This window comes from Dipteris shenzhenensis, chromosome 27, assembly GCF_047967505.1.
Source record: "Dipteris shenzhenensis isolate YYH24624 ecotype China chromosome 27, Dip_SZ_1.0, whole genome shotgun sequence".
Lineage (NCBI taxonomy): Eukaryota > Viridiplantae > Streptophyta > Polypodiopsida > Gleicheniales > Dipteridaceae > Dipteris > Dipteris shenzhenensis.
The window spans coordinates 48,944,823-49,016,911 of NC_141622.1; the positions used below are offsets into that span (position 1 = coordinate 48,944,823).

At 40.6% G+C, this 72,089-nt stretch overlaps 2 protein-coding genes across 2 annotated transcripts; one reads left to right on the top strand and one right to left on the bottom strand.

The window, feature by feature from the left end:
• Positions 1-18,553: 18,553 nt before the first annotated feature.
• LOC147884421 (uncharacterized) lies at positions 18,554-22,306 on the bottom strand. Its single transcript, XM_087398807.1, has 2 exons — positions 21,324-22,306; positions 18,554-20,772 (listed from the first exon to the last, which is right to left on the bottom strand). The coding sequence occupies exon 2, from the start codon at positions 20,704-20,706 to the stop codon at positions 19,306-19,308; it is 1,401 nt and encodes a 466-aa protein (XP_087254933.1). The 5' UTR covers positions 20,707-20,772; positions 21,324-22,306; the 3' UTR covers positions 18,554-19,305.
• A 23,738-nt stretch (positions 22,307-46,044) lies between these two features.
• Positions 46,045-51,817, top strand: LOC147884422 (hydroxyproline-rich glycoprotein family protein). The gene is made up of 7 exons (XM_087398437.1): positions 46,045-46,372; positions 46,724-46,893; positions 47,111-47,187; positions 50,507-50,572; positions 50,664-50,738; positions 50,887-50,961; positions 51,068-51,817. The coding sequence occupies exons 1-7, from the start codon at positions 46,221-46,223 to the stop codon at positions 51,542-51,544; spliced, it is 1,092 nt and encodes a 363-aa protein (XP_087254563.1). The 5' UTR covers positions 46,045-46,220; the 3' UTR covers positions 51,545-51,817.
• The last annotated feature ends 20,272 nt before the right edge of the window (positions 51,818-72,089 follow it).

Genomic DNA, 72,089 nt, shown 5'->3' on the forward strand with positions numbered 1-72,089 from the left:
ACACAATGAGTACAACAACTCTTAGAATGTTCACACTATCCCATAATAGTATAGTGTGTACAATTTAAGTCCCCACATAAAACTAAGGTATATTCATATGTTAAGTAGCACTCCAATAAAGGTTAAAGTGTGTATATCGTGTTTAGAAAAAATAAATTATACACATAGTATTTATACAAACAAAACAAGTCTTAGAGTGTTCACATTATTCAAGTACAGAACAAAATGTACACACTAAGTACAACAACTCTTAGAATGTTCACACTATTCTATTATAGGATAGAATTTACACAGTAAGTTTCAACATAATAAATGAAACAAGTCTTACAATATTTACTGATTTAGTACATAATAAAAAATGAGACAAAATGTACACGCTAAGTTTCCACATAAATGAAACAAGTCTTAGAATGCTCACACTATTTGAATATAGAACAAAATGTGCACACTAAGTGTAGTAACTCTTAGAATGTTCACATAATTCCATGCAGGGATAGAGTGTACACTCTAAGTTATGTCAACATGTTGATTGGACCCAAAATAAACCTTAAAGTATACACATCTGCTTTAAAAGATACAAGGCATGCATAATACCTATGTAAATGAATACAACCTTAGAATACTCACATTGTTTCATTACGAAACAGAATGTGCACACTAAGTATAATGAGTCTTTGAATGTTCACACTATTCCTTTCTGAATAGAGTATGCACATTAAGACATATTAAAATGCAAAGAATGCTAACATTAAAAATTAAAAATACAAATTAAAAGTACAAAGTTCTAATTATAAATATTATCATTTTAAAAAATATCACTTGTTTCAATTACTGCTTTCAGCTTAGACATAGCATCCATAGAATTCTTCTTGGCTTATTTATAACAAAGAAACCCCAGTCCTTTATAGATTTATGCAGGCCGTCGAGACATTCATATCCAGTGCAAGAGTACTAAAACAGACATGACTATGACACAAAGGAAGAAACAATGAGCAATAGGGGGGGGGGCAATCACGCTGCTAGAAAAACACTTAAAAATGGGAACTCAAAGATGTGTCAAAAGGATAGGTAAGTTGCTATGCAAGGTAGGTTGCTACTCGATGCCAGAGCTAAAATTTACAGCTTTGGTCAATTTTGAAAAAGCTGGGATTCTTTTCATAACCTAACTACCTTGTATGCTCGGTGTTTTGGCATTTTTTGACCCTTAAGATGCACAACTATCATATTTGAGTATTCAATCTAAATATTTCACTGAGCAATAACTCATTGTGTGCTGCGACTCGAGATGTCATTCAGTTGTAGGATCTCAAGATCATGCTATTCTAGTTCCTATGGTATAATTTAGCACTTGGAATTATATAGTGAAAATCCAAGATAAATGTTTTAACCTGTGGAGAAACTAGTAAAGAAACTCCAATTGAGACCATGATCTAGTTTCAAAGAACTTGAAAACAACTACGAAGTGCTTACTACTACTGCCCACTTCTTGGGGCTTGCCTGGTGCCACCTAAAATTATGAAACAGCTCTCATGGAAGCTTCAACCACATAGACTACTTCTGTTTTTATGTCCTTATTACAAGCAAGTTGGAGGGACGATTGACAGATGCGGCTAGAATTTGCCACCCTCGAAATTCTTCAAAATAGAAGTCCATAGCCAGTCGTAAGTTGGGAGCTTTTCCAATGTTGCCCACTTTAGCGCCTCCTCGTCGTCATCTTAAGGCTCCCTTATGGATCGCATAGAGCATGTGAACACATTATTAGGCGCGCGTGATCCCCAATTTCTTATGCTAGGATTCTTATATTTTGCAACCTCATGGGAAAGTTGGCTCGCACCTTTTTGTCAATGTAATTAGCCCAAAAGCGAGCTATGGATTTCTTGTATGGATCCTTGGGCAACAGATCATTTCTGTTAACCGAAGGCCAAACTGCATCAACATATTCGATGATAAGGAGAGATTTGGGCAGGGGTTTGCTGCTGTGGATGAGCACATGGATAAATTTATGAAGAGGATTGGATTTGATGAGGAGATTTCTCTTTTGGTGGACGTGATCGATCTCAAGGAGCCTTTCATAGGGGACGCCTTTGGCTACGAGGATGAACTCTACATGAAGACCATAGGGACTGCTGACAGTGAAGCTGATGATCTTACTTCGTGCAAAGAAGCCATGGTAGAGGAGAGACGTGTGAAGCTTGGGACTCCGAGGAGGTAGAATTTCTTTATAGCACTGCCTAGCTATAGTGATATAAGCATCACAACATGTCTTCTCGCCATGCTCTTTCCTGCAAGCATGGTCATCACACTTTGCTTTCACCATGCTCCCAATAAGCTTAAGCATCTTGGGCACCAAGAATCCTCTTGAATTTCAAGAAGCCAATTGAGAGATCTCAACAACAGAAGCGGAACAAAAGACGGTGAGAGAGAGGGAGAGCCAGAAGAGAGAGCCACATAGGTTTTGGTGGGTGCAGAACACCCTAATCTTCTATGTCATCCATATATATATGTGTGTGTGTGTGTTTGAGTATTGTACATAACCAAGGTTAAGGTATAGTGGCCTTTAACCCCCACAACCTCCCACTTAAAGGACAATGTGCCTTTAAGGGAGAACAACCAATGGACATACTATCCAATGCCCATTCATATTTAGATCAAAATAAAGTAAACCACTAAATTGTAGTACTCACAACTGTCTAAAATTTGATGGTTTAGATATTTGATTTTCTTTTTACATCTATCAAAATGTATTCTTTCAACAAGCCTATTCTTTGTCTATGGACGACATATACCTACTTATCTTAACACCACATATATTCTCTAATTCAATGATAAGAATTAACTTCAATGAAGGGTATGAAGTTTTCGTAAGAATATTAGATCGTATCATTGATCTTGTTTTTTTCAATGTCATTTGATGTGAAAGGTAGAAACTTTTTCATCTTTCAATTACGATATGTACATTTTTCAAAAGAAGTTTGAAACTATGCTTATTTTGTAAAAGTTATGAAAATAGTTCTCATTAATGTCTCCAAAAGATTGTAAAATTGATCAATATTTATGACTAATAGCTTGTTGCAAATGACAACTCATGACTCATCGTTGTTTTTCATGACTCGCCATTAACCCTCAAAGCTTTCTTAATGTTGTCTTCTTTTTGTGCCATCAAGATTCCCTTTGTGCTTGCGTGGCCCTATTCTTTTTTGGATTCATAGTCTTTCACCATTTGCCCTTCGCTCTAGCGCATTCAACCTCTGACCTTGGACCTTCATCTTTTGATGCAACCCTTGAGCTCTGTTTGTTGTTTTTCATCTTCTGAGCTATGACTTTGAGATGTCTCATTCTGGTGATGGTTTTCATCCTCCTGCCTCCTGTTGAAATTCAAACTCAAAGAATACAATATATACATAGAAAGTTTAGGTCTCCCTATCAAATCCTTTGATTCATTGCTTTTGCTATCTCGAATACAACATGCAATGATCTTCTTGCTCCAACTTTTCTCCTTTACTCCCTAGGGCTCACTCGGCACCATTGGTCTGCAAGTCCTCATCTCTTGTCTCAAGTGCCTTTCATTGGGTAGTAAATCATCCTTTAGAAACAAACCGCTCAATAGCTACTACAACTCAGTGTCTCCCCGATCGGCTTTGTGTTCGTTTGCTTCTTTTGTCTCTACTGACCTAGTCTTTGCACTTTTCCACATATCTTCATGTTGCATGGGCTCGGTTCATCACTCTATGAATGATGTGCCCTCTTGGCTACTTTGGCATGCCTTTGAACTGCTTCATCTTTGTGGCATTCCCTTGGCTAATTTTGGGTCTTGCGATTTTCCTCATGCGTGCGTAACAAAGATGTGGTAAAACTTCTTTTGTCTCCTTGATTCCAAACTCTTCCCTCTTCTTTGTTTTGGAGGGATGGTAGTTCAGCTTTGCTGTGGAAGCCAGATTGGGCTCTTTTCTACCAGTTGTTTCGACCTACGACCTTCCATTGGCTTCTATCTATCTATAACTATCTTTGCCATTCCTTTCACGTAGCCTACTATCCAAAAATCTCTCTCAGTATATCCTACCTAGCACCTCTTCGATGTTCCCCTCTTGGACGCTCTCCCCACTAAAGCAAAGCATTATCCTCTCCATGCCCCCTTGGATGCTCCCCTCTTGGATGCTTTCCCCTACTGCAGTTGTCCTTAGCCTTTGCCAAGAGTGTTAACCAAGAAATTGTCTCGCTTGGTTCTCCACATTCTATAGTTGTGGATAGGCATCGTAATTGCTAAGATAGAATGAGAGATATTTTGAGGAGAGAGTGACTTGCCTCGTTTGGGTGGCAAGAGTCTCCCACTCTATGTGCATCGAACCCAAATTTGAATTATACACATTGGCTACCTTTATATACCCTTCTATTATATTTCCATCAAAGGGGATCAAAATATTTACAAATTGAGAGTTTGCACCTTTGAGTCACCTAACTGCAACCACATAGAATTGAATCAACAATTTTACATCAACTTCCATCTAACTATGTACCTATACTTTGTGCAACCCATTAACAACCAAGATTCCCTCATTTACTTGTGCCATTGCCTGGTTTTCTTCCTTCACCCTTATCCTGGCATTCCCTCCAATTGCCACAATGATTGCAAGTCTCTCTTGTGGCACCTGTCAGCACTGCCACCTTAAGATCCTTGCCCTTGGGATCGTATTCTTTTGGCATTTAGTGGTTTTCCCATTCTCTTTTGCCTTTTGCTCTTTCCTATCACCTTTTCCCATTCTCTTTTGCCTTTTGCTCTTTCCTATCACCTTTTCCTTCACTTGTCGCCTTTTCTTTCACTTGTCACTTCGCCTTCATTACTGGTGTCTCTTTTTGCATGTGCCTTTGTTGTTTACCTTCTTTCCACCCTTCGCCCATTCAGTTTTAGAGCTTGTCCTCCCCTAGCTGAACCTAAACTTTGTCCTTTGTCTTCCTTCCTCCTTGTTCCTCACCTGTGGCCTTTCTTGTTGAAGTTAATGCCGCTTTTCTTCGATGTTAACGGTTTTCTCATGCCTCCCTTGTGCTTACTCTTAGAACTTTCATTCATACTTAAAGAATTCATTTCTTTGAAAAAAAAAAAGCTCCATTTATCCTTGGAGACCCTTTTTTTACCTTGCCAAAGAAAATACCTCCATCTATACTAATGAGCTTATCTAGACTTGCTTTGGTTGTGGACCAAAGATGGGTAGAAGATGGTTATAGTGTGTATATAATGTCTCGAACCCATCCTCCTTCCTACTAAAGTTACTTAGAAACCTCTTCATCTATGAAACTTCTTGTCGGATCTCTTCATGAACCAATCCCATTTGTCGTTCATAAATATGTCAGATGCTATAGGGATGCCTAGTAGCCTAAAAACAATTCCCTTGGGTATCTTTCTACAACCTAGCTTTTCAAGAACTATCTGCTCCCCACCACTACATGTGGCATACTTTAAATTTACATGGTTATTCCTTGACCCTAAAGCTTTGCAAAAGATATCAAGACACTATAACAACCTTTTTATCTTGTGGAGTGTTTTTAGGGGCCAAATTAGTGTCCTGTGTGAGTTATTGATTGTCCAACTACTTTCTTGATGGAAGTTCATTTCCTTTTAGCCTATATATCTTGAAGAAGCTAGCCTAGGCAACATTAGAAAAAAGGAGGCTATAGGGCAGCCTAGTCTAATGGACCTTCTAAAAAAGAAAGGCTAGGGCATCTCCCCATTGATAGTTTTTAGTTGAGGCATTTATCAAAAGTATCTTGATATAGGAAAACAATAAGGGCCCTAGCCCCATGTCGAGGAGAGCTTGAACAAGGAAATTATATACTAGGCTATCATAGGACTTATCAAAATCTACCTTTAGAAACAAATATGCTGGTGAGTTTCCCTAGCATACTCACATATTTCCCTACCTTTAGAAACAAATATGCTGGTCCTAGAGAATCTAAGTGTCCAGATTCTCAAAGCAAGGGCTTTGGCAAACATCTTGTACTACAATTAAGCATAGTGAGGGACCTCTAATTTCTTTGCTCTTCTCTTCTTCCCTCTTTTGGAATGAGCTTTAGGATGCCCTTCTAGAAGTTGCTGGAGTTGAATCCTTTCCTTCTATAGTGAAAGAAGAGAAGGGCCCACTACTTCTAGTTTAATGGGACAACTGTTCTCCCTAAGGGTTTTTCCATCTACCATGACATCCTTCACCTCATTGAGCTCCTTCAAGGTTAGAGGAGTTTCAAGGCAAAAGTTATCAAAATTTTGGAATAATTTTTCCCTAACTTCCTAGCTCTTCCTTCTTGCTTTTTTGACCTCATCTTTGACCTCAACAATAGTAGAGAGAAGATTTTAAAAGTGTTGGAAGATTATTAGCTTGAGTGTTATCACCCTTAACTAGCAAGGAAATTTCTTCAATGACTCTCTTCCTTCAAATATGTTTAAAAGTTTCCTTGGTAGGTCTATCCATTTTCCCTACCACAAATATCTAAAATAGAGTTTAATCATTTAACTTGACTTGAGTATGACTTCTTCATTCTCTTTTTGCCACCATGAGTTCTTCTTTTGCCCTAGTGTCACCCTAACTTGCTTAGGCTTCTAAGCTTTCAATAGTGGTTGCAAACTTGTTTATTTCCCCCCTAACCTTGGCTTTGTTTTCCTAGGACTTTTTAGCAGAATTTGAGTATCTTCAATTTCCTTTTGTCATGCCTCAGAGGTAGATTCATATGAATCCAAGGCTGCCTTCCAAACCTCAGTAATATTTCTTTGCAAATACATAGTCCATGGGCCCCCCACTTGCACATTTAAACAAAAAAGTTTTAGAAGTAAATTGTCAACCCAAGCTCTATTAATGTGGATCCACTAATGCAGCATCTTTTGGGCATTGAAGAATGCCGAGAGCCATACAGTGTCAACAACAAGACTCAAGCATAAAGCCTACCTACATTATGGATAGCAAGTGGCCAAAGAAAAATCCAACACAATATACAAATAATTTTGATCTCCGAAAGAATCCATTTTATTTTGCTTATCCTTAGTACTTTCTTTGTGACCCTTCCTTGGAGAAGAAGTATGTGGCTTCTCATCAGCATTAATATCCTACAACTTTGATGAGCTTCTTACTTGAACACTAAAGGATATAGCTACTTGAATGTGATAGGATATACATCCTCAAACGTGAGAGAGGCCTTGAACATCAAGGAAGGCACTAGCCCATTGAAGCTATGTGGAAGCGTGCCAAGGAGGAAAGTGGCAAGTTGATTTTTGTCAATCCTTTGGCCTATCACTGCAAGTTGATCTTATAGAATCTTCACTTTGACTTGATGGTTCTTGATTGATTCTCCCTCTAGTAATTATGTCACACAGTGGCAGACTAGGCAATGAGGCATGGGTGGTAAGTATATATTTATCTTCTACTAAATATCTAATATGTTCAGTCGTTCAAATGTTTTGTCATTCATATCTAACTCCTTGAATTTGGATCCACCGGAATCTGTGATTGGTAGGCCTCCAAGCGACAAGGAGTACAAAAGGGCATGCCCACACTTGGTTTAAGGAGACGAAGGGTGAGGGATTCAACATCGAATATTGGTGCCTTGTCGTGGTGTGTATTGTGAGTATACCTTAATCCTCATCATTATCATTTGATTATCAATGTTGTCATCCAATTGACACTCTTAGTTTTTCTAACTTGTTTCATTATTAGGGAGGCATGTTCGACCCATCCAAAGAGGAGGCATGTTCGACCCATCCAAAGAGGAGACATGTTCGACCCATCCAAAGATCTGGACATAGAGACTAGATCTGACGAAGAAGTGTTTAGTCTCGTAATGATTACCTGATTCTAGAGAGCAACCATTTAGACTCCATTATCGGTTTCACATAGATCCTCAGGATCTTCTAAGCCTAGATTTTAACCAATTGAATGTGTGGAAGAACTAAATCTATATCCATCCCAACAATCATTGATACTATTGAAATATGACACAATGGAAAGAACATTTAGGAACAACGATAGTATCATAACCAAAGCATAGACACAGTGGAGTGAGCTCGGAGTGAGGAAACAATTTTATCACAACATATGATACAATTGATGCTGTTGTCCAACCATGCACTCTCTAGAAAAGCTTTGATGGCAACCTAGATAGACATTGGATGGATAAGGACTTAGGCGAAGGGGTATTGATATTTGCTACTCAATCTTGAGTAGTGGTCTCCTTGTATAAGCTTTCCTAGTTGACCAGCTCCACCCATTTGGTGGGCTAGAAGTGGCACAAGCATTTTGACTTAGCCCACCACATTGGGATACTAAGGGACCCAAGACACAAGCGCCTACGTGTGCAAGTTGCTGAGGAGGTGATGAAGGACTTCAAGGATATTGTGGATGCAAAGGAGATGCTTGCAGCTTGTGATACTGCCGGTGTAAGTCGTGAAGCTTACACATCTATTTTCAAAATTTTCAAGTTTGCTATTTTGGGAAAGTATAAGAAGTCTACAGTGCCCCTACCCACACCTAGGTCTATGAGACATGCACGGCAAGAAACAAACCAATGTGCAAGAGAAATGCTTGGAGGGTACCATTGCGTAAGGGGCACAATGACTTGGAAGAGTAAAAAGAAATCTGGCTTGCAAACCTTTGAGATGAATGCTTTCAACAATGTCTACTTAGATGTTGAGAAACTGCAACAAGCAATGGTCAAATTCTATGGCATGAGAGAAGATGGTAAGAGGAAATCCATTATAGCATTGTACTTTACTTAGTTCATTTCCTATATCATGTTTATCCTAATGATTTTTCTCTTTTGTTGTACAGATTGCAATGGAAAGCTCATATCTCCCAAACATGTGGTATCAGAGCTCTATTTAGTCCCCTAGTTTGCCAGATCATCATCTTCTTCCTCACTTCCACCTCCTTCTCTCCATTTTGCCTCTTTCTTGGAGATTTTTGTTAGAGCTTGCTCTCCCTATATATTGCATCATTCCTCAAACCCTATAAACACCTAAATAGGGCACACCGCCACCTCAAAGGGTTTCCTAATATTTTCCCTCTATAGTCCATGCCAATAAAAACTTTACCTGACAAACCTCTATGTGATTCAGCTGCTACAGTCAAAATTTTGACTTGCCCTTTGAGCACTAGTTGGGTGATGCTGTAATCTACCTCCTCATGAATTGAGAGCCCAAATGGTTGCTATAGTGAGGCAAATTTAAAGGAAAACTAGTCAAACTTCTTCAGCTTGGCTATGGCAATCTGACACGCAATTGTACCCATCCTTTGGTGTAGACCTTGGTTGGTATAAAAGCTTTCTTTCTATTTCAAATCCCTTTGATTTTTGCTTCTATCAGTATGAATTTTGGTCTCTAAAATTGCTACTATTTCTAGTTCATATTCTTGGCAGTTAGGGAAATGGATGCTTGATGCAAGTTATATGCTGAGGATACTTTGTTGACAATAAATTTTCAATTGGTTATGATTGTTCACAATGCCTAGCTCTTATTGCTCTTATAATGCTCCATATGTGAAAGCAGAAGGTAAGAAGAAGAAAGAAGCACCTTGATATGTCAATAGAAAAGTGACAAAGCTTGTCAAGAAAAAGCCATATTATTCTTCTAATGTAAAAAGATTAGGATCTCTAATAAAGATGGTAGATCTCTGTTATGATTGTGAGAGAGAGGACTCTCTCTTATAGAAAGGGGGAGAAGGTAATACCTTCCCTACATAGTGGCAATCAGCCCCTACATCAGTGGAAATCAATCCCTACATCAGTGGGATTGCCTTCGTCTTACATCATCACTTAGGTCACACACTAGACACATCATAGCACTTGATGTGCCTTTACAACACACACAAACACACATGTGACTCCCCTAGATGCACACATGCACCATAGAGCAAGCCCTTGATCATACTTACCCCAACAATATATCCATCAAATCCTCACGATTAAACATTATTCTTCACATAATCTAACACTAGTACCATTAGCCTATTTTTCAACATTGTTCATTGATGCTTTTTACTTCATTTTGCATTGAAAAGGATGCCCATCGATATACGCAAAGAGATAGCGGAACATCAAAGTTTACCTTGCAAGTACATTAGCATTAACTATCCAACACATTAGCATGGTGACCATTTATCATGCCAAATGTTGCATTTAGCTTTTCAGTACAAGTGCTGGAAGAAAACAAATGGCCGGTGGCTTCCCCTAGATTCTAATGATGAAGACAATACGAGGGTAAGTTTGTCTATTGATGTTGAAGAGGGAGATTTCAAGAATGTGAATGTCACATCGCAATGGACTCTAAGGGATGTGCGAGAACACCTATTGGTCATGGAGGATGGGATGTCAGAGTCCTTCTACTTTATCTTAAATGGTGGTCAGATCAGCCGCCGTGTGGAGAAGTGCATGCATAGTGCCAATTTCATTCCTCCTACAACTCTGAAGATTGCTAACAATGTGTTTGACTAGTGCAGCATTTAATTTTTTGTATGTCAAATCCTAGTTATTACTTCAAAAGATGATGGAAAATTAAATTAAAATGTTATTTCTTTTAATGTTTTCTCCTTTCAGTACATGGTGGTAAATTTTTTTCAAAAAATTTGGGGATTTTCATTCTTCAAAATCTTCCTCCCTTTTGTACCCAGTGCTTCTGCAATAACTCTAAATTGATTGTATCTTTTTGGACTCTTGTAAAAGTAAGAGTAGGTTTTTTAACCAACGTCTCGATTCGTTGTACTGATGGAAATGTGGACACAACTTTGTAAGCTAGATTTGTGCAATGAGCCATACAATGTATCCCAACACAGTAAGGAGCATATTTTGTTTCTATTTGTACAGAGACACCATTCTGACAACCTTGCAAGACTGAAGCACCATCATATGAAAAACAAACAAGTTTCTTGATCATCTTAGACTCTGTCACCAAATGAAAGTTGAGTGTTAAAAGCTGATATAGTAAAATTTTTAAAAGGCTTTCATCTTAGACTCTGTCACCAAATGAAAGTTGAGTGTTAAAAGCTGATATAGTAAAATTTTTAAAAGGCTTTCAAGTTATCTCTTGGATGTATTTTAAAAATCCATTCTTCATGGATAGGGGACACTAGAGTGTTGAAATTTAACATTGTGCAAACTTTTAAAGAACTCTTTCCTTGAAGGGTAGTGGTCATAATGCACATTTTAATATGACTGCACACATGTATTGAGTAAAAGATAAAATTCAAAAGGTGGTGATTGTTTTTATATGGCCTACACATCAGATTGAATGAAAGTTGAGTGTTTAAAGCAAAATTTATTTTGAAAGCTCCTAAAGACATTTATTTTTAAAGCACTTTTGAAAAAAGAGGCTTCTCAAGCTCAAGCTCTTTTCTTTATGGGTACCAGTGAACACACACACACACACACACACTCTCTTGACGGGTAGGGGACCTTAGATTTGACCAAATGAAAGTTTAGTGTTGAAAGTTGATAGAGTAAAATTTTTAAAAGGCTTTTAGATTATCTCTTGGATGTAATTTTTAAAATCCATTCTTCATGGGTAGGGGACATTTAAAAAGGCATCTCAAGTTATCTCTTCAACTTGTTCTCTGTGTGTGTGTGTGTGTGTGTGTGTGTGTGTGTGTGTGTGCGTGTGTGTGTGTGTGTGTGCACGCACTACGATGGCTATAGCTGGGGTTTCTTTTAAGGCATACTTTTTTCAAAGATGTAAAGAGATTAATATGTTTAAAAACGATCCATAGTTGGGCTTCTTTATTGTAGGTAGTCCAATCCAATCAGTGGCATCTCGCCAACTATTTGGATCACAGGGACATCCCCTCCACCACTTACACTTCAGGTTGTTGATGTTGATTATTTTCCCAAATAGATTTTTAAAGCTTCTAGAGTAAATTTTTTAAAAGGCTTCTCAAATTATCTCTTGAATTTATTTAAAGAATCCATTCTTCATGGGTAGGGGATCTTTGATGTGGCATTCAAAGCTGAGTCGTGAAAGTTACTAGAGTAAATTTTTTAAAAGGCTTCTCAAATTATCTCTTGAATTTATTTATAAAAATCATTCTCCATGGGGGTAGGGGACCTTAGATGTGACATTGATAGTTGAGTGTTGAAAGATAACATTGTTTTTTAATCTTCTAAAGGGATTTGTTTGTGCAAACTTTTAAAAGAAATATTTTCTTTAGGTAGGGGTCATGACACACATTTTAATCTGCCTGCACACATGTACCAATGACATGCACACAATTAGAAAACCAAAATGCACGTTTTTTTTAAATTTGTAGGAACTCTTGCCCAAGCACTCTCTTTTGCAACCTGAAGCATGCTTTTAGGCCTATCTCCCCTGGCAATTATATGTTAGCATAATGCATAGTACCCACAGTATTAGTATATTAGGTTCATGAAGAGAAAATAGTTGATGCACACCTATTAGTGCAGTCACACATGCACACACACACAATCACATGCATCGACATACAAATATTTTCACAAGTTATTTTGGACGCAGTTGCAAATATGACTTCGGTCATTGTCCCAGCTGAAGAGGCCATTCCAGATATCATAGTGTCATCTATGTGTGAACGAAAAGGCCTTCATGCAATGAAACGACTTGCAAGGGGTGGGCCTTCCACTTATGCAACCAAGCAAGCAACTAGACATAGTTCTTCAAAACAAAACACTATTGCTATTGCAAAACAGTTAGATGGATGTCAAAGTTTTCGAACAATGACGATTCACAAGAGTGGGGCTTTCCTCAAGCCAAAATGTTGTTGCTATCACAAAGCATTTGAAGTCCATTCATGAATTATGTGAGCATAATGAACATGCTAATGCAATGAATGCGACGTATCTTAGCTCGTTATGGAGCGAAATCCATTTGGAAGGTGATGGAGCAATGAGAGAGGACCCGGGGACATCTGTTAACGCTATCGTCACAAGGATTTCCCGAATCGATAGTGTCATAAAGGCCACAAATGAGTACATGCAGGATCTTCTCGGAAGGGGTGGAGAAGGTTCAATTGTATGTAATAAAGGATGTAGGCTACAAGTAGATATCCTAAAGGAACAAGTAAAATTGTTGCACAGCGAGGTGTCAACATTTAAAGTTGGTTTGAATAGGTTGACAGCTCTGATAACACATATGAGCCGAAAGCTAGACCAAGTTGCAATCCATCGCAATTGAATTGATATGTATGTATTGATATTGCGTTGGAGGTCAAACTTTCCTCATCATTGGAATATTCCAAGTTTTGTATCCACTTTTCCTTTGTAAGAAGAACACTTTCAAATTGTTCAACTTCATCTTAAGTTTTAACATAGTGGTTGTCTAATGGAAAAAGTGTACATTTCTCGAATAAAATGAATGGATGAGTGGTGTATTTAATTACTTTGAAGTGTTGTATCCTCTTTTTGTTTGTATCTTAACAAAACTTTAAAGTTAAAATATAGTTATTCTCTAGAGAAAAATGTATACATATGTGTTTCAAATAAAAATAAATGGATGAGTAGCAGATTATAATCATGTAGGTGAGAGTCAAGATGCATATATGTAAGCTCATGTAGATATAGATGTGCACACATGAAAACGTACTTAGAGGCACACTCACTCATATGTCCAAATAATCAACACACATACACACACACACATGCAAATATATTGCCACATGTAATACAGACGTGAATACATGAAAACATTAACTTACAAATATAGCAACACCACATTCACACACACTTCCAAAGAATTAACATATAAACATATGTATATATATATAGACCGTACACACACACACACACACACACAAAATTGATGAGTGGGAGATTATAATCATGTAGGTGAGAGTCAAGATGAATATATGTAAGCTCATGCAAATACATATGTGCTCACATGAAAACATAGCAACACTACATTCACATGTACTTAGAGACACACTCACTAATCAACACACATGTGCGTGCACGCGTGCACATAGATATACACACATGCAAATATATTATATACAGTGTAAAATGTAATACAGACGTGAACAAATACAAACATTAACTTACAAATATAGCTACATCACATTCACACACACGTAGAAAACATGTGTGTGTGTGTATGTGTGCTTATATATGTACACACATAAATTAAAAATAAATAACTATCGATAAATGTATAGACACATAAATATAGCAACACCACATTCAGACATGAATGGAGAAACACTCACGCATTTATCCAAAAAATCAACTATATATCTGTTAAATAGATAGATAGTTATATAGATAAACAGCCACGCACACACATACACACACATGCAAATATATTATATATGGTGCAACATGTAATATAGACATGAACAAATACAAACATTAACTTGCAAATATAGCAACACCACATTCATACACACGTAGAAAACATGTGTGTGTGTGTGTGTAGATATGTACACACATAAATTAAAAAATAAATAACTATAGATAAATGCAACGCTACATTCACACATGAATGGAGTAACACTCACGCATTTATCCAAAGAATCAACTATATATATATATATATATATAGAGAGAGAGAGAGAGAGAGAGAGAGAGAGAGAGAGAGGGAAATATATACATAGTTGTGTTTGTTTACAGGAGATGGTGGAACGCGTTTCACATTTAATACATCTTCATAGAGAAAAATGTTACATTCAACACGTAGGGCACGTCATGATTTTGCTAGACAAAGAACAATGTTCAAAAATCAAGCTACTAAAAACATCGAGACAACTGTGGAATTTTGTCCTGATGGCGCACACAATGTGCGACAGGATATGTTTGGAGAAAGGAATGAAACAAATACTCCAACTGTAATAAGAAGAGTTCGGCCTTTGCAAATGCTCAAATGTGGGAGCAAGAGACAAGAGGAAATGTGCATCAAGTTGTGGGAAAGCACTGTTGTAAGGTTGGACATGTATCACTATTTTCATTAGAGGAACCACCTAAGGATTTGAGAGTTTTATTGAATGGCAATGATGTAAGAAGTAGACTATTTAAGCAAAACATAAGAGCTTATAATAGTGTGATGGCCTTTGTTTCATTGGGTGCTCAACTCCATGGAATGTTTTCTGGAAATAGAGGTATACAAACCTTTTGAGTGCATCGTAGCATATATCATCATGTTGGGAATTTATTGCCTGACGGAGCTAAACAAGGAGTCCCATGGTTTGCACAACTATATGTATACGACAGGGAGCATGAATTGCAAAACCGTTTGGATGGCATGTCTGGTTTGGATCGTGGCATTTTGGAGTTATTGCAGAGAATGATGCATGCATGCAATCCATATGCCAATGCATTAGTAGCTGTGGGAGAAGTTTTGAGACAAAATCCACATGCAGAGCTGAAGATGGTGATCTGTGAGAAACAATCAACCTCTAGGCAGTACCTGGCTCCCACACCTTGCGAGGTTGCAGCTATCATGCCAGGGCAAGGGGACGACTCTGATGTTGGGAATCGGGATATTCAAATTTTAACCCGCAATGGCCATGTCAAAAGAATCTCTACTTTGCATCGATCATACATGCCACTCATGTATGTTCTATTGTTTCCTCGAGGGGAGGATGGCTGGCATATATACATCCCATATAATGAAATGTCACTACATGAGATATAATGTCAAAAAAGTGTTACGCAAAGAGAGTACTATGCATACCATTTGCAGGTGAGGCCGGATACAAATGCATGTCTTCTACATGGGAGCACATTGTTGCAATAATAGATTGTTGATGTGTACATTAGTATAGAAGAGTCTAGGTTGGTCTGGATATGCAACAATCAAGCTTCCTTACGTGCAGAGGTTAAGTTCACTGAATCATTGTCAGTGGGTTGCATTTGATCAGATTTTGGTAAGGATATATGCAGGTGTTGGTGAGGTTTTCTTTCTTGATGGTCTGGGAGGATCGAGAAAGACCTTTCTTTATAATTGTTTGCTGTCTCGATTACGTGGTGAGGGACATATCGCATTGGCATGTGCATCTTCGGGGATTGCAACATTGCTCTTGACCAATGGATACATAGCACACTCATGATTCAAGATACCTTTGGATTTGCATGCCACTAGCACTTGCAATGTAAAGGTCAACAGTCAACTTGCAGATGTTTTAAAGTTGGCTAAGTTGATAATATGGGATGCGGCACCAATGACGCATCGGTTTGCATTTGAAGCATTGGATCGAACATTGCAAGAAATCATGTCAAACGATAAGCTCTTTGGTGGAAAGGTGGTATTGCTAGGAGGAGATTTTAGATAGGTATTGCCAGTGGTTCCAAAGGCGAGACGAGAGGAGATTGTTAATGCTACGTTATGCTACTCAAAATTATGGAGATACATTAAGGTATTAAAGCTAACACAAAATATGCGAGTTCTCCAAAATGGTGATAATTCAACAGAGCATGAATTCATATACTGGGTTTTGGACATTGGAAATGAGATAAACGATTAGTGTGTAAGATTGATATTATTTTTTCTTATAGATTCGTTCCCGATTCGAGTTTTTTGTTAGAGCTCCGAGTCGAAGATCATTTCTTTGGGGGGTACATCCACCTCGGATACTATCGTATCCTTACTCAACGAGTTGCACGGGCTTATGGACCTCAGAGGATCTCTGTGTGCTTTTTGGGTTATGAAGAGCGTGTAGGATGGAATGCTTTCTTTCGTGGGGAAAATGGAGAATATATATATCATTTCTTACACCTTATCCGTTCTCCTACACGTAAGTATTCTAACTAATGACTTGCAAAAGTCTTTTGGTTTGATAATTGTAATTTTTTAACTTGATTTATTTGCCTTGCATAGGTGTGATCCGGCACTTCTCTCCAGAGTACAATCGTGAACGACTCCCGCCTGGGACTGCAGTAAATAGATGCAGGCTTTTTTTATTAGGGCAATTCATTTTGTTGCCCCTTTATGGGTGGAGCTCATATATAGCTCTGTTTCTATGTTTATCTGTCCATATCTACAACCTACTTTTTGGGGGATGAATACACTTTGGATTTTGTGGTGTGATTCCCTAAGGAGTTGCTAGGATCATTAGACCACATAGCACCTCTATGTTCTTTTCAAGATATAGGGACTATGTGGGATTTGGGGTTTTGTCTCTGGAAAACTTATGCACATTATATTCTCGCATATTCATACATTGTTCTCGAATGTATCGGTTGAAGTATACTAAGTATACTTATTCCTAAAACGCATTTTTTGTTAAATTATGTCACTTGCATTTAGATATTAGTATGATTGTTGTGTTTATAAAAGTTTTGTTGTTATGTTGTCGGTATAAGAGGTCATCATATAATGGGTGATTTCCACACTGTACACACTATTGATATAAAATATTTTTTTTCTAGATAAAGGCATTGTTAGGGCTTCATTGGGATTTGGTTGAAAATTTGCAAGCTTACAAACTTTGAGATTTGTAAACTTTCAGATTATGAGAGAGAGAGAGAGAGAGAGAGAGAGAGAGAGAGAGAGAGAGAGAGAGAGAGATGCAATGCTATTGAAAACATTTTCCCCCACTAAAGGCAATGCTAAAGATCCAATTTGATAATTTTGTAAAAAGCATAAGATTTGTAAATTAAAACCTGAAATTTTACTCCTTGAACTTAAAGAAACCTAAGGATCCCATCCTTGAGAGCTAGCCCGTCATAGATGAGTCAAGTTACTCATATCTACAATAGAGTTCATTGAGAGAAGACCAAGAAGTTTATGCTGAGGAGAGGCGGTTAGGTAGGTGATTAACCATCTCTCTTGGGAAATATCTCTTGAATACGACCTACAATGGGAAGTGCAAGTTGAGATAACATTACGACACAAATTGCGTGCCAAACCAAAAGAGAGTGAATGGAGTTTTTAATAATTTAAATGTGCACCTTTTGTTCTTAAGATTTAATGACAATCTCTGATTTCTTATTTCAAATTAGCTAGGTGGAGACAATAAGAACCACAAGTGACATATCATTGGATAAGTGCATGAACGTTCACAACTTAAGAAGTAAACTCCATTGTAAAGAATTGACTAGAGAGGAGAAATTTAATAGAAACAGATTCGTTTACATGGGGAATGACACTCCTCCCCTCCCCTCCACGCACCCGACATAACACAAAAAAACCTTCAATGTTATCTACCCACCATAATATTATCTACCCACCATAATATTATGAAAACATTTAACATTTCCTGCCCTTTACATTCCCTTAAAGTATCTAGACATCGTATGCAACTGATATGGACTTGCAAAATTGGGAGTGAAATGCATCACATGTTTCAAGAGTCCTCTCATCTATCCGAACGCTGCAATTTATATCTCCTCTTTTTTTATATCTTTGCAATATCAATACGTCACTTATAGTGGGTATAAAACTTATGTAGCTAGCTCATTGCAACAATCTCTCATCTATCTGAACTCTGCAACTTGTATCCCCTCTCTTTTTATGTCTTTGCAATATAGATCCTTCATTTGTAGTGGGTTGAAAACTTCATGTAGCTAGCCTATTGTTTTTCAACAACATTTACACACTAAAGAGAGAGAGAGATGTATTTTATATGATATGATAGGTCATACAAAATGAGGATATTATATTAGAAAAGAGCCCCACGAAGGGGCACACAGAATTGTGCACCAGGTGGCAGGAAAACTTAACACAAAATAGCACCTGCAAGATGAGTTCTTCTGGCAGTTGGCAGTCGCCCTAAGGGAGGGCCGGCACTGCTTACAATTAACCGGCTAAACACACACACACAGACAACTTGTTTTGGGGACTGACTCAATTGTAATGTAGGCAGGATTGGCCAGATGAATAGAAAACTATAATACTTAAAAAGGTATATGCAAAACCCTCAATAGGAAAAAACACCTAAACTAGAGTATTCAAGCTCTAGCATCTCTCTTTCTATGTGCAGCAAGCTTCCCTCTGGGTTTTAGGTTGTATGGAAAACTCCCACCTGAGAAGAGGATACCTTTGTCACTGTCTCTGTCTCTTGTGTGTCTCTCTCTGGCTTGGTGAAGAAGACTAGTTCCAATTTGGGAAGAAGAAACCTATGTCTCTGTCTGTCTAGACGTCTGTGTGTGTCTCTCTCTCTCTGGGTAAAGAGTAGTTCCCAACCTTACTTGACAGTTATGTGGTAGCATTGAGACACTAGAAAAAGTATTCTAGACAGTCTGCAAAATCCCCACCTGAGGAGCAAAGCCTAGACAGTACGCAAAATCCTCACCTGAGCAAAGCCTTCTCTTTGGGTCTCTATAACCTAAGTAGAACATCCATCGTTCCCTTTTTTGTAAGGAGGAGTGGACGGAAAGTTCTTACGCTGCCGCCTCTACGTGGGGCGTCTTTGGAGGTCTCCCAATTGGTCCTGCAGGCGATGGCCCTCCGAAGCCCCTTGTGACTTCATCCTGCACGCACCAGTGGAACGGAATGGGGGACACGTTCCTTTTCTTGCAATCAAAGCACACCTCGCAGCACAGGTTATGGCGACCTTCGTCTGCAAATATGCCTCCTTCATAGCCTGCAAATACAGGGAAATTGGGGGACCTCGACCCGCCTGGTGAACCATTCATTTGCTGCTGCATCTGTAAAAAATGTGCATGCGTTCTTCGCAAGTCGGTTTCTCTGGGAGGAATCGATGACATTGCTGAAGAGCCAGACACAAATCTGGAGACGAACGGCCCGGCTGCAAGGATTGGAGAAGAGGTGGGCGTCCTTGTTGAGAAATTGCTGAGGTTCAACATCCTGGATGGCAAGCCCCCGCTTCTCTGCAGACTCAAACTTGACGCTCTCAGATCAGAGAACGTGTTGCTGAATCTCTCTGGACTGAAAGCATCGTAAGGATCGTAGGAATGATAAGCGGCGTCCATTTGTGTTGGGGAAAGGAAGAATGGAGCATGGGGACTCAGACGTTCCCTGTCCTTTCCCCTCAGGAAGGGGTCTTGCGGCCAATATCTCCTCGGGTCTTCTCGTTGAGGGGAATGCAAGTTACGCAAACTCTGAGCCTGTGGAACATCATCTGCCTTGCATGCTTGCACAGAACCCGCATCCACACCTTGACCACCAGAATTCCAGCTTCTCCTCGGAACGGAGGCCACATTTGGACCTACTATTTGGCGCTTCAGCAGGATTCTTCCAACCTTGTTACCACCTGCTCCGCCACTCTGTATCCTTCCATGTAGACTAATGTGATCAACTGAGCTTCGTTGCGCGGCGATGCCAGTGACTAGATTGTTCGCCGGGGATAACACATTAGTGTCGATATGGGGCGATCCTTGTTCTTGAAGCATGTCGTCTACGGTGCTGCTTACATGACGCACCGTCTCTTCGAGATCGCCTTTTGATGAATTGGACTCCCAGTCATCAGGATTGTCTGTTTCAGCACCCCGCTTTCTCGTGCCTTTCCGCTCCTTCTTCGATTTCTTTAAACAGACCAAGAAGTAGCAATCCCTCTCCTTGCTTGGATTGTGCTGGTTGATCAAAATACTGAAATTTGTATTCCCGTTGATGGGAAGCCTCTGCCTTCTCTGTGTGTCTTTGAGCGCCCTGCGGCATACGAAGAATGCGGAAAGTTGGCTCGGAGGAATCCCCGTTTTCTGGCTCAACAAGGACTGGAACCGCCTGTAAGTTAGCATGGAGTGTATGCCAATCTGTCCTTTGTCTTGCTCCTGTTCTCCATCGAAGAAGATCAGCGGATATGGAGTTGCAAAACTCTCCATGGGATCTCCACGCGAGAACACGCAGCCAAAACGCCTTGATCGGAGGCTCCCCAGGACAAAGCGCCCCTGTGTGCCAAAGAGCAACAAAAGAGTAGCGCCGATGTGAGACAAGCCTGATCGAAATCTCTAGACCATAGCAGAGCACGCATTCGACGAACTAGAGAAAACCATGACAACGCAATGGCGCTTAAAGCAGAAGGCGAAGGCGAACTCACAACCGCCTTATTGCAGTTCCACAAGTCAACGGTTCCACATTGAAACACGGCAATGCCGCTAGAAAACCATGCGGTTGCTGGTGTGTGGACTCTGCGGAGCTGCGATTGCTGGTGTGAGGCGGGCGAAGGTGCGAGGGATATGCGGATGGCAGGACACAAGCGGGAGATGGATGAGCAAGTCGGTGAGATGTTCGATCCTGGATGGGATCTGAGGAGGTGGGGGGCGAGGAAAGGCGAGAAAAAACAGGGAAAAGGGGAGAGGGAAGGGGGTGATGAGACGGTTGAGCGAAAGGACGAAGAGAAACGATGGATGGAAAGGCAGGAAAAGAGGAAGAAGAAGAAGAAGAAGAAGATGATGATGAAGAAGAAGAAGATGCGAGGAGTGGGGAAGAAGGCAAATACCTGATTGGGAAGCAGCGATGGCGCCTGGAGCTCCTCCGATCGAAGGAAGAGGAAGAGGCAGGAAGAGTCGGAGACGATGAAAAGAGAGCTTGGGAGAGCTTCTGGGGGACCGAAAAACAGCGCGTCCAGCAGCAGGAGGCCCTACACCTTCATCATCTTCTCCATGATTCCTGTCGTTGCAAAGCCACGATCGCCATAGCCGCACCTCTCAAGCTCCCAATCCGCCATAGCCAACCTCCTCTGAGCTTCGCTCCGCCATAGCCAAACCTTGCAAGCTTTTCTCATCGTTTTCTTTAATTTCAATCCTTCTTTATCTTGTTCGTCGATTTCTCACCTTTCAAGCTCTGCATCCGCCATAGCCAGACCTCTCAAGCTCCTTTTTCTTTATCATGCATTGCACCTTCTCCTCTCCCTTTTTCTGCATCCCTTCTTTACCTCGTTCCTCAATTTCTCAGCTCCATCGCCTCACCTTTCAAGCTCTGCATCCGCCATCGCCTCAGCCCTTGACCTCCCCCACGCCATTTCCACAGTGCCTAAGCTTTCCCTTTCTCCCTCGTCGTCATCCCTTAAAGCCTTTTCTCCTTCTTCTCCTTCGTCACTCTTCTGCTTGCTTCTTTTTCCAAATCTTCTCTTCCATCGCCATCTTCCTCCTACTTTGCTTCTCTTCCATGCCTTCTTTCTCCTCCCATCGCCATCACCACCACCAGCGCCGTCCCGTCCTCCTTCGGTTTTCTTTTTACTCTTCTTTTTTTAACTTCTCATGGCGGTGCCCCGCCGTGCTGGTCTGCTGCTGGTCAGAGGCTTTTTCCACCTCCGTCTTCTGCTTCCCTCGATAATCATCATCCACGCCCGCTTCATGATACAGTCCGCATCGCACCACGCCTTCTACATGCTTGTGAAGCCAGATCAGTGCTGCAAGAAAGGCGTTCTGATGACTGGTATCACTGGGGCATCATGTTGTGGCACTGAGGGCATGATCGTTGAGCGGTAATGGATTCATGCATTGTGCATGCGTCTCGTCGTCTTGTGCCACTTCTCAAAATGTCTCTCACAGACGCAAATGAAAGCTTCCTTCACACGCCAAAGCTTCTTCGGTAACCGCCACCTTCCCAAGGGCAGGATCATTGCGCACTTAAGCAATTTGATTAAGAAATGGAGTGTCATTAAAGACTTAGCTTATGGAATAATGATCTCTCTTTTTTCTGCGTCCCCATCAAGAGAAATTCTCATACAAGCACTTTTAGAGTAGGTCCCCTTGAAAGAGAAATTCTCCGTGGCTTGAGTCGGAATGTCGGGTAGCCTCTTCGAGTGCAGCCTCGGTTTTCCAGTTCATTCTCTGTCCCCATGCCTTAGCCCACCCCCTCAATGATTCAACTACAGGAGCACAACAGAATACTCTGGGTGCCAAGGGTGCCCCCACCCACCCCCTAGAATGAGCATAAATTACCACCCCACATAGCAAGTTGGCCGGTTCACCATGGGAGCTCGCTTGGAGAGTCAAATTTGTCGAAATGTTTAACACTTTGGTTCCATGGGGACCTACTCTTGGCACCACCACCACATAGCAGAATGTAAAATTTTGCTCTTGTGAATATGATGCGATAGGCAAGTCATCCTCCATGAGCCATTTCCCAACATGAAACATTAGGCCAGAATCGAATAAATGTTGCTCTTGTGACTGTGGTACGATAGGGAGATCATCTTGCATGAGCCATTTCCCAACACGAAACATGACCCAGCCCCTAGGGCAACTAGACCACCATGCCAAACTTTTGACCAAAAATTGTGAATGAAATAGCAAACATGGATTATACCCCACCTCAAGAGTTTAAGAAAGAAATGGAACATCCATATTAATCCCTCAGGAAATAATCCACTAATTGATGAAGAGTTCGAAGCAATACATGTTTGAGCAGGTATGTGATTGCCTACTACAATGTTTGAGGTATGTGATCGCCCACTACAATGATTATTTTCGTGATAGCACTTTTAGCTCAAAAGTGCCAAAGTTTAGTGGCAAGGAATAAACCGACAAAAGTAAAGAACGCTCTACCAAGTCCCTAACTCGTTTTATTTTCAAGATTAACAAATCACACATATTGCTTTTCGTCTAGTGTTTGGACAAGCCCTTCTAATGCTCAGTAGAGGGCATCAGAAACCTCATAAAATGACCAAGTCAAGGCACTAACGACCAATTTAGGACCTATTCCCACCACTAGCTAAGACGTAGTAGTTAAAAGTTTTAATGGAAGTGTCCATTTTGATCGAGCTTCAAGGGGTGAATCCATTTATGCTAAATCATTCAAGGGCATGCTAAGATGCCTATAGTTACTTTAAGGACCTTCTATGAAGGGAAACACGTTGAAATATAGAACGTAAGGGTTAATGATAAACTATGGGAATGCTACCTTTGTTATGGTGTTGAGACCGAATTGAAACTATACAACGTGGGCGTTCATTGGAAAAGAAGACTCCATCACTGATCATAAGAATCGACGTAGTAGTATGAAGGTAAAAGGTTTCGTGCAAAGATCTAAAATTTCTTGTTAAGACCAACATAATCATGATGTTTATGGAAATGGAATTGTGGTTAAGGTTAACTTGAATGTGAAAGTTACTAATATAAATTAACGTTAGATGGAAAACTTCTTTTAAAAGAAGTCTAAGCATATGACAACGCAGATTAATTCTCCACCAACAAAGAACATTTACTCAAGTCATGGCATAAGCTCTCAATGCCAAAAAGAAGCAAACATTGTACTTAGCCTTTGCATGACCATTTGGCTATAATTCATGACTAACTCTAGGTTTCCTTACAAGTACTTTATATTAGTTCTAAGTTTAAAAATAAAGCGAACTCTTTTTCCTTTAAGGACTCTTTTTCTTAAAGGTATGTAGCTCGTAATCCCTCTCAAATTCTAAATTTGGGCCTTATCTCTTTATATCTTAATCCCTTTAGGGCCACATCGGCCTATGTAAAGCACCATGACTGTGACATTAGCTTTCATTATATCAATGGCACATCTCAATCTTATCCATTATTGCATTACAATGTCATCCCTAGACTATATGTTTTATTGGGATGCTAGAAACATTTACCTCATGCTCTATCCCAAAAGCCATGTACCTATTTTCCTTGTATGTAGCTTGAAATTTTATGTTTTTTGCACAAATCATTGCCTAAATTACATACTTTGTTTTGCATAGACTATATTAATAGAGGGGAGGTTAGGGGGAATATCGTCAATCTATTGCTATCGTTATCCATGCCTTGCCTACATTAAGGTAACTTTTTTAGAGGAATCACGTTTTGTCGGTGGATGTTGTAACACCTAGTTTAAATTGCGGTAAGGGTGAAATTAAATGTCCACAAAGGGACAAAACCCTTCTATTTTAAGAGTACCTACAGTTAAAGGATAGCAAGGAGTACATGCTACCTATTGTGGATATCAAATTCCAAGACAAATGAGAAATTAAAGGATTATAAGGAAGGAAGGTGAATATGATGAGTTGATGACAGCATTCTTTTTTAACCCCATAAACTAGCATTAATATTCTACATTGTAAGCACTTCAATGGATGTAATCTATTTGGCTACATTCTTTTGTAGGGAGTTAAAGGATAGCAAGGAGGTACATGCTACCTATTATGAATATCAAGTTCCAAGACAAATGAGAAATTAAAGGATTATAAGGAAGGAAGGTGAATATGATGAGTTGATGACATCATTCTTTTTTAACCCCATAAACTAGCCTTAATATTCTACATTGTAAGCACTTCAATGGATGTAATCTATTTGGCTACATTCTTTTGTAGGGAAATTAAAGCAATTCTAACTATATCACACTATGAGACTCCCAAGGTTGTGAATGTTCAAATCTTGGTGTAAGCTTGCCTCAATAAGATCAAGAGAGAAAATCACAAACCATATTGCTTCAAAGAGAGAAACCATCAATAACATTCTAAAACAAAAACCAAAGTGCTTGAGAGTTTTCTGCTTTTAATATAATGAAAAACTTGGCAATGATAGCATAGGGATGTATTCATCTTTTGGATTCGAAGTTATTGGACTTTGAAGTGTTTGATTTGCACGTCCAATTGAATATCAACATACTCTAATAAAGTAGATGGTCCAATCGTGTTGGTAAAGTGAAGAAGGGGTGCTATTTTAAAACGCATATATATGAACAAGAAGTTTTCAAGGTCATTGTCCATGTCTTTTGGGGAAGCCGATCAGACGTTGCTTTATTTCTACCTCTAGCCACAATTACCTCCACTACCTCTTGTACTTGGATAGAAATTCATATGGAACCTGTACCTTTCTAAGCTTAAAATCACATTGCTCCATGATGCCAAGGCATTATCTTTTGCATCCACAACTCCCATTACTCCTCATATATGTTCCCTTTCAAAAAAATTCTTCTAGATATCCTTATCCCTACGAAAGAATATATGAATTCTGCTTTGAGTCTATTTGACTCAAAAACATTTCATACAAATATTGGACAATGATTTATCGAGATAACTAAGTACACCATCCCAACCTGAGTAGCCAAATGTGCAACAATAGGCAAGGGGATCTTTCTCTCTTGATCACTAGTAAAAATTAACTTTACCTCTCTAGATATGTCTTCTATTATCTTTTTGTATATTTAGTAAAAGGAAATCGCCCACAATGACCTTTACCGATAATGGGCAAGCCTTCTACAATGATAAAATATGAAAGAGATCAGTAACTTTCTTAAGTGGTGCAAAGAGAAATGGCACTTAACAATGTCTGTGTCACTTAATAATGCCACGAGAAAGATAGTTTTACAAATTTGAGACAATCCCTTAATTTTGAGACTATTTCAATTGCAAAATGAGAACAAGTGTAGTTGTTGCAATGGGCTTGCATACCATAGTTCTATCATTGCCTTCTTTTGCAAAGTTGCATCGCAAAAGCATAAAAAAGATATGCTACTACTTATACCACCATCCACAATTCATTTTCTTGAGTTGTGTATGTGTGACTTGCTTGCTCTACGTCTTTTTTTAATTTTCAATACGATCAATTTGGGTTAGGGTTGCTCGTTACATTTTTTGTAAACCATTTCTTAAATAATTCTTAAGAGAACGTGTTTGGTGGAAATTTAGGGACAATGCTCAACTTGTGATCCCCCAAATGAGAAGAGCAACTAGGGTTGACACCTTTAGGACATTTGGTGTAGATAGTGCTGATTGGGCACACATAGGGAGATCTGGAGAGGCTACCATGTGGATAGAGAGGCTGCCATGTAGGGGGTTTGAGAGAGGTTTCCATGCAGATAGCAAACAAGCTACCACATAGACAATGGGGGAAGCAATTGTACATCACTTTGGGATAGCCACATAGGCCACTAAACCCAACAAAGCTACTTGTCGTATAGACCTCCATTAGGACTGTGAATAAGTTTAAATTTAGGGTAGGCTATGGTGTTGAAATATGGTTAGCCATGGCCCTAGTAATGGGAAGCCTACATGGTAGGGTCCTTATAGTCCACCATCCTTGGACTTGACTGGACGATGAGTATGGCAACAATAGTACAATACCTATCAACAAGGTCATACTATGATTAGACCGGTGGTAGACTACCATGTGGCAAGGTTAGCCCTAACAATAGCAAGAGGTGACATACATAGACTAGATTCACGGACCTATGGTAGGGTTGGCTAGTAATAGTAGTAAGTGACATACATAGATTGGGTTAGTCCAGTTTATGGTCCTCAGTACTTGAATTTTGTCAACCAGACCATTAGTTTATTCGACCAAACTAGGAGGCTAAATAAACTATAAAAAGGCCCATTGAGAGGGAATTCCTCATTTCAATGTGACAGTAACCCTTAGCCTACAAGGTGCATACCTATAGGTTGTAGTACAAGACATGTATGGATAATAGAGGGTTTAGCAAATATAGCTTGTGTTTTTATTGGATGTTTGTTGGAGTTGTTGGTACACCAATCTCTTGTTGGATAGATTTCCATATCTACTGAAAAGATCTATTTTGGTTGTACATCTATGTGTCCTCTCTCTCTCAAGCACTCTCCTTGTCTTCTTGTATACACACAAGTCTTGAAGAGAGATAATTAGGTGTTGTACAATGGCATATCTTTTCTAATAAATGTCTTGCACTCTTAGTTTGTGATTGCAAGGAAACTAATCTATCTACACATGGTAACATGGTATTAGAGCCAAGAAGGTGAACATCCTTGGTGGCAAACACAAGTAGCTCCAAAGGTCTACTTTGAAGATGGTTGAAGGTGCAGGCCTTTCTCCAAGAAAGAAAGGTGACTTCAATTCAAAGGGTATGCATCAATCAAGAAAGTTTTGCACAATGAATGCAAAGTTAACGTGTCTTTAGGGAATCTATAGAAGTATCCATGGGGACTCGTTTGCTTATTTCTAGTTTCAGAGAGATAGGGAGGTTGGATGGGCATAACACCCAATTCAAAAAGATAAAAGATATAGAGGCATCTGCTGGTGACAAAAGAGCTTGAGCAAATCACTAAGGGTGTGGAGGTCAATCCAAAGGACCTTAAAGATGTGATGGGAAAGGTATTAATGAAGACAAATCCAAACAATATCAAAGACTGGGTACTTAGGGATGCTAAGGCACTATCTATTAGTATATGTCCATTTCCCACCTCTCATAACTAAGCACCAAAGTTCTATAGTGCCTTTTTGTAAGGCCCTCGTTATGAGGAGAAGCCATGGTATGAGAACCGGGCATTGGTAGGTTCATAGTTTCTACACTAGACGAGGCCTCATGGCTCCCTCACGGTGACTATTTGATGGTTAGGAGATGGTAGAAGGAACAAAGTTACTCCTTGGTGGTCTGGGGGAGTTGGCCCCCAATCCGGGGTCTAGGGGTCACTTCCCCCCGATGGGGCTCTAGGGGCAACTCCCTAGTGGGTGGGGTCTGGGGGCATTTGAGGGAGCACACGTGTGAATTTGCTTATGAGCATGTGGTCGATGGTTGGTGGCAAAATCCAAGCAAACATGTGCCACCATCCTTACCTTTAGTCATATGGTGGGCTAAGTCAAAATGCTTGTGCCACTTCCAGCCCACCAAATGGGTGGAATTGGTCAACTAGGAAGGCTTATACAAGGAGACCACTACTCAAGATTGAGTAGCAAATATCAATACCCCTTCGCCTAAGTCCTTATCCATCCAATGTCTATCTAGGTTGCCATCAAAGCTTTTCTAGAGAGTGCATGGTTGGACAACAGCATCAATTGTATCATATGTGGTGATAAAATTGTTTCCTCACTCCAAGCTCACTCCATTGTGTCTATGCTTTGGTTATGATACTATCGTTGTTCCCAAATGTTCTTTCCATTGTGTCATATTTCAATAGTATCAATGATTGTTGGGATGGATATAGATTTAGTTCTTCCACACATTCAATTGGTTGAAATCTAGGCTTAGAAGATCCTGTGTGGCTGCAGTTAGGTGACTCAAAGGTGCAAACTCTCGATTTGTAAATATTTTGATCCCCTTTGATGGAAATATAATAGAAGGCTATATAAAGGTAGCCAATGTGTATAATTCAAATTTGGGTTCGATGCACATAGAGTGGGAGACTCTTGCCACCCAAACGAGGCAAGTCACTCTCTTCTCAAAATATATATAGGCAAGTCACTCTCTTCTCAAAATATATATATCTCTCTCATTCTATCTTAGCAATTACGATGCCTATCCACAACTATAGAATGTGGAGAACCAAGCGAGACAATTTCTTGGTTAACACTTTTGGCAAAGGCTAAGGACAACTTCAGTAGGGGAAAGCATCCAAGAGGGGAGCATCCAAGGGGGCATGGAGAGGATAATGCTTTGCTTTAGTAGGGAGAGCGTCCAAGAGGGGAACATCGAAGAGGTCCTAGGTAGGATATACTGAGAGAGATTTTTGGATAGTAGGCTACGTGAAAGGAATGGCAAAGATAGTTATAGATAGATAGAAGCCAATGGAAGGTCGTAGGTCGAAACAACTGGTAGAAAAGAGCTCAATCTGGCTTCCACAGCAAAGCTGAACTACCATCCCTCCAAAACAAAGAAGAGGGAAGAGTTTGGAATCAAGGAAACAAAAGAAGTTTTACCAATCTTTGTTACGCACGCATGAGGAAAATCGCAAGACCCAAAATTAGCCAAGGGAATGCCACAAAGATGAAGCAGTTCAAAGGCATGCCAAAGTAGCCAAGAGGGCGCATCATTCATAGAGTGATGAACCGAGCCCATGCAACATGATGATATATGGAAAAGTGCAAAGACTAGGTCAGTAGAGACAAAAGAAGCAAACGAACACAAAGCCGATCGGGGAGACACTGAGTTGTAGTAGCTATTGAGCGGTTTGTTTCTAAAGGATGATTTACTACCCAAAGAAAGGCACTTGAGACAAGAGATGAGGACTTGCAGACCAATGGTGCCGAGCGAGCCCTAGGGAGTAAAGGAGAAAAGTTGGAGCAAGAAGGTCATTGCATGTTGTATTCGAGATAGCAAAAGCAATGAATTAAAGGATTTGATAGGGAGACCTAAACTTTCTATGTATATATTGTATTCTTTGAGTTCGAATTTCAATAGGAGGCAGGAGGATGAAAACCATCACTAGAATGAGACATTTCAAAGTCATAGCTCAAAAGATGAAAAACAACAAACAAAGCTCAAGGGTTGCATCAAAATATGAAGGTCCAAGGTCAGAGGTCGAATGAGCTAGAGCGAAGGGCAAATGGTGAAAGACCATGAATCCAAAAAAGAATAGGGCCACGCGAGCACAAAGGGAATCTTGATGGCACAAACTCAAAAGAAGACAACATTAAGAAAGCTTTGAGGGTTAATAGCGAGTCATGAAAAACAACGATGAGTATAACAGAGCAAAAAGCAATGACAGAGGATGAAGGATCGGAACTGATGTGGAAGAGGGGCTTGGTTATGTGAATTCGGTCACTATAGATGTAGCATTCTTAATTGAATCTCAAGGAGAGGAGGAACTAATTTTTGGAGCTATTAGGATCACTCAAATAGAGAAGGAACTAATTCTGGGAAAAGTCCACATGTTTTGGAACCCCCTCTGGGACATATCACCATTCTCCTCACCATAAGCTTCTCCTTTCTGGGCAGAGTCCACATTGCCATCACCATCTATAGCTTCTTGCATTCTCCAAAGCGTTTCATCTCCCTCCTTATCGCCATAGCTGATGATCTCACCTCCTCTTTGCTTCCCTCTTCCCAACAATCCATCAGCTATCTTCCTCATCATTTCCATCTCTGTTGCTTTCTTCCATCGCCAACTTTCTTCTATCTCAACTATCTCTGAATCTGTATGTAACACCCCCTTGTTAAATGTAGCACCCCCTTGTTAAATGTAGCACCATTTCTATAAAGAGCTCTCTCTACAAAGAAAGTTTGAGAGCATCTTGCCCTTGTCCTTGCATTCCTTCCTCTCCTATGCTCACAATCTTATCTTCTCATCTTGAATTCATTATGGATCTAATAGAAAAATTGCTTACAATCCAAGAATTCACACGGAGTGATCCTCTTTTGTAGGCTCGTGAACACCTTGGATTGATCATGTACTGATCGAATGATGTTATGCTGTAGGAGTGCACTTGCTTCAGTTGTCTTGCCTTGGCAACGTGCAAAATTCAAACAATATTACATTTGTGCAGCGTTGATCCTTCTTCTTGCTTCACAGATTGAGCACTCGTGCTTCATGGATTAAGCACATCCAAAACAATCAAAGTCACTATGTGGGTATGCAGATTTGCAGAGGGCCATTGTGAAGTCACTGCTCTTCCTCAAAGTCCCAACAACAAATTGCTTGTTCGAGCCCACTTCCGAACTATCGTCTAGCGAGAGATCAATTAGTCTAATGCTGGTAGAGCCATGTGCTGGTCACTCGTCCTTGAATTCTGTTGGACTGTTTGCTTGTTTAAGCTTAAGCTCATGGATTTGTTCAAATGAATGCCATTGTCCCTCATCGATGATCCCGCTCCAATTCAACTCAACTGTTTAATTGTTGATGTGTTTCATGGCGGATTTGTGGGACAATGCAGTGATAATGGTCGGTTCTTTCTTCAAGCATTACTTGATTCAAATTGCCAAATTCCAATTGTAGCAAGCATTACGAATTTTTGGAGGAAAATATTGAAAGAGTTTAGAATTACAGATTTGATTTCGGGATCCTTGTGATACTCGTTACTGGTGCTCTATGCATTGGGCTTTGTGCCATTCTTCCATTGCTTCCCTCTGCTAGTCTGCTTGTAAGTAGTAAATGTGTAGCCTTGAAGAGCATAGGCTGGTAGCATCGATATTGATCAGAGGATAGATACTTTAGATTTGAGAGTCAAATTTAGCACTCGGGAGTTGGCTTATGGCCTTGTACAGGCAAGGAAGTGGGTCATGGCAAGTTGGCATAGCTCCATTTGGGATGACTCTTTGTGCTCAAGATCATGGGGATGGCGACCAGAAGTTGCCCATCGGTGGACAGCACGAAAGTAGTTCCAAATAGGACTGCCATGAGATCCAACAGAGGGAAAAGGTTGGCTCGCTCAGTTGGGTTTCATCCTTCTAGGATCGGCCTATTCACTTTCCTCCGATTGTGTGTGGTTTGCCACCTCGTTTCAGTATCGAAATGCTATGTGGACATGGCTCAGGTAGTTCTTACAGCTTTTGGTACCAACATGTCAAAGTTCTAGCGGGAAGAGGATCATCAGTGGAGGGGTGAAGACAAATGTTGGAGGGGAGAAGACAGTGTGTATCAAAAACAAGAGCGTGGTGGGAAGAGGATCGTCAGTGGAGGGCTAAAGACAAATGTTGGAGGGGAGAAGACTTGGTGTATCGAAAAGGAGAGAGCAAGGGACAACGATGCAGTTGTGGATGTAGCATTGATTGAGTCAATGATGGCGGGACAGGAAATCTCAACATTGCTTCTCAATCAAGATCGTTGAATTAGCATATCAATATTTCACCAAATCGAGATTGTAGGGGGGGAGGAGGGAGAGAGGGCATACAACTTGGACAACATTGTGTTAGTAAGCTCACATAATACTTCGTCTACATTAATGTTAATCCTATGAACACAATTCCAACTCATTATATTAGGAATAAAGAGGACCTAACAAGAAATTTCAAGTCATCTCTTGCAAAAAGCGAAAGCTATATCTTTACAATGTGAAAGTGGTCCTACCACTAAATTTTGTATCTTTCCTTGCACAAATTAGTATGTCTTTATAATGTAATGTTCCTTCTTTGAGATTTGATTCACAATGGCTTATTCTTTTCAAGAGCTTTTAAATGAGTACTTATGAAGAATTCTTTTGATTTGATCTTGACCCTCTAAAATACCTTTTCAAAAATTTGAAGTAACATTGTAGTCAAGTTAAACCTTTATTTTCTATATTTCAGCTAATTTTCCTCAACAGACAGTCATTAGATTAAATATTTCCTGGGGGTTAGATTTTCAAGCATCTTTTTGCTAAGATATTCAATATAGCTGGATTCCCTTGCATCCAATCAAAATGCACTTTGGTTAACATTTTGAACTAGTAGTGGGAATAGGCCCTTAGTCCTTCCTTGTGAAAGAGTTGTAAACAAGGGGTATTTAGGTTTTACGCACAATTGTATCATTTTTGTAGTCTAAGAGAAAAAATTTAATAAATTCCCACGTGTATTTTATAGACTAGGACTTGTCATGGACATATGCCATATAGTCAAAAAAATGGTGAAGCCTCCTAGAGTCTAAAATCTTTAAAAGAGGGGTTTTTATATTTTAACTTATATTTTATAAGTTAAAATAAATTCTAACTTATATTTTATAGACTAGGACTTGTCACGAACATATGCCATATATTCAAAAAAATGGTGAAGCCTCCTAGTCTATAAAATAAATTCTAACTTATATTTTATAGACTAGGACTTGTCACGAACATATGCCATATATTCAAAAAAATGGTGAAGCCTCCTAGAGTCTAAAATCTTTAAAAGAGGGGTTTTTAGTAGTCATCCAATCCCTTGGATCATTAATGTGATTAGAAGTCTAGCCATATAGCCATATAGTTGTTATGATCATGATTTATAAGTTTTTGTTGATGCTCGAATTGTGGTCTTGATTACTATGGGTTGTGGGCATAGTGCCATTTCCAAGGTGGTGGTGTGCCTCTCACTGAATGACTATGAAGGAATGGAATGTGTGAAGTACTCATGGGGCAAGGGGCAAGGGGAAGCACACAACTTAGAAACAAATAGCAAAGAGAATGAAGAGAGTATAGACAATGAGTTGGAAATAAATTTATTGCATTATTTTGTCAAATCTATAGTAAATATCAACCGCTAACTCAGTTAGAGGCAGTTGATTGATGCGAGTGGCCATTGCCAACTAGAGGTGTGTTCATCTCTATCCTTTTTGGCCTTTTGGCCCTTGTCTTGATCGATATTAGTGCCTTGCTCTTGTCGATGGCTTTGCGCTTTGATTTTCTCGAGCCATTAGCTCTTGCAGTGGGAGCGAGTGTATCATAGACAGCTTGAATGGGAGAAGTGAGTACTCAAAAATTTTGGAGGGTTGTGCCTTGGGTCGTTTTAGGATTTGCAACCATGTCTGCCTATCAACTGCCTTCTCACCACCCTCTTCACACCCCTCCTTTCCATCATTAGATTTTGTCTCATTGTGGAATCATGGTCATTTAATGATGTCCTTTATCGAGAGTTCGTAGAAGATTATAGCACTCCTCTCCATTGTCAAAATTTCTAAATTGTATCGCTAAGCTTGATTAAATATGTAATAGACCTTTGGGATTGGTGCCCAAGTGACCCTTTGTGGTTACATCAAGAATTTTTGCACCAACAAACTAAAATTGTGGCCAAAACAATATGATCTTCACCCCATTGACTCATTTTTGGCACTTCATTTACTTCCAAGTCTTTCTCATTGTGGAAGCACTTCTTGATTCGGTATAGCCCAACCCATACCCAATAGAGGTTTTGCTTCATGTTCCCTATTGGGGCACTGTACAGCAACACGAGCATCTCATCTTTGAGTAGATGTGGTCCTCATGCCATGCCTTTCTCCTCTCGTGGATTATGCTCTGCATCTAAGCTACTCTCATCCATAATTCATCAGTTTTGAAAAATTCGTCCAATCTTGGCACAAGGAATTCCACTAGTATGACTACATCAAGACCCAATGCCTGCTTGAATGGAATGTTCTTCATTGTGACCTTGAATGTCATTCGATAGGCCCATAAGATTGTTTGGAGCTGGTGATCCCAATCATTCAGTGCTCGTTTATCATCTTGTCCTTGGGCACCAACTCCCTTTAGAAAGAAAACCTATCAAAATCTTGAGTATGAGATGAATTTAATGATATGCCATGAGTAGAAATTATTCAAATTCACATGGTTGTGTTCTACACTAAAAGAACTTCAAATATGTCTTTACACCTTGAAATTTGGGTAACACATGAAAAAGTTACATTAATTTGAAAGGAGATGGGTTTTTATATTTTAGTGTTATTTTTGTTCTAACCCCCTCATCCAAAAGCCCCCCGCCCCCTCTTGGGCCTCACATATTATGAAAAACATGTATGAATCTTGAAATCTTGTATACTATTCAAGGTACATATCTTATATTTTGTGGGAGGGGGGACATGAAATTTTCATATTTTTCCCTTGCATATTTGAATTTTTTAAAGGAAATCCATGCATACTATATGTGGACCTTGTCCACCCATACCCTAGATTTTGGACGAGGGTAGTAACATATTACATATTGAGTTGGCACCCCAGGCATCTTGTGAATAATGATTTTGAACACTTTTCTTGTTGCTTCAACCGGACCATTCGCACACGTGGATAGTACATTGTCAATTTCTTATGCTGAATCAAAATTCCTTCAGCATGATATTGAGATCACAAGATTGATGAAGAGATTTCCTTGGTTGGCGATGATCTCAATGGGTAACTCAAATTTGCAAATGATATTCTCATACAGTAATCTTGCCGTACTTTGGGCTTTGTTGTCCCTTACGGCTTTTGTTCAACCCCCTTGGTAACATAATCAATTCGCCACTATGACGTATTTGCTTTTGCCACAGGATGCATGGCCACTTTGAAGGGAACAATGGAATCCAGTCCTCATTTGCAGAATGGTTCCCATGGGTAGGTTAATCATAATGGAATTTGATCTTGAAAAGTTGGCCTTCCAACTCGTTGGCATGCATCGTAATTCTTGTAGTATTTTGGAACATCCATGTGGATGGTGCTCCACCATAGCCTTATGCTTATGATTTTTTTCACTGTGACTTTAGTGAGAAATGACCACTAGCCATGTTGAACTATCGAGGTTATGGATACCTAGAGAATACATCAAGAAATCTATAGGCTTCTTTTCTTGCGACACTGTCTAGTACATGCTTTGTGAATGGTAGTGGATAGTGGTCTTTTTGGTAGCAACATTTACCTTCTTTAGATTCACACATAATCTAATTTTGACATTCTTTTTTAACACGATGACTATGGGGGATACTATTGTATGTGAAACCTAATCTTTTTTTAGAGGTTGTTTTCATCATGCTTTAGACCCATGCATGTTTATACCCATTCTATGAAGGGGCGTTGCCCCCCCTAGCATTGTCATCAAGGGTTTCCAAGCAAAAAATACATGAGAATGGGTGTTGAGCTATATGGTCCAAATTGTAAGATAAGGGTGTGGCTCACATAGCAGGAGAGCAGTGGATATACTGCTTGTATCTTGTATCTTCTCACTTGTTGGATAAGAAAAACATAGGACTGGCTCTTTCTCCATGGACGTAGCCCACATTGGATGAATCATGTATATCAATGTCTCTCTTTCTCTTCCATTCTCTGCACTTTTTGTATTGTGTATTTATGCATTCTGCTTCTTGCATTGGTGTTGTATTATTGCATTGCTCCTAACAAATACCCAGTCCATATGCTCAATCTCATAAATGAATCCTGGGTCGGTTAGATTTTAGATTTCTTCTCTCACAATCATTGCATATTTGGGATTCATGGGATAAGGTGTTGCCTAACCGGTTGGCTATCATCCATCATAGGAATGGTGTGTTGCATGACCATGGGAGGCACACCCTTCATGTTCGTGTACTCCCAGGCAAAGAAGTCCTCATATTCTTGGAGGATGGAAATCAAGGCCTCTTTCTATCTTGGCATGAGATCATCGGTGATGTAGACGGGTTTGGGGTCTTCATCCAATGATGCTAGTTCTACTTCTTTAACCTTGGCTGGGCCATCGAAACCTTGCTAGTTTTCTTCTTCTAACGTCTTTTGGCTTGCTCTAGAAATGTCCTTTTAACGGGTTGCTTCTCTTTAAGAGAAGTCTTGTGTTTTTCAGCCCTTGAGGCCTTGCCCTATGGTAGGGGCTTAGCTTTTGACAAAGTCTTAGCCTATAGTGAAGGCTCTTCCTTTGCTTTCATAGAACCTAATGGGACTTTTAGTATAGAACTCGTGTAGGGGCTTAGCTTTTGACAAAGTCAGCCTATAGTGAAGGCTCTTCCTTTGCTTTCATAGACCCTAATGGGACCTTTAGTATAGAACTCGTGTACATAATGACAGCACTGACTTGAGCCAATGAAGGTTGGACTTTATCTTCATTACCCCTTTTCTCTCCTTGGCTTCAGTACATTGACATTTAATGGGGTTATAGTCCCCCGCACCTTGGAATCATGAGCAGTCATTTGTGTCCCTCTCTTTTCAAGCCCATCTATGGCTACAAGAATATGCATCCAATTGTGCGAGAACTCGGGCTCTGGCAGCCAAGCATACCTATGGTCATCCCAATCCTCTCCTACATCCCTTTCATTGCATGCTTGGAGCACGTTGATTGAAGTGGTCCAATAAGTAGTGTCTGACTCAAGAAATAAATTACCATAGGATGGGCTTTCAAAGTTTGAAGGTCAACCGTCATGACGTGCTCATGCTTACACAAGTATATTCTATTCAAACTCTAGTCATGGACAAATCCTACAGTGCACATGAAAGGTCTTCCTAATATAACATTGTAGCCATCCAGCTTGTCATGGAATTCCATCACTACAAATCAAACTCAGTAAGTAAGACTGAAGACTTAATTTTGATGTCCCTTGGTACTCCTACCGGTTAGGCTGTAACTCCATTGGCTAGCTTGAACACAAGGTTTGTACTTTCCATCTTGGATCATCACCACTTGGTCGAGCACTATTTGGTGACTATAATCGCATGGCTCCTCCATCCAAAATTGCCATGGCATTCTTGTCTTGGTAGAAGAGGGGAAGTATTGCATTGATGTCGTCAATTCCAAAGTACTAACATAATTTTTTGATTGGCAACTTGAGGAGGATTTTCTCCTTAGTAGGGGGCTCTTCTACCTTTGAATTCATATCATCGTGGGTCAAAATCTGCCCGTTTAACTAGTCGAAGAGATCTCTCCATAGAGTTGGGTTACCCCATAAAACACGATTACAATGGACAGTATGACCACCGTGGGATAGGAGTGTAGCTAGTCTAGCCACATCTCAGGGTGGTGTGATTGGTTCATGGCCCACCGACTACCGTTCTTCAAATTCCATAAAAGGATATTTGATCCTCTTCTTCTATTGGGTGCCATACAGGGTCCTCCTCAAACATTTTATGCCTTAAGAGAAAATATCATGTTGATGACCCACGTGATCCTTACTCATCCACTCTTTTGAGTATTGGAGAGGCTTTGGGTGCTCCATTTTGAAGGTTTGATAGTTAGGATGAATGGTATCTGGACCCATTGCTAGTTCTAAGCCATTGCTCATTTTTTTCTTAACAGTCACGCACTAGCTGATGTGCCTTGTCGAGGTGGTGTTTCTCAATGACTGGGTCTAGGTATTCACCCTAACTTTTGCAGGTCATAGGCTTTCTATAAGTCAACACTTCCCATTGGTCATCCCTTCCTTTAGATAGTTGACTAACTTGGTTCTCAACCAAGGGCATATGGCTAGAAGAGGATGAGATAGACAAGATGGCTATTTCCTCATCAGACCCACTTTGAATAATCATCTTGCTCATAGAATTCCTCACACTCAATCAAAATCAAATAATGGAATATTTCCATCTCAAGAAAATTGACTCAGACTCCTTTTCCACTCTAACATCACCCTTGTGGTTTGCCTCCTTAAGTTGGGATGTACTAGCTTTGTCCCTCTTAGCCTGCTTGTAGTGTTCTTGCCAAAAGCTCTAGCCTAGGCCCTGGTTATCATATTTAGAATCACCACTAGTACTTGGCTTTTTTTTATACTCGACAAATTAATGCTGGTCTTAAGGTCTGTGGCCATTCTAGGAGCCCTTCACATTGGAGATTCCTTTTAAAGATGATCCACTCCACAACCGAAACACAATGGTGCACTCGAATTGGTGGTAATTGCCACTGGCCGTGGTTGGTCATCCTTATAGGGGCAGCAGTCTCTCAATAGTTGAGTTCCTTGGAATTAATAGCATGACATTGATTAATTAGTTGGCATCTTGTATGGACACTCACTAGCTCAGTGGGGACCTTAAGAAGTATAACATTGTATTGGTGGTCTTTGAGTCAAAGTGTTCATATCCCTAGCCTTCTGAGGGATGGGGGGCATTCGATAGACTAGGATATACTATTCATCCTCCATAATATAGTGACTTATATAACTGGACTAGTTTGTAGGACTCCCATATTGTGAATAATCACCCACTGAGAGGGTGTGGTCTAGGTCTTCCCAATAACTGGGTGGTTCCTCTACTATTACTTGATTCATCGGAGTCATCCAAGGTAGAGGTGGCTGAGGTCCTAGGATGGGTGGGGGTAATGAAAAGTTTTGAGCCCTATATTGCTCATGGTTAGCAAAAGGGGCTCCTTGGATAGTCAATTATCCCTAGTTGGGCTGATTAGGCAGTGTGAGCAATGTTAGAAGCAGCCTTTGTTGATACATTGGCTGGGGAATTACCTTAGGATAATGGCATTTGTGACTCTGTCATGGTTTCCCCATTGTATGCAATGAGCATAATAGAGTGCCATCCTTGTTGTAAGGCAAGGGTACTCATTGGTGGGATGATTACCCATGCATATGCCACAATCCATGTTATCATGCCTTGGAATAGACGAGGATTAATAAGGCCTTATTTGCCAATCCTCCCTTGAGTTGTTGGCTTAGCTAACTAAGTAACTCTTCCATGTTTATGCCCTTAGCGGGCAGAGTTGACTCCTTTGCTTCACTTAAACTACTGGTTTTAGCAATTTGAGACACTTCTCATAAAGATGCATGTGACTTATCTCCTTGTTCTTTCTCCTTCATAATGTCACCTAAGGGTATATCAATCTTTCTACATACCTCAAATGACGTAAGGTTCATGGCAAAGGGATGTTCATGGAGCTTGGAGTCACATAAACCTATGAGGAAGAGTGGCAAGAGTTACGCATCGCTCATCCTTTCATGTGGCTCACACCATGAATTTTGGTAGTAATGTAGTCATAAAGGGACTTAGTCTCCTTCTGCTTAACTACATATAATTGGTTCATAGGGCTCTACTTGGGTCCACTGGGGTGAACCCCACTGTGAATGATCTTTGTAGTGTGTCCTAATTTATTTTCTCCTCAGGGTTGTGTTGTTGCTTGTTGTAGCATAGGTCCTCATCAGGTTGTATTCTGGTGAGAGGTGTAGGCTGAAGCATGGAAAGCAGCTCTCATGCTCGTGTAGGTCAGAAAGAGGACTAGATCACAATGATAGGTGGAGGCTCTCACCTCCAAGGGAATTGAAGGGTTTGGAAGGGCATTTTAGGTTTAGAAGGGAGATAAGGTTGAGAGAGCTAACTAGGAGTTCCAAGGTTTAGAGAGCTTGTCTAGGGTTGAGGATTGGAGAACTAGTCTCCTTCGTGACTTCAAAGGATAAAAGGTTGAGAAGGAGGATCAAGGGAGGAAGGAGGAGGATAAGGGAGAAGGAGGAGGAGGAGGAAGGAGGAGGAGGAGGAGGAGGAGGAGGAGGAGGAGGAGGAGAGGGGAGGAGGAGAAGGAGGAGGGAGAGAGAGGAGAAGAAGGGGGGAGGATGGGAGATTGCAAGGTTAGAGCATGCTATCACACGATAGTATTGAGGGAGCTTGGAACCAAGGAGAACAAGCACATGAACACCAATAGTGAACTTGAACACTAAAGACCAAAGTGTAGGAGCTTCATTCCATTGAGAGATATTTATACATGTTGGTCTCTACACAATTCATATAGGTACCAGGGTGGGACCTCTTGGACAAGAGTCCCTCCACATTTTGAGGGGACATCTTGGATCTCTACACAAAGTGGGGGAACCTCATGAGTTTCTCCGCAAATTCGGGGGACCTCAAAAAGTGTAGGCTTTAGTATTTCTCTCTCTAGTTTTATTCATTCTCTCTCTAGATTTGCAAGTTTTTAGAGTGTATTTTGGCTATGCTCATCCTTTTAGATTTATCATACCATCTTCTAGGCTCAAGGTATTATAAGAAAAGCTTTGCCACTACTCTACACACATAATGATCTCATCTTCATTGCTCTAGACTGCACTTTTGACCCTTGTCATCGAGTGGACATTTTCCTTCGACTAAGAATTTAGTAATAAGTTTGGAGATTGTGACTATTTTACTCCTCAAAGAGTTGGTATCCCTTCTAGTGAAGGCTGGTGGCTAGTTTACTCCTCAAAGAGTTGATATCCCTTCCGTGAAGGTTGGTGGCGTGGTCCCCCTTCTTAGTACTTGCACTAGGATCCTCATGGCTTCATTTGTAAGCACCATTTGTGGCACAAGAGGATTTACTAGTGGGGGAGGCACCACCCCATATGTGTGTTGTCCTTGAGGAGGGTTATAAAAGGTTGTAGGTCGAAGAAAAGTGGGATTGGTGGTTCCTAATATGAGGCCCGGGCTTGGTCATACCAGTGGCACTGGTGGTGGCCTAGGCATTGGCACACTTAGGTTGGGCACCAGTCTACAAGGAGAAATTGCCAAATAGGGAGTATTATCCAAGTTTCTTCCCCAAGTTGGATATAATGAGGATTGAGAAGTCAATGTGCTAGGCAATGTATCCTCCCTAGGTTCAGTCTCCTCATCCATTTGTGCCATAGAATTACTTAGCATCCTAGGCTCTTGTCCCATAGAGCTCACCAGTATGGTGGGTCTTATGGCATTCCGCATGGCTTCTAACATAGTCTATGATGGTGGGGCCTACAAATCCACTAGCACTTTGGTTTGCCTTGTGAATGGGTTCACCATGTCATGTGGTTAGACCGCCCAAACCTCCCTATTATGTTAGATAAGGGTTTCCTAATTTGAGATGCTATAGTGTATGGCATAGGGGATTGGGGTTGGACCAAACTAGAGTTGGGAGCAATAGAGGCCCCGAGATTCGGGTTTTCATCCATTTAACTATCAAAACTCATGGAATCCTCTGAGCTTGAGATATTTTGGCCCATGTATGGAGTGTGAACTCAGTGCATAATTCCCTAATTTAACTGATGCCAAACTGGGCACTTGGCCAGATAAGATGTTATTAAAAGTGCTATCTTTCGGTTTAGGTTTAGATGCAAGCACCCTTCTAGATCTCAGGTGGATGTAGGTGGTCAGAGCAAGCCACCTCAGTTTAGGTCAAAGACTAACACAACATGTACTATATTAATAACTCAATGTGTTTTGTGTTATAATAACGAGGTTATGCTTAATTTAGATGTTACTATTTTTGTAGATTTAGGGTCCAAATGGAAATTTTTGGAGCTTTTGCTTGATTTGAAGATTATCGGGATCCACAGCCTTTCAAAGGTGGCCTCTTTTATAAATTTTCTATTAGTTCATTCAATTCACAATTTTACCTTTTTTTATCAATTTTTGAGGTTTCAGTTCAATGATTTTGGGTGGTTGGTGGAAATTATGAGCATAGTGGATCACTTAATTATCAAAATGAGACAATTTAGTTCAATCTTTATCCTTGCAGTGATAACTTGCTAACCCAATGTGCCTTGGGTTAATGTTAATATAGCATGCATTGGCTTGCTAATGTAGAGTATGCTAGGTTAATAAGCCCATGCATGTTGGGTTAAGGGTTGATCCTATTTTGGATCAGATTTGGTGCACTACATGTGCTAACTGGAAAATCCCGTTAGGTGTCAGAGTGTCATTTACTAACCCAACATGGTTAACTTCTAATCCAACCATTAATGACTAACCTAATGTTTTTAACAGTTAACCCAGCATGACAATTAATAATACATGTGCTGGGTTATTAATTCAACATATTATAGGTTAGGATTCACCTAGTGCGTCTCTCCCAAACTCTGTTGCCAATGGAATTTTCAAAGATTTTTGAGCTTCTAGATGGCTTTTGTACTATGTTTGGAGTGCTTGGGGAGTACTTTTCTACCTACTCTACCTGCTTGCAAACATGAAGCAACAAGAAAGAACAAAAAACAAGCAAGTTTAAAGAAAAATAGAGTGTTTTCTTCAAATAGAGGATTGTTTGTCATTTCCAAGCGACTGGCACTCAAGTGGGAACATTGTGTTTCTGCTTGCTCTTTGGGTGTGCTGGATTGTTGTCGGATGTAATCCCACATGCGTTTGCTACGTGTATCATATTGATAGTACTCACAACTTGATAGATTTTAGAATAGGCTTGGATACATACCAGATTAGTCTTGGTTTCGGATGGATGAAGACCCACATATGGTTTGAGACGAAATCCATTGACATGCTTGTCAAAAACATTGCCATGAAGATCAGCTAGGCTAAATGTGCCTTGATAAAAAACTTCCATGAGCCTGAAAAGTCCATCATATCTCAGCTTGGACTTTCCTCATCTCTTCCTTAGCTTTGCGTTAAACATTAAATCTAGATCACCCCTCCAGAAGAATTTGAATTCGATTTTTCTGTTGATCCAAGCAGTTCTTCTCTTTTGAATGATGTCGGCAATGTATGAGCTCTGAAGTCTGTCTTCATCCAATTGCAATAATTGCTATAGTCTTAAATTAACTGATTCTTTTGGTCAAAGCATGTGCTCTATAGCCACTCTTAGGCTTCCTGCGACAAACTCCATTGGAACTATGGCATCCCATAGACCAGTTTGAATGGTGTCAGACTTGTGGCTACCTCATAGGCTATTCTTAATGCCCATAGAACTGAATCCATTTTTTGATCCCAATTAGTGGGATTGTTGGCCACTGTCCTCCTGAATATCTTCTTCACGATTTTGTTGGTACTTTCAGCTTGACCATTGCCCTGAGGATAGTAAGCTCTTGAATTTTTGTGTAGCATCATGTGGAGCTTTTTCATTTTTGAGATTGTTTTGTTGATGAAGTGTGTCCCTCTATCTAATACTATCTTATGATATTATGATATAAGAAGTATGCAATAGTTCTTGCTTTATTATCCTTGAGGGCTACTACCACCCATTTTGTGCAATAATCACTTGCACCAAGTATGTGTTGATTGCTGATATATTTTGCTGCTGGTTTGATAGGGCCGACAAATTCTAGTCCCCACTTTTGAAAAGGTTCTAATGCTAGGATGGGCTGATGTGGCATCCTATCAACATCCAGTGGCCTATCACTTTGGCAGGGTAAGCGGGATTTTGCATAATTATGAGCATCTTTTAGGACTATGGGCCACCACAGGCCTGCTTGCAATACCTCTCATCCAAGGTCTACCTCATAACATGGAGTAGGAACTGTCTTTTTCTTCCATTTTGAGTATAACAAATGTAACAATGAAACTCAATCCCCAAATGCTAATTTCCTCGCTAGATGTTAGGAAAATCTTAAACTTTTTCTTATCTTTTTTTATTGTTATTCTCTTAGCTCCCCAATCTTGTTTCACTCTTGCAGCTCTCAGTCAAGGTCTACCTCTAATAACATGGAGTAGGAACTATCTTTTTCTTCCATTCTGAATATAACAAATGTAACAATGAAACTCAATCCCCAAATGCTAATTTCTTCGCCTCTGAGGATTCGAAGTGGCTGGATTCTTCTTTGATCAGCCATTGGGCTAACTCATTGCAGTAGAATTTCTTGAATAACTCCTCAGATAATATGTTAACACCTATTCCTCCATCAATCAGGACATTTGTCATTCGTTGCCTTTTGTATTCCTCCATCAATCAGGACATTTGTCATTCGTTGCCTTTTGTATTCAACATTAATTGTGGAAACCTTGTAATCCACCTCTTCTATGGTTGATGTATAGATTTTTGGAGACTCCTCTTCATCTTCTTCTATCATAGCCACACAGGTGCCTTGGGTGTGTTGTCTCCTTCCAAACCTTGAAACAATTGTTCCTTGAATGCTAGTACAAGATTTGATAGTTGGTCCAATGTGATTTGCACTTTGGAGTGTAATAGCTCTTTGAAGAAATTATCAGCCTGATTTGTGTCTTTTGCATTTCGGATGGTCTTCTTTCTCTCGAAGATCCTTGCACACTCACGCTTGGTTTCTCACTTTTGCTTGCTCGACCCAATCAATTGGTTTGATTGTAATTTTTGAGGTTTCTCCCAGTCCTGCTAGGGGTTTTTCTCCCTTTGACCTTGTGATTACCATTGTGTCTACAGCTTCCTTAGGTTCTTTTATCCTAGCTATGTTACTGTCCGTTGTGCAATGACTCTGTACTCCAGGAAATAATGTGTTTTGCTTAGTAATATGTACCGTTTTTTCCTTCTGAACATCTTTTGGATGTAAACTCTCCTTGGGCTGTTCAATAATTGGTTGTAGACTGACCATGTTTACACCTACTGGTGGTTGTTGTGGAGGATTTGGGTTTCCCCTTGTATTGTATTGGGATAATTGGGATTTCTCTTTCTTCTCTATGTTTGTACCATAGCTCACATTGTGGACCTTGTCTATGGCCATCTTCCCCTTAATAATTGCATGCATGATTCATGTTTGGCAGTTGTTGACCTCCCTAGTTCTAGTTATTCTGCCTTCTTGGGGCAACATTGTTGAATCTTTATTGTCTCTGTCCTTGCACTGCAATTTGATTAGCTGGTGGTGGTGGTGGTGGAGCTGTATTGTGGGCTACTTGAATGTGAGCTAGCACTCTTCCCCTAAAATTCGGGTTATACCAGTATTTGTCTTTATCATGGTTATCTTTCCCACAGAATTCACATGCAATCTTTACCTGAGTTGGTGATAACCTTAAATTTTGAAATTGTTCTTTTATCATTTTTTCTAGCTTAGATTCTGCTTTTGAGCTCTTTTCTTCTTTCTTTTTGGATTTTGCCTTCTTGTCCTTTCTCTTCCTCTTTACTTTGCTCGTTTCTTCCTCTTCATATTCTTCATCCGAGCCATAACACTTGGCATCACGAGGGTTCAGAAAGGGCAAACTTCCCTTTAGGCTCGGGTGCTGGGCTGTTAAAAGGTAATTTTTGTCCATAGAACTTAACTAATTTTCTTTAAAATTTATATGTGGAAATTCAAAAAAGGAGTTTCAATCCAGTAATAACAAAGAAACAATGTCCCATATGAATGCATGGAATAATTATAAATAGGAGATTGGGTTCACACCACGCATCGGACATCCTTCAAAAGGCAATGTGAGGTGGGCATTGACACAAAAGATTTGTGATGAGGGCCGACCACTCGATGGCCAACTCCTGCAGCAATCGCGACATGATTACCGCTAAGTTGGTGAGCAAAGGAAAGACCGGTGTACACCCCTTCAATTGGTGGTGATATGGGCCCCTATGGGAAGAATTAGGTCAATTTTGGATTTGCTTGTTCTTGTTTGTTGAGGGAGCATATAAGCATTGATACCAAAGTCTTGTAGTTGTTATTGTGTGCATTATCACCACACCACCACAAGGCAAGAGGAAACCTACGCAGAGGGCGTGCCTGTCTGTGTAAGAGCAGCAGGAGCAGGAGCAAGAGCAAGGTTCCATGGATCGTGAATGGGGCAGTAAGCCTGGTAGCGGAGGCGCCGCATCTGCCCAAAATGAAGCCATCGATCGTCGTGAGCGCCTTCGCCGCCTCGCTTTGGAAACTATCGACCTTGCCAAGGACCCTTACTTCATGCGAAATCATCTCGGCAGGTACTACCCTAGCTCAGAGTCCAGCTTCCTCCCTCGCTTGCCCATCCCAGCTGTCCTGTGCCGTTTGGTTTTGGGTGCTTTTCTGTGTTCTCCCCGGGAATATGTACGAAACCCTAGAATTCTGGACACAAGACAAACTAGTTCTGTACCAGCGTAAGCAATAGAGCGAAGTCGCTGTAACTGCCACAAAAAAGTTACTGAAGCTAACTCATGTAAATTAGGTCTGTCAAGGTGTGAGGCCCAGACGAGAAGGATTCTCGAAGGTGAGACCTAATCAGATAGATTCTCGACTCCTTTTGTATATTTTGAGGAAACGATGCGTGCTGACAATTATGCTCTTCTCTTTTGCAGTTACGAATGCAAGTTATGTTTGACGCTTCATAACAATGAAGGTAACTATCTCGCTCACACGCAAGGAAAACGGCATCAGACCAATTTGGCCAAACGTGCAGCACGTGAAGCGAAAGAGGCTCCTGCGCAACCTCAGCCCAACAAAAGAAAGGTGGCACCCCGGAAAACAGGTTAATTTGGACTCCTTTGTTTGCACTGGCCCCTGTTGCTCCTTCCTTGTTGAAAACTGAACTCTCAACAAAATCTGAGAACGTGAAATCTTTTCAGTTCCGAAATAGCTTTTGAGCATGTCCGAAAGCATGTGACGTTCAGTGATTGTAGTGATCTCATTAAAGTGTAAAGCACTTTGGCGAGCCTACTTATTGGTCATTGTCTTTTTGTGTCTAGTGAAAATTGGAAGACCAGGGTACAGAGTTACAAAGCAATATGATCCAGAGACAAAGCAACGGTCCCTACTCTTTCAGGTATCATAGTCACACAACCATACAGCTCAAATGTAGCCTTATCTTTTTTGAACATGTTTCTGCGTTATACGTTATATTGAAGTTGTATGTGCTAGGTTTGTTTATGCAATGCGCATGAAAATTTTTGGTATCCATGGGAGATGCCAATTCTTCCATGAGAGTTAGTGCGGGTGAGGTGAAAAGTCTCCATGAGTTTCAACTCACTCATTTCGAACTTTGGTGAGTGTGGGGAGTTGGAAGACCAACTATCCTATCTAGAAAACGAAGGTTCGTAGCTATCTAGAGTTGGGGAGTTCTAGGAGGTGATAGAAGGCATAAAGCTCAAACTTGTTAACATGCTGGATGCCATGAGGAAGGTTCGAGTTTTGACAGATCCAGATAAGGTGAAGGAGTGAAACTTAAAATGCAACATGAACATTGAGATGATCGCGGATCTGGTGATTCCTCATATCTAGCTGGCAGATACAACATAGGAGACATGGAAGATCTTATAGGATCTCTATACTAACCAAGAGCATGGCTATATGGTTACTGTCCACCTTGTGACCAACTGCTTGTTGGTCTTAAGAATCTTCACCTTCACCAGGAAGTCATGGATTGACTCTCCTTCACCTATCTTCAAGTTTGATAGTTGATTTTGAAGCATGATGATCCTCCCCACGTTCTAGGTCTCATGCTTTTAAGGGGCTACTGAGGGTTGTGACGACTCTCACCGTAGGAGAACTGACGAGGCCACTTACGTACAAGGAATTGGGTCAATTTTTGCTTCAAGAGGAAGCTTAGATGAAGTTGTACGACAGAGAGGACGATGAAAGAGCAAGAGTGGAAAATGGAAGTCACAGAAAAAGAAGGATGCCAAGAATGAAGACGAAGGTGCTCTTGATCTTGACAATGAAAACAAGATGACCAGAAAGAACAAAAAAATGCTTTTATTGTGACAGGAGTGGACATTTTGTTAAAGATTGTAGAAAGAAGAAAGTGCACCAAGCGAAGAGGGAGGACTAGTCTGAGCCGGCATTAGCCAATGTGGTCGAAGAACTATTCTTAGTGATGACACCATGTCCCATTGAGATAGAGTTTGCAGACCGAGGTGTGACAATGTTCATGAAAGACATCAAGGAGTGGAGCACAGACCTAGACTTTGTAGTGGGGGATGAAATGTGCTGCTTAGCCATGGGATCTAAGGACCAATCGAGCACCACTGTTAGAGATAAAGGGGCTCATTGAGAGATGAAGCATGAAGTCAATTAGGGGAGCATGCATAGAGTTACACAAGGGTATGGATGAAGAGGGTACTTCTGGGAGGTACTTGCAGAGGCTTTTGAGGCCTTTTGCAAGATTTCTCTTTGAGATTAGTGTCAAAGACTTTGACAAGTTCAAGTTAATCGGCAAAGGTGATCATGAGCCTCCTCCAAACAAGCCTAGTAGCATGATACTGAAAGGACTAGATGACTATCCTGTCAAAGCCTTTATATTGGAATCGAGGGATCTGGAGGATCAAGAATTGGTTGGAGTGATTCATACCAGTGAGGATCAACGTGGACCAGCCTCTAGGATCTCACTACGTGGGGAGTCAAGGTCTAGGATGTGGATGGTGCGGTTGTATGCCGAGATGCAAGATCTTTGGTGCCTTGTAGGGTTTGGTCGGTCCTTTGGGGGAACGATTGGATGGTTGTGTTGGTGCCTTGAGATACTGAAGACACCGGATTGTTCGTGACTTGGACCAGAAATCATACCATTGTGCCGAGGAGGTATAATAATGAGCCAATCCAAGTACATTGGACAGCTCTTACACCACTTTCAGTTCGAGGTTTGCAAGCCGGTTTCTTCACCATTGGAGCTTGGCTTTCGTGCCTCTTCAAAGGATGGGAGTGCCCCATTTGATGCCACCCTTATCAACAGGCTGTGGGCTGCCTCATTTACTTATGTCATACCCGGCCTGGTTTGCAATATGTCATTTCTTAGTTAAGCAGGTGCATGCACAAGCCCAGCATGCAGCATTGGCAAGTAGTGAAGCGGGTCTTTCGTTACTTGAAGGCCACATAGCATTTGGGACTGTTCTATAGTGTTCGATCTTCACTGAATTGGCATGCATTCATAGACAGTGATTGGGCAGGTTGTTATGACACTCGTGTGTCACATAGTGGCAACTGTTTCATGCTTGGCTCTTCATGCGTCTCTTGGTTCAGCAAGAAGCAGCCTGCAGTTGCTATTTCTAGTTGTGCAGCTGAATATAGGGCAACTTTCACAGCTACAGTAGAGTGTGTTTGGCTCTTTCAGATCTTCATGTCAGCCAAGACACTTCTAATATAATCTACATTGATAGCCGGATTGCTATCTACACTTCTAATATTATCTACATTGATATACAGTTGTCCCATGTTCCCACGGAAGATAACTTAGCAAATCTCTTCACAAAGGCTCTACCACAACCTAAGTTTGAGGCTTTTCGTCATGCCTTACACTAGGCACCATTTATTACGTGATGTTGATCTCCCTATACTATCATAGGTTGCTATATCCATCTTGGATGAATATGTGCAACCATGATATTGTTTCCAGGTATACCTGAGATGTATCCAGGATACTTCAGCCATACCATGGAGGGGGGTTTGTTAGCACTTAGCCCTGGTATATGGCCGTGTAGGCTAGTTAGGACGTTTTGTCCTAGTCTTGGTCAACTAGTTGACTTTGGAGCCATATATTGGCCATCACTTGTACATTCTCATTATCCATTTGCAAGTACTCCTCGTTTCCTGAGCTTGTTGTTTTTCTCCCTTGCATTCCATCCCCTTTGTATTGCTCCCCATACCCAACAATCCCTTTAGCCTTAGGGAATTAGGCTACTCCACGTCTTCACCTAAGGGCGTCTTCAATCGCCTCTCTCCTTAGGTTAAGTTTAATGCAGGGAATATTTTATTTTATTTTTTTAATGCAGGGGATAATTTATTGAGATTAAGGGCCTTATGGGCAAATGTAGATGAGCACACTAATGTAGATGAGGGGAGAGCTAGTAGAGGATTACAAATTCACAGCATGTAAATAATGAGAAGGATTTTTCTGGCGGGGGAGTAAAGTTTTTGGAGGCAGTAAATCAATAAATTTGTAAGTTTTTGTGGAGTGTCTGCTAGAGTATTGAATGGAAATTTTCCTATTCAGTCGTTGAACACAGTACTCTTATGATGACAAATTTTTTCCTAGTTAAAGAGGTAGGTACGCAACACTCATGAGAATTGAGCATAATAGTTGGTTGGCCGAAATTGAGGATTCCTCAAACCTAATGCACTGTTTCATGTTTTATGTGGATGTTATTTCACAGATTGAATACCCAGAAATTGAGGATCTGTCAAAGCCTCGACACCGTTTCATGTCTTCTTTTGAGCAGGTTTTAAACCCTATTTTATCTTCACTTCCTTTAAGCACTTTAGCCCTATATTGAATTATGTGTTAACGATACATAATTTTGATTGCTGCAGAAAGTCCATGCATGGGATAAGCGTTACCAGTACCTACTGTTTGCAGCAGAGCCCTACGAAATTATTGGCTTTAAGGTGATTCCTTTGATGTACTGGTTGATGTTTACTTGCATTGGGATACGAGGAGATTAGCAGGGGGCTGTTAGCGGGTATAGCAGAGTTTTGTCTGTACATAGTATGTAGGGAATTTCCTACAAGCTGATGACCTTTTGATCTCTCGCAGATACCAAGCATAGAGATTGACAAGGTGGCTACAAAATTCTTCACGCATTGGGATCCGGATTCCAAGATGTACACGGTAGTAAATCCTTTACTTTTTTTTGGAATGAGGGGGGAGGGGACTTTATATAGGCATCACCAATTCGAGTTTCTGTTATCTTTTTCATAACCATGTTTCATTGCAGTTGCAACTTTACTTTAGACCAAGGCCACAAGAACCTGCAAAAGCTCCTGTCCCAGCTGCTAATGGTCCTGCCCCACCCCCACCACCTTCGGGTCCACCTCCATCCCGGCCACCACCCCCACAGGGAACTCTGCCGCCCCCACCAGCAGGGCTGCCTCCACCACCACCTCGAGGTCCACCAACAACAGTGAATGGTCCCCCTCCTCCACCCACAATGAATGGTCCCGTGCAGCCAATGCAGCCTGGTAGCGGTTTTCAATCCCTCCAGATGAGTGGAACTGCACCTCCTATGCCAAACGCTCAGATGAGTGCACCCATGAGGAATTTCACACCTGCACTTCCACAAATGGCAAGGCCTCCACCCCCTCCGCCACAAGGGTTTCCGATGCAAGCCCAGACACAAGCAATGCGGCCTCCTCCTCCCCCGCCAAATATGGGTCAACAAATGATGCAAAGGCCGCCTCCACCTCAACAGTAGATGAGAGTTATGAAGCAGTGTCCTTAAAGTTTCTTGCCTTTGCCAGATTCAAATGTGTTTTAGTTGCCATTTTCAGCTACATTGTGTCTTTTATTGTGTTTTATGCGATTTTGTAATATAGTGCAGAAGCACTGATCAAATTTGGAAAGGCAAACATTTGACTTGCAAAAATCCTAGTGTTCAAGTTCTGCATGGAGTGGCCAGGTGGTTATTGAGGCTTTGCATGGTTTTCATGTTCACTAAGGCTTGATGATTGAGCTTTCAGATTGTATGTGATGGAATGAAAGTTCTATACATCTAATTGTCGAACATTGTATACTTGTGTTTATAGACAAGTTTTAAAAAGTTGATATGAGGCATGTTGTTGAAGCTAATTTTTGTTTCTTTGTGGGTTAGCTTGCCTTCAGCCTTAGAATAATGATAGATGGGGGTTTGATATTTGCGTTGGTGTGGGAAAACACACAAGAGTTGTCCCAGAACTAAAAAGAAAAAGCGGGAGACGAAGGAAGGGGTGAGGGTACCTTTTTTTTGGGTGAAGCATAACTGAACTAAAACTAAAGTGATTGTAAGGTGGCAGGTGAGGTCTCTTTTTTAAGGGGAAAGTTGGAGTTGCAGGTTGAGTAAGGGTTACTAATTATCAGGCACATAATGGGATTATGAAGTTTCTTTGATGTTACATAAACCATCCAACCAACTGGACTAATAATTATAGATTTACAAGCCCAAATATCACGGTTTATGTGGTGACAAGCAGGGAAGAAGCTTAGGAATGGCCTTTTAGGTAGGAAAGTTCAGGAATATAGGTGCATCTTATGCTATTTTGAACGAGTCCTCCTTATCATTTGTTGCTTCTCATGAGTGGAATATCAATACCTCAATGGCGAGGGGTGATTAAAGAAGATAAGACCCCATCATGGGTAATGTGTGCATTGAAAGATCCTATAGTAAGCAGCATTTACATGATATTGAACTTGAATAAAGATTCACTCGGAAATGAGATATACTAGATGCATGATTTTCGCCCAAGTTCTTGTCAAACATATATTTCCCCCTAGTTCTTGTCAAACATATTTCTTGAACTTTAGAACTTGGTTGTTGCTTTGGCTTTTCAAAAAATTTATTAGCTCCAACTTGTCTAGTTAATAACTTTTAGAGATACATGTGCGCAAAACATGCTTAACTTCTCAAGTTCAGTTTTTAAAGGGATTATATACTTGTTACATTGCTCATTTTGTCTCTAAATTCTCAAGTTCCATTTATATATGTGGTTTCATTGGCAACCATCAGCAAACGGAATATGCATCATTTAGATGTCAAGAATATTTGGATGAAGAGGTGTACATGCAACCATCTCAGAGATATGTTAAAAGTAGGAAACCAAATCAAGTATGGAGAGTATTGGAGAATCTATGGTTTGAAACAAGCACAAAGAAGTTGATATAGTAGAATTAACAAATATTTTGCTAATCTTGGATTCACAACGTCCTATGCAAATCATACTCTCTACTACAAAGTTCAAGAGGAAGTTATAACCATTGCTGTATTGTATGTAAATGACTTGATAGTCGTAGGACTAATGAAATCTTTATTAGCAAAGGGAAACATTTTTATTTCTAGAGTTTGAAATGAAAGATGTTGTGGACTCATGCATTATTGTCTTGGCATAGAATTTTGAGGAGGTTTAGAAAGTACCTTCATGAGTCAGTACGAGTATATGGATACACAATTGAAGAAATTCCTTTTCCAAAAATAGAATTTGACATTGACAAAAGGAGAAGAAAAGCATGCAGTCAAAACTCTAGATTAATTTATGTCGTATCCAACAAACACATTAAAATGTAGCAAAAAGAGTGTCAAATTAAAGTCACAAAACAATATGGAATAGAATGCAAAGGAAATTATAGACAATTGTATGAATATTGTAATAGTGACTGTGGGCGATCATGAAACAAGAAGATCAACACAAAGTCCTTCAAAACTTAGAATCATAATCTTCAGGGAAGGCCTACATTATGCTTTTGATCTTCGAGGGAAGGTATTGAAGATTCATCTTAACATCATGTTCCATTATATCAATAAGTACTAAGATATTATAGTGCGCTCCTCTCAAGCATGGTCTTACAAGGTGGGTACAAGGCATTTCTAAAAAGGAAAACACATAGTCTCCTTTTTTATTTCAATTTTATTTGTTAGATAATTATAGTCAAATTGAAATGATCAAGTGTGGTCAATACATGGGTATGTCCTAATTCATTGCTATGTCAAAAGCTTTGATTTATTTTATTTCTTGATGTCAAAAATTCTAGAAGTAGTCATACAAAATTGCAAACATATCCCATGCTTTTTTTGATGCTTTCACTATATTCAACCATATAAGTGCAAGATCTTGTACATTTGAATTTATGGGTGATAGGCATACTTTTCCTTCTCATACCATTTATTTTTTTCTTGTGCAATATCTTGTGTCGATGGATTATCAATAAGTCTAGGTAATGTACTATCAACCTCTTGCATTTTGTATTTCCAAGTACGATAATTTGAGTTGCAGTACTTGGATCATAGAGGGGCTAGAGGGTTTGGGCCTAGGGTCACACCTAGGCCTAGGCATTATCGAGGAGGTGCATAATGAAACCCAAGATATGGATTTAAAGTAAGGGGTCCCTTGTGGGACACATGGCACCAAAGTATATGGCCAAGTGGCAAGGTGCTGGACTAGGGGAGATCATGGCTAGGAGGAAAGCTAAGAATTGAGCCCTCTTGTTCGAAGTGTTGTAGCACATTGCCCATCTATTTTTTATTGTCTTTATAGAGATTGAGTATGATGAGATCTATACTATTTGTCCTAGGGAACTTTTCCCAAGAACCTACCAAAGGATAAGCATGGTAGTTGGCCTTGAAGGCCTGAATGGACCGAGGTACGCAACTAGGCACAATACCGGTCCTGCAAGAGGTCACTTTGGTGGTGAACTTATTCCTTAAAAAGTTTTATAAGCCAGATTGTGGTGGAGTACTCTCTTTAATGATACACATGCTAGAAGTGCTGACCTCCTCCAAACCACATGTCATTGCAACCTAGTCAACCATGGAAAGGATTCCAGCATTGTGCTCTAGATTACATGGGTCCACTCAAGAATATGGCTCAATATAGACAGACTAAATATGTCTTAGGAGCTACAAATTATGCTACTAAGTGGGCTGATGTTAAGGCCTTATGGGATAACTTGGCTGAAGCAACAACTAAGTTTATTTTTTAGAATATCATTTGCAAATACAGTTGCCCTATAGGATTTGTCAATGAGATCAAGGAACGCATTTTATGAATGAAGTGAGTTGCTAACTAAGAATTTATGGTGGTACATTGAGTAGCAACTACTTACTATCCTTGACGTAATGGGCAAGCCGAGTCCACTAACAAAACACTAAAGTTGATACTTACTGAGACTATTAATACACATTGTCGAGACTAGAAAATAAAGGTTCCTGCCACACTATGGGCTTATTGGGATAGACTATAAGGTCACTAAAACTTCGATCACTTTTCGCATGGATTTTGGATTGGAAGAATTTGTTCCTTTAGAATTTTTGGTCTCAAGTTTGTGAGTTGCAGCTGCACATCACCTAGGCAAACTAGAAGAAATCAAGAGCTAATTGCATCACCTAATTGTGCTAGATGAGTTGCACATTCAAGCTGCATGGTCACGGAAAGTGATACAGAGGAGGAGAAACCTAGCATGATTAGCATATTGTTTGGAAGAATCTTAAGAAGGAAATGTTGGTACTTAACACTGTTACATATTAAGTGAGAACTATTGCATGTTACCCACTTTTAAGATTCCCTGCCAAAATTTAACTAAATTTTGAAGTTAAGTTGAATTTACACCTATCTGTTTAAAAACACAAAAGTTTTTTTGAAAATTCTAAATTTAAGAAAATATTGATTTTTAAAATAAACTCTTTAAAAGAAAAAAGCTAAGTTCAAAAAATACTTGACAATTTATTAACCAAAATATTGATAAGATGCACTTTGTGACGTATGTGTGTTTTTTATAGATTAATATCTTTGAATTTAGATATACGATAAGATTGTTTGCTTAGCGTGTTTATTTTTTATAGATTTAATATCTGTGACTTTGGATATACGATAAGATTGTTTGCTTGAGATCTCTTATTTTTATAAAATTCATGATTTACTGTACAAAGTATGATGAACATTTTAATGAATATAGAAGCATATAATAAGACAATCTAAATCTAGTACTCTCATCAGGAGACTCTCTTTGAGATGAGAATCAATATATATTTCAAGGTTGTTATTCATTGAATTAATCAATGCTTCCTTGATCTCCTCTCCCTCCTTCAAAGAGAGATGATCAGATTATTGTATTGAAATTTGTCAAATTTGAAACTTTCTACATTTGAAAGCCTAATAAAATAAATTTAAAACATCATAGTAAGATAAGGAAATTTTAATAATCCAAATTTGTAAAAAATATTGATTATAATAACATATAAATGCTTTAAATAAAGAAAAATAATAATCTTCAAAGTAATTACCATGACAATTGTAAACCATAAAACAAAGAAAAGAGATTTCATATTCAGTAAAAGAGAATTGTCATTACATGAGATATTACATCAGTTCAACATCTCAAAGATTAGAGATAAAAGGATCAACATCTCAAATGTCTAATATATGTCTATCATGTGATTCTTGGGTTGTTTGTTGTGGTTTTTTTTCCCCTCTGAAATATTTGGCCCAACCACAGTTATCCTCAAATAATTCTGCCAGCTTCTTGATCTAGCATCAGGAAGATCATTGATGGCGCAGACGCTTGCAGCTTGCAAAGGGTCTTTCTCTACCGCAATAGAGTTCCTCTTTTAAAGAGCACAGACAGTGGATGTTCTAGTAGTCCCTGCAAAGAAATCACCTCTAGAGTGGGACTATATAGACCTTGGACAAGAGTCTCTCCACTTTTTGGGCGGACCTCTTGGGTCTCTACACAAAGTGGGGGAACCTCATGAGTCCCCCCATAATGTGGGGAAACCTCATGAGTCCTTCCACCAAGTGGAGGAACCTCTTCAGTCCCTCAACAAAGTGGGGGATCCTCTTCAGTCCCTCTACAAAGGGGGGGGACATAAAAAAGTGTAGGATTTTAGTATTTCTCTCTCTAGTTTTAGTATGTCTCTCTCTAGATTTTATTTTGCAAGTATGATTGGAGTAATTTTTCTGGAAACAGGCACCCACTCATAGGAGTGTCTTGTTTTTTGTATCCCCATCCTCATGAGCTAGACCATAGTGAGCTGGAACATGCATGGGCTCCATGACCATGCTCGTAATAGTCAACCGCAGTACCTGATTCTTTGGTAGGAACTGCAGAGGGTAGTGGTAGGGCGGGCATTAGACATCCTTTTAGTTCAGGATCATATGTTCTTAGCATTAGGCCATTAGACGGAGACACCATATCCTTTTGGGGAGAGGTCCGGAGGTGTGCTCCCCTACCATAGGATAGAGCGAAGGGGTCTGCATCTCAATCAGTGGCTCCAGAGGTCTATGATCAAGGCGAGCTTTATCCCAGGATGGGTAGTTTGGATGGAAGTTAGGATGGGAGGGTCCAAGTATGGGATCCTGAACGTGTATGGCCCAGCATGCAAATAGCACATTCAGGCCTTTTGGAGGAGGCTAATAGAGTGTCTTCTGGATGTTGACTCTTGGATTGCTGGAGGAGACTTCAACAACCTTGAGTTTGGGGAGGACAAGCAAGGCAGTGCCTCATTCTCTAAGATGCCAGTAGTAGAGCGGAGCACCTAGGAGTAATTCATCTTCATGATCAGTGGTGGCAAAGACCCGTGACAAGAGCCAGAGTTTAGCAAGATACCTGGCAGCCTCCTCTTCTCTTTCAAATAGAGAAGACATGATGGACTTCTTCCCTTGATGAGGAGCCTCATAAGGTCTAGTAGAGATTAGCAGGGGGCCTCATTCATGATCAACCCCATTGTAGAGAGGAGTTTGAGAATCAACCCCTCATCTAGCACCCAGAGATTAGGGATCATGATGGTCGGGTAGCAGACCCACATTGGTTGGGCACAGTGGGACAGTGGACTGGCTGGCTCCTTTAGCAGATGGAGCAAACTACCCATGGAGGCAGAGGCGACGAGGCTTGGCACCTTAGTGCATTTGCGAGGGATAGGGCAGCGGATGAGGGAGATTGACCTAGCCATCCCTGAGACCTGGTTGGAGGGACTCCATGTGTGGATGGACATAAGATGGTTGGGTTAGTTATCTCAGACACGGGTCCCCTTGAGGATGTTGATGTAGTAGGGCAGCACGCAGCTGTGTTTTTTCTAAGTAGGACCTGGAAGCCTTCTTCATGCACTCACTGAGAGTGACCCAGAGATGGATGGGAGTCTGTTGGATGGGATTTAATGGCCGATGATAAGAGTGGTGGGGCCTTTGGGGAAGGAGTGGCACATTGATCCTCCTAGCATCCTACAGTAGGATGTCCTGAGATGGCACCTCTGGCTTTGGCAGGGTAGGCCCTTGAGGGAGGTCCAGTGGGATCCAAGAGAGTGGTTCTAGCCCTCCAAGATTGGCCTTGCCAGGCAGGTGGACAAGGTGCCCTTCTTTTCCTATACTACATAGATTGGCAAGAGGCTTCAGATGGACTCTTCATCTTGGATCCCTTCGACGGAGAGACATTGGGTGGCCCAAAGAGTGCCCCAAGAGGTTTGTTCTAGGTTTTGGACATGGTTATGTTCTAGTCTACGACCACAAAAAATCTCCTACTTCTTCTGGCTGCTTGCCCATTGGCCCATAGTTGGAGCAGATGCGAGTGGAGGGGTAGTGTCACTGTTGCTTTGTTGGATGTCTAGAGATGATCCTCACTACCTCTGGAGTTGTCGTAGAGCAAAGAGGATTTGGATGGGAACCCTCAAGATTATGACCCACTTACAGAGCCTTCAGAGGGACTACACCTGGTGGATGGGGGCCTGTTGACTAAGGGACGACACGAGTTCTGGATTGATGAGGTCTCTCTAGCTTACTGGTAGGCTCAGAGCATTCAAAAGATAGAGCTCCAAGAGGTGGTTCCTCCTGAGAGCACGAATCTCTGGAGGATTTCGTGTGTGAGGTAGTAGACAGTATCACAGCGTGGAACATTTGGGTTGCTTGTTGTAGTCTGGTGATGGGCGAGCATCTGGTTCCACCCTCGGCTACCTTGGTCGTCATCTGGCAGGATATCATCTACACCCTACACTCCACCTGGGAGCATGGGACTCTGAGCTCTAGGGCGACTATCGTGCAGCGTACTCATTTCTGCAAGGCTTTGCCTACAAGAGTCTTCTACTTATTTAATCCATGAGGGATTCACTAGTTGTACAGTCCCCCCGCCTGGCTATTAGCCCTTGTACCAGAGATCCCCTAGGCATAGGTTTCTTTGGAATAGGTTGGGCTTCTTCTTTCAACCCTTTTTTTTATTTTTTCCAAACTCAACACCTTTGGGGCTGCTATTTTATATGAGTTTTTCAAGCATTAATAGAAGGTTCCTTTCTTTGCGGAAAAAAAGAAAGTCATCAAAGGGTTGTAAAATATGCATGGTTTAAAATGAGGAAATGTGCATATCCCACTGCGATCAAACCATACATGTGATGTGTGATCCTTATGAGAATTTAAGGGTGTAAGGTCCTTGCTCATTTGACCTTATTTGCAAAGTTTCATGACCATCTAACACATAGAGTTATGGTATAAGCATACTGATGCATAATTTTTTGTAGTTATGAAACAAAGGTCCATATGAAGTTTCATGACCATTAGACACTGAGTGTTCTCCAACTATTGGCTGATGGCAGTACTTCATATGAACCCAACATTGAGCTCTGTGTTCCAAAGAAAATGATAAATTATTAAGAACCAAGTGCTTTTATGCTTTTGGACCATTAACCTTTCATTCCTTGCCCCATCACATATAGAAGCGAGAGATATCGGCGGTGAGAGATATCAATGATGTATGTGCCTCTTTTGTGACTACCGCAGTGTGGGGAGAGATTTTTTGGGATTGGCAATTTAAAGCACTACTACAGAAATAAGAATCTCTCCTAGCTAAAAAGAAAGGAGTCACCACCCAAGCAACTTGAAAATGGAAATAAGAGTTATGTGATTATGGTAATCCCACGGCCTAAGTATCTAAGTACAAGTGGTCTACCAATTACCTCAACGTGGTAGTCAAGGACAAGGCCACCAAATAGTGGGACGCTTTTGCTACCAAGTGCAAGGCAATATCAGATCAACTCACAAAGCTTCCTCTACCAACAATGACCAACGTTCATGTTTACTACACACAACAGTTATGGTTTATAGAGCAATTACTTAGATTTACCATCACTAAGTTTTGATGGTGTGTAGATCTTATAGAAAGAAGTGGATGGGCACCCCCTCCAATGTTCATCACTACCAACCACATTTTGAGGATGCATTCTAGTTTTGCACTGGCACCTTGGCTAGGTAGCAAGGGAATAGATAGAGGAATGGCATAAGAATCTAGGGTGGGAGAAAATTGACATCAATAGACTCCACCCTTGGAAACCCATGCCATAAGCATTTAGGGCGGGGGCCAATTGACATTAGTAGGCTTCACACCCTTGGCCACCCATGGCACCATCTATGAAACCTAATCCTAAAGGTCAAGCAATGCTCAACAGAATTCCAAAGCTTTTTGATCATCCACTACCTTGATCCTTGCCAAGAAACCCTCAGAGATATGTAGCCAACAAAACCTGACCCCAAAGTAAAGGAAAACCACTTCTATGCCTTGCTAGTAGAAGATTAGGAGGTAGACTCCAAATTTTAAGCTGCATCTCATTTGTGAGCCAAGGTAGTTGTCAGGGCACATCAGATGAAAAGATGAGGTGAGATGTTGACCTCATGTTATCTCAACCCCCCTAGGTTGAGACCCTATATGCAAGATAACCATAGTCAAGTTAGATGAGACCGTTCTCTCCCATCTGCCTAATGCTATCTCCAAGGGCTATAAGAGGCCAAGTGGCTTCATAGGCTCTCTCTTACTTGACACAAAAAACATTGTGTCATATATTCATGAATATGATTTTTCATCTGTGGCCAAAAGAAATCTCGCTTCAGGAGATTGTATGTCTTCTCAGCACCTGGATGTCCTGCACATAGGCTATCATGGCACTATTGAATGACCCTCTGCCTAAGATCATTCTGATTAGGTACAATGACCTTACCATTATGTTTTAGCATGCCATCCACTATGGTATATCTTGCATAAGTTTGGCCTTTCCTAGATGCCAAGTCATCTTTTTCCTCAAGTTTAATCACATGAGCCTTAGGTCAAAGGCTCTAAACAAACTCATCTAGTTTTTGAGTTTCTCTAATCTTGGTCATCAGAGCACTCTCTAATACATAAAACTCAAATTATGCATAATCTACGACAACGCATTAACAACTTTATTATTCGTCCCGCTTTGGTACCAAATTGTCATATTAAACTCCTACAGGAGCTTTGCCCACCGAGCTTGGTGACCTCTCAAGTCAAGTCAATTACAAAAATGCTTCGGAGTATCATCGTCCACATCCACATAGTACTCTGAACCATACAAATAATGCCTCTATGTTCTCAAAGCATGAATAACAATGTATAACTCTAATTCATAAGTTGGCTAGTTTCAATAAGAGGGAGAAAGCTTCTTGCTTTCGAAGGCTACTGGCCTCTCCTCTTGGAGAAGAACCACTCCTATCGCAATGCCACTTGCATCGGTTTCTAAGAAAAAAAATTCTAGGGATCATACACATGACCAAAGACCACGACCTTCTTTATGAAATTAAAACTCTCTCGTTGATTCTATTCCCCCACAAAAGGCATGTTATCTAAGGTCAGCTCAGCTAAAGATGATACTATTTTAGAATGTTCTTTGATATACCTTCAATAAAACTAGATAAATCCAGTCCGCCATCAGGCTACCCATGAGCTCGAATCCTCAACTCAACATTCAACCACTTGCATGCTCCACAAATGACATTTAATGTTTTTCTTTAGTAGCCATTTAGGTCCAAGTATGTTAAAATGAGGTGGAAAATGAACAAGAACCCAAACTAGCAAGGAGGTACATAGAAACAAGTACATTTTAGTCTTAAACAAACAATTGTACAAAATCGACTCAGCAACATTGTATCCAAGTCATAGTGCACCTATAATGTCACTATAGATTATTGAGCTCCTGAAGGATCATGCAAACCTTCATCAAAATTGGTAATAGAAACTTGATAGGTAAAGGTGTCACTATATTCGTTCACTATCCCATGCATCTTGGACATTCATCTATGCAAGGGCAAGTTCTAGTCTACATGGACCTAGTTGTTGGAGGCTAGTTGATGTAAGGGACTCAAACTCACCTAGTTTGAGGCCCATGCAAAGTATCATGGCCATCGGATCCCATTTTCATGGTCAAGAATATCAATGCATGATGAAGAGGCTATAGGAAAGGTGAAGACCAAGATCCAATGAATTTGTCCATTCTCACACATTCAGAGAAGATACAATGACGTATATGGTTGGATCTATCAAGCTTGGATTGTATGATCTTATATGTTTTGGTCTTGATTTAAAAGCACTAATTATGTTCACAGATATCAAAGCATAGAGTTGAGTGGAGGTTTTATATTTGATAAATGCTAAAAAGAACTCTATGTGGGATTTAGCATCATAATGTGTTAGTGGCAGTGTATTTGATGTGTTTTAGCTCACCTAACTTTGGTATCTCTTTAAAGGCCTCAAAGGCCAATGATTTTGGCACATGTATTCAAGAGAGCTTAGGTGCTATGATAAAAAGTAATGCCCTGGTGATGTTCTAGTCATGCAAATGGGACCCGATGGCCATGATACTTTGCAAGGGACTCAAAATCACTTATTTTGAGGCCCATACAAAGTATCATGACCATTGGATCCCATTTTCAAGGTTAATAATGAACATTTCCATGTTCTTGCCCATGCATTCCCTCTTCTAGTTTGAAATAATGCACCGGTGGTGTTCTAGTCATGCAAATGGGACCCGATGACCATGTTACTTTCCAAGGGACTCAAAATCACCTGGTTTGAGGCCCATGCAAAGTATCATGGCCATCGGATTCCATTTTCATGATCAAGAATGAACATTTCGATCATTTTTCCCATGCATCCCCTCTTCTAATTCAAAATAATGATCGAATGGTGTTCTAGTCATGAAAATGGTACTCGAAGGCCATGATACTTTGCAAGGGACTCAAACCCACCTAGTTTGAGGCCCATGCAAAGTATCATGGCCATAAAATACCATTTGCATGATCAATCCATGTTTTTTCCCATGCATCCCCTCTTTTGGTTTGAAATGATGTCCTGGTGGTGTTGTAGTCATGCAAATGGGACCCAATGGCGACACATCTTGGATAATGTGAACATTCAAAACTCCTTGGAGCATGCAATCCAAGTCACTCGATTCTCACCCCTCAGAAAAGATTGGCTCGAGCAGCTCTAGGGGGTGGTGATCCATTCTCCATTCAAATGCAATGCAAATGATTATTGGCTATACTACAAGAACATTGAATCCTACCTCCAAGCAGTTGGTCAGCAGTAGAAGTTGATCATTGCCGATAGATTTCCCTACTACCTTAATCTCTACCAAGTAGTAGAATTCACTAACTATTACAATCAAACAACATGCACCACCATCTAGACGCATGCAAATAAGGAGCATCACTACTACCAATTCACAGTAGAGGCAGTTCAATGAGAATTCAATCTCCCGACACTCCCAATCATTTGCCAAGGTGCGGGCCATAGAGATAAAAAATCTGTTGAGATATCGAGCTCCACTCGCGATATGCCAGGGTGATCGTTGTGCATTTATGTCACCGACTTGTTAGTTGCAGATGCAGTTGGTACACCACCCACGAATAATAGCTGGATGACAGCTATCCTTATCTACTCTAGTTTGTGGCTTAGTTAGTATGCCACCTTAGTTAGTTGAGTTTGGTTTGAGACCCACATATAGGGTTCTTCTATTTCTTTGTACTAGAGTTCTTTTGGCTTTCACAACCAAGAAGAGGAAAAACTGTTTTCAGCCTCCACCTTTGGCTTTCACAACCAAGAAGAGGAAAAACTGTTTTCAGCCTCCACCTTTGTGTGTATTCCCCCATTGTACATGTGAGAAAGCTGCAAGTGAGACTCCTTCTCTCTCTCCCACTGTCTTCACATGGTATCAGAGCCTTGTTCGTGGTAAGGAGCTCAAGAAAGCAAACCAAGTTCGTGGTGTCCTGGTAAGAGGACCAGTGTTGCTTTCCTATTTCGAGTTTGGGAGCAAATCTCTGCAGGTAGCACAGCCAGAAGTGCAAGAGTGCACTGTCTCAGATTGAGACGCCCTTCACGATGTGGCGAGAGGGCAGTATATGCTGTGGGTGAGGGCAAAGCCTTGGTGACTTTATTTTCTGATTCGAGGGCATTTCGGGGCCCATTTTGAAGGCGGAAGTTCTTCGCAAGCACTAAGAAAAAGGCCTTGTTTTTGCTGTACAAACACTGCTCGGCTGGTCAGTGAAAAGTTGCCATAGAAATTGCATCGTATGCCTGTGTGCGGAGATATTGGGAGTTGCAGAATCATGCTTATTGCCTGTTGATGCAAAATCGTCACTAGGAAGTGACTGTGTGGTCAAATACCACTTTCATCAGTTTTGCAAATCTGCCCGTGTGAGGCAAAAGCTGTGTTTTTCACAGTGACAGAATATTTTGCAGTGTTCTGTAATGGTATCTGATTCTCTTTCACAGATTGTCACAGAAAAGCTTGACAAGAACAACTTCCAGGCATGGAAGTTTAGAATGACAAATTTCCTTATGGGAAAAGGCTATTGGGAATTCATTACAGGAAATGAAGAAGAATCAGTTCTTCCTAATGTTCCCAATCAACAGGAAATGCAAGCATTTAAAGGATGGCATGAGAGAGCCAGGAAAGTTATGTACTGGCTGTCTATCAGTATTTCTGATTCTATGATTGTGCATATTCAGGATGCAAGTACGCCAAAGGAGGCATGGGATACTTTGGCAAAAATGTACAGCACAAATACGCAAGCCAGGAAAATGCAGCTCAAACAGGAGTTGCACAATGTGCAGAGAGAAAATTTGAGCATAAATGACTACCACATGAAGGTGAAGAAAATTGTAGATGCACTTGCTTCCATTGGGTCACCAGTGGAAGATGATGATCTAGTTTTTGTGACCTTGAATGGTCTAGGAAAGGACTATGCACAGTTTTAGACATCCATTGCCGTCCGTGAAAAATTTCCGAATTTTGAAGAGTTGTTTGCTCTTCTAATTTTTGAAGAGCAGAGAAATGGGGGTGCATCTTCTTCAGGAGGAACTTCAAAAGAAACTGTCTTCTACTCAAATGTTGGAAGAGGTAGAGGCAAAGGTAGAGGAGGCCAATCTGGAGGCCGTGGTAGAAATCAGAATATGCAGCAAACTAGAGAAAACCAGTCCTATGGAGGAGGACGTGGTAACTCTAAAGGCAGGGGGAGCCAAAGAGGCCGTGGTGGATGGCAGAGAGGCCAAAATGCAAACAACAATGTTGAATGCTACTACTGTGGTAGAATGGGTTAGTATGGCTAAGGACTGCTACAAAAAGCAGAATGACATTATGAATGGAAAATTGCAGCAAGGTAATTATGCATCTTCTAGTAGACAGGGCGATGACAGAAATGAGCATCTATTTATGGTGCAGCACATGCCCAATTCGGTGACAAGTGCAGAAGAACGAAATGATGTGTGGTATGTTGACTCAGGTGCGTCAAACCACATGACAGGTCATGCAGAGTGGATGCAGGATGCAAGAAAAATGGAAAAACTAGGATTTGTGGAGACTGGTGATGATACTACACATCCTATTGTGCAGATTGGTAAAATTCCTTTGTCTATGCAGGATGGGAAAAAGAAATACCTGTCTGATGTATTTCATGTCCCGAACATCACCAAGAACCTAGTTTCTATTGGTCAAATGGTTGAGCAAGGCTTGCAGGTCAGATTTAATCCTCATGGATGCTTTGTTGAGGATATGAAAAATAACGGTCGCTTGATAGCAAAAGGAAAGAAGAAGGGCAGGATGTTTACGTTGGATGCGGACATGCTTGAATTGAGTGCAACGATGTTTGCACATGGGACCAGTGTAGTTGCAGATATTGATATCTGGCATAAACGCATTGGTCATGTTAATATACAGTGACTTAAATCAATGCAAGCCCAAAATATTGTTGCAGGATTGCCTAAATTCAAGGTTGCAGAAATGCATAAGGTTTGTGAAGCCTGTCAATTTGGAAAACAGGCAAGGAAACCATTTCCTAGGCATGTTCAAGAGAGTAAAAAGCCATTGGAATTAATCCACTCTGATGTGTGGACTACTAAAGCTGCATCTATTAGAGGCTGTCACTATTTTGTCACTGTTATTGATGACTTCAGTAGAAAAGTTTGGGTGTATTTTATGAAAAATAAAAGTGAAGTGTTTGGGCACTTCAAAGCTTTTAAAGCTATGGTTGAAAAAGAAACAGGTCTACAAATAAAATGCCTAAGGTCCAGATGGAGGGGGAGAGTACCTCTCAAATGAGTTTGCAAGGTTCCTGCAGGAGCATGGCATAAAGCAGCAATATTCATGCAGTCATACCCACAGCAAAATGGAATTGCAGAAAGGAAAAATAGGCATATTGGAGAGGTATCTAGGGCCATGCTAAATGAGAAAGATCTACCAGATTATTATTGGGCTGAAGCAGTTGCTATAGCAGTTTACATAATGAACAGGACTCCCACTATAGCAATACATGGCATGATGCCAAAGGAGATGTATACTGGTAGGAAACCAGACATTTCTCATTTGAAAATTTTTTGGTTGCATTGCCTATGTTCATGTGCCAGATGAGTTGAGAGCTGAGAAGTGCATCTTTATTGGTTATTCTCTGCAACAGAAAGGGTATAGATGCTATAACCCTTCTACTCGTAAGTTTACAGTGAGCAGAGATGTTGTTTTTTATGAGATGAGCAGCTGGTATAAACCAGTAAATGTGATGATTGATGTAGATGCACAAAATGGTAATGCTGCACAGAATTCAATGCAGCAGTCACAAAATATCAGTGGACCTACAGTGTCCTCTAGCAGTGGTTCACATACTTTGCCATGGACAGGCAGATTGAGATCAGGAGAATCTCCTCAAAGCAATGCAGATAGTGGCACGCAGGTATCACGAAAAGGAAAAGAGAAGGTAGATCAGCCCATGTTTGATGTGAATGCAGGTCACTCTTATGTGGATGGTGAATCCAGTGGCTCAGAACAGAGCATTGATGATGAGTTGGGTATTCCTTCTATTGTCACACTTGGAGTAAGGAAGATTTGAGAGCACCTGGAAGTGAGCCTATTTTGCGCAGGTCTACCAGAGCTAGGTATCCTGTGGATAGGCTGAAATATGATGGATTTATAGCCATTCACTATGCCTATATGGTCAAAGTGATACAGGAACTAGAACCCACTTCTTTTGAACAAGCCATGGGAAATGAAAAATGGGAGAAAACCATGGATGAAGAAATGGATGCCTTGGAAGCAAATGCTACAAGGGAATTGGTGCCTTTGCCTAAAGACAAGAATGCAATTGGTTGTAAGTGGGTTTATAAGATCAAGCATAATGCAGATGGTTCTGTGAATAGATACAAGGAAAGATTAGTTGTCAAGGGGTATGCACAAACAAACGGTATTGATTATGAAGAAACATTCAATCCGGTTGCAAGGATGGCAATTGTAAGAGTAGTCATTGCTATGGCTACATCAAAGGGATGGTCTTTACACCAGATGGATGTAAAGAATGCCTTCTTGCATGGTGATTTGCAAGAGGAGGTCTTTATGGAGCAGCCACCAGGTTATGTTCATGCTATTCATCCTGAGTTTGTTTGTAGGTTGAAGAAAGCCTTGTATGGCTTGAAGCAAGCACCTAGAGCATGGTCTGACAAGATAGGACAGTATCTTGTCACTATTAGCTTTCAGATTTCCAAGGCAGATTTCTTACTCTATGTGAGAAAAATAGAGAAAGGGATTATGCTGCTTGTCATTTATGCTGATGATTTGATCATCATAGGTGATAGTGATGAAGATATCCTTCATGTGAAAATGCTATTGAAGCAGAAGTTTGAGATGAAGGATTTGGGAGAGCTGCGTTATTTCTTGGGCATTGAGGTGATTAGATCACCAAGTGGGATACAGCTCTTACAGAGGCAGTATGGATTGGACATGCTGTCCAAATATTGGATGACAGGCTGTAAGCCTATTTCAGTTCCTTTGGAGCAGAATGTGAAGCTGAGCACAGATGCAGGTGAGCTTCTGGAAGACCCTACTATGTACAGACACATAGTAGGAAGTTTGATTTATATGACTATTACTAGGCCAGATTTAAGCTATGCTGTTGGATTGGTAAGTCAGTTTATGCAGGCTCCAAGGAAACCGCATTTGGATGCGGCTAGACGCATACTCAGGTATGTGAAGGGTATGTGAAGCCCACATTGCAGTATGGACTATTTTATGAGGCTGGGGTTCAGATACAGTTGCATGGATACACTGATGTTGATTGGGTTGGTAGTATTTCTGATAGACGATCTACCTGTGGATATGTGTTCTCTTTTGGGAGTGCTACAGTCACTTGGAGCAGCAAGAAACAACCTACAGTTGCCTTGTCGAGCACAGAGGCTAAGTACAGGGGTGCAGCAATGGCTGCATGCGAGGTAGCTTGGTTGCATAAGCTACTCTATGATATGCATCAGTCTACAGATGGGCCAATTGTCATTTATTGTGACAACATGAGCAGCATACACTTGGCAAATAACCAAGTATATCATGCTAGAACTAAGCACATTGAGGTGCATTATCACTATGTGCAGGAGAAGGTTTTACTAGGTCTTATTGATCTAGTTTATGTCAGCACAGAGGATTAGGTAGCTGACATATTCACGAAAGCATTGGGCGTAGAGAAGCTGCGCAAGTTCAGAGACCTGCTTGGTGTGCAGGAATTAGGATTGAGCTCGAGGGAGAGTGTTGAGATATCGAGCTCCACTCGTGATATGCCAGGGTGACTTTTGTGCATTTATGTCACCGACTTGTTAGTTGCAGACGCGGTTGGTACACCGCCCACGAATAATAGCTGGATGACAGCTATCCTTATCTACTCTAGTTTGTGGCTTAGTTAGTATGCCACCTTAGTTAGTTGAGTTTGGTTTGAGACCCACATATAGGGTTCTTCTATTTCTTTGTACTAGAGTTCTTTTGGCTTTCACAACTAAGAAGAGGAAAAACTGTTTTCAGCCTCCACCTTTGTGTGTATTCCCCCATTGTGCATGTGAGAAAGCTGCAAGTGAGACTCCTTCCCTCTCTCCCACTATCTTCACAAAATCAAGAGCTAGCTTTAGGAGAAGCAACTCTCAAGCAAGAGGTGCTCTTGATGATATATACAAATGTATGGGGTTATGCATAGACCTACAACATTAATGGTTCACTTCACTAGTGGGCTTTCATTGATGACTATAGCAGATATTATTGGGTCTATTTTCTGAAAGAGAAACCTAAAGTCTTTTCTAGATTTTAAGAATTCAAAGCCATGGTAGAGAACCAAATAGGTAGAAAGATCAAAGTTCTCATATTAGATAGAGGAGGTGAATACACATCTTCAACATTCATGAAATTTTGCAAAAGTAATGGCATTCCAAGGTAGTATGTGTAGATACTCCTCAGTAGAATCTAGTAGAGCTAAAAGTAAGAATTGGAATTTAGCAAAGAGTGCTAGAGCAATGCTCAGTGAGAAGCAATTTCAAATCAATATTGGGTAGAAGCAATCTACACTGCAAACTAGTTAATTGCTTTCGACCTAATCGATTCAAGGTATGACACCTTACAAGTCATTCACTAGGCCATGCATTGGGCATCTCCCCAAATTTTATTGCATCACATATGCCCACATACATGACGATCATCGTAGATAGTTGGATGGCAAGTCACGTAAATGCTTCATGGTTGGCTATAGTGAGGAGGAAAGGAAAGCAACTTTTCTGGCAATTCGATATATACGTGCATGGTCATACGCATCTCTCTCTACTTCTTTGTAGCTGTGAGCTTGTGATCATCTACTACATGTGATGAAGTATAGGCTTATAGTATTGTCCCATCGTGTGTTAGCATAACTAGTCCGGCTGTGTACTCGACTATGTGTCGAGTTTTGACTGTGTGTGGTAGTTCTTGGATTGATCTTTGTGATCACATGAAGGTGTAAATTGTCTGGCATATTGGGAGCTGCAACAAGCCTAGTTGGGCTGAGTAGACAAGTCCCAATTTCATAGTTTATCTCTGTTGTCCCAGAGACTATTTGAATATAGTTGCAATAAGTCAATTTCAATATTACTTGTGGAAGCTTTGTTTGTAAGTGCATTTGTGATTTTGCTTCTCTGATTTTCCAATGAGTGGTATCAAAGCCACTTTTCTGAGAGTCTATGAGTTTTTGGTCGAGAGAGGAGTCATCTGGCCAAGGGGTTGAGAGCTCATGCACTTGAGAGCTCAAGGACTTAGCATATAGAGAAGACTACGAAGGAGATCACCATGATTTGGAATCATCAAGGTTCCTAGTGCTCTCAAAACACCTCAAAGTGCATGTAGGAGGTAAGCTTTTACATTGGACATCCTTGCAAGCTTGTGTGGGAAGTTGCTATTACAATAAAAGATGGAATCATCCACAAAGGCAACCAGAGGACTTCTTGACACATCAACCATGAAGTTCAATGGTCAAAACTTTCCTTCCTGGCATTTATTTGTACAACTTTCGTTCATGGAGAAGTGCCTATTGAGAGTTGTTTCTAGCTTTGAAAAGAAGCCAACCAATAATCAGGGTCTTGAGAAGATGCAAGTATGGGATGCAAAAAATGAAAAGGCTCTTGGTGTGATGGGGAGAGCTATTGGACTAGAGGATTTCCACCATGTGGATGTCATGAAGATAGCTCCTTAAATCTAGACCCTGTTAGAAACACTCTTTAGATCTAGAGTCAAGAACTCTAAGGTCATGCTCAAACAAGAGCTATTCAGCCTACATATGGGTGATGGAGATTAATTGGGGACACACCTCAACAAGATGTAGTCGATCATCAAGCAGCTGCAAGTTCTTTCAGTTTGTGTGGATGACGATGATGCAAAGGCTATATTACTTACTAGTCTCCCTTCTAGATACATAGAGTTGGTAGCCATTCTACAACTTAATTCTGATGATTTTCATTTCAAGGAGTGGTTTCAATATTATTTAGAAAGGAAAGACAATTAGAGATGCAGAAGATGAGCACCATTGAGCAAGCATTCACTGTGCAAAAGAGAAGAAGTTAAATGGTAAGAAGCCAATGGTCATCTGCAAATATTGTGGTAAAGAAGTCCATGAGGATAAGCATTCCTACAAGAAGGCCTATGATGATAAGCATGAGAGCAGCTCTAAGGCATGCATAATCTAATACAAAGACACTCAAGAAATGGCCGGGTTCATGAATGAAGATGATGTTATAGACTTGGAGGATGGTGCCTATCCTGATACTGGTTATGCCTTCTCGCTCGTAGCATTATAATTCACTTTTGGCTTACAATTTTGGTTTGATAGTGGCATTTACAACCCTACTCATTTTAAGAGGGGGATTGTTAGTAATAATGCATACTAGCAGGATAAATTTTGTAGGGCTATTCTAAGTGGTAGTGTATGGACACATGGCATTAGTGCATGCAACTTGAACATGGACAGGATTCTAGACGTCGCCATCTTCTACCCTTATACTATTTGGAGGAGCACTTGTCTCTTAAGACCTCCTGAGAGTCAAGGTGGTGTTTGGTGGTGCTAGCAATGATGTATGATGAGCGTATGATAGGTGTTCTTTGCTAGAAAGGCATCTCACCTTCAACTCTTCATCAAGGTTTGGTAGCATGTTGACTTCTCCTAGTAGTTCTATATATACATGCATGGTCAAGGGCATCTCTCTCTATGTCTTTGTAGCTGTGAGCTTGTGATCATCTACTACATGTGTTGTAGTATAGGCTTATAGTATCGTCCGATTGTGTGTCAAGTTTCAACTCAACAAGTTCGGTTGTGTATTCGACTGTGTGTTGAGTTTTGACTGTGTGTCAAAGTTCTTGGTGTTGAGATATCAAGCTCTATCCCCGACATATCTCCTGGATGACTATCATTTATGTCACGGCCTATGTTAGTTGTACTCGTGGTGTAGTTAGACTACCACGTATGTTTTGGTTTGGGTTCACATATGAACCACGTATTCTAGGGTTTGACATATAGGGTATTTCCCTCTTCTATTGTATTGTTGTTGTGTGCAAAAGTGAAGAAAGGCTTCACCCTCCAACCTTGTGTCCTCTCTTTTGAGTGTTGTGAAGAAAGTTGAACTTGAGTCTCCTATCTCTCTCCCTTATTCTTTACATGGTATCAGAGCCTTGTTCGTCGTAAGGAGCTCAAGAA

Bases quoted from the DNA above. Each gene is read 5' to 3' on its own strand.
- LOC147884422 (XM_087398437.1), top strand. From the start codon at position 46,221: ATGGATCGTGAATGGGGCAGTAAGCCTGGTAGCGGAGGCGCCGCATCT. The intron at 46,894-47,110 runs GTTAATTTGGAC...TTTTGTGTCTAG, and splicing joins GGTGGCACCCCGGAAAACAG to TGAAAATTGGAAGACCAGGG. The intron at 50,573-50,663 runs GTTTTAAACCCT...TGATTGCTGCAG, and splicing joins TCATGTCTTCTTTTGAGCAG to AAAGTCCATGCATGGGATAA.
- LOC147884421 (XM_087398807.1), bottom strand. From the start codon at position 20,706: ATGGAGAGTTTTGCAACTCCATATCCGCTGATCTTCTTCGATGGAGAA.